At 39.6% G+C, this 70,284-nt stretch overlaps 4 protein-coding genes across 5 annotated transcripts; 2 read left to right on the top strand and 2 right to left on the bottom strand.

Annotated features, from left to right (window-relative positions):
* Positions 1 to 29,620: 29,620 nt before the first annotated feature.
* LOC128475080 (transcription factor ETV6-like) lies at positions 29,621 to 38,191 on the top strand. The gene is made up of 5 exons (XM_053457552.1): positions 29,621 to 29,997; positions 35,059 to 35,185; positions 35,792 to 35,956; positions 37,374 to 37,499; positions 38,058 to 38,191. Exons 1-5 carry the CDS (start codon positions 29,899 to 29,901, stop codon positions 38,189 to 38,191), a joined length of 651 nt encoding a protein of 216 aa, XP_053313527.1. The 5' UTR covers positions 29,621 to 29,898.
* Positions 38,192 to 42,432: 4,241 nt separating this feature from the next.
* Positions 42,433 to 51,010, top strand: LOC128473637 (uncharacterized). Its single transcript, XM_053455888.1, has 6 exons — positions 42,433 to 42,649; positions 44,221 to 44,965; positions 45,255 to 45,371; positions 46,141 to 46,202; positions 48,232 to 48,495; positions 49,565 to 51,010. Exons 2-6 carry the CDS (start codon positions 44,227 to 44,229, stop codon positions 49,607 to 49,609), a joined length of 1,227 nt encoding a protein of 408 aa, XP_053311863.1. The 5' UTR covers positions 42,433 to 42,649; positions 44,221 to 44,226; the 3' UTR covers positions 49,610 to 51,010.
* Positions 51,011 to 51,956: 946 nt separating this feature from the next.
* On the bottom strand, positions 51,957 to 60,962 carry LOC128475079 (omega-hydroxyceramide transacylase-like). Of its 2 annotated transcripts, none has more exons than XM_053457550.1 (5): positions 60,582 to 60,962; positions 56,494 to 56,726; positions 55,296 to 55,361; positions 53,076 to 53,285; positions 51,957 to 52,292 (listed from the first exon to the last, which is right to left on the bottom strand). In XM_053457550.1, the coding sequence occupies exons 1-5, from the start codon at positions 60,778 to 60,780 to the stop codon at positions 52,140 to 52,142; spliced, it is 861 nt and encodes a 286-aa protein (XP_053313525.1). In that variant the 5' UTR covers positions 60,781 to 60,962; the 3' UTR covers positions 51,957 to 52,139. The 2 variants fall into 2 exon arrangements, with proteins under 2 accessions (XP_053313525.1, XP_053313526.1); XM_053457551.1 differs by having other exon boundaries at positions 56,494 to 56,723.
* A 3,463-nt stretch (positions 60,963 to 64,425) lies between these two features.
* On the bottom strand, positions 64,426 to 67,765 carry LOC128475081 (60S acidic ribosomal protein P2-like). Its single transcript, XM_053457553.1, has 5 exons — positions 67,627 to 67,765; positions 66,171 to 66,294; positions 65,305 to 65,353; positions 64,909 to 64,998; positions 64,426 to 64,541 (listed from the first exon to the last, which is right to left on the bottom strand). Exons 2-5 carry the CDS (start codon positions 66,291 to 66,293, stop codon positions 64,465 to 64,467), a joined length of 339 nt encoding a protein of 112 aa, XP_053313528.1. The 5' UTR covers position 66,294; positions 67,627 to 67,765; the 3' UTR covers positions 64,426 to 64,464.
* Positions 67,766 to 70,284: the final 2,519 nt, after the last annotated feature.

Raw genomic sequence — 70,284 nt, 5'->3', positions numbered from 1 at the left:
CTGAACTGCTTTGTTTGCATTGGACTGTCCTACTTGCACCTGCTACCTCATGAGTCCGCTACCATCTCTGCATCGTGGGTTCATCCCCCGGTGCTATCCAGGGCCCCGTATAACAGTTACTGAGTACAGACTATAGATCAACTGCCAACATGCATGGACTCTTAATTATTTGGTTTTTAGTTGCCATATAAATGGGCAGCTACAAAACCATTCTGCTTGCCTCTACTCTATTCCCTTCATGTTCTTCCTCTTCCATTCACTTTCCTTTGCTGTCCTCTGTTGTTCTCCACTCCCCTCTACATTACTTTTCTTCTTTCCTCTATTTCCCTCTGTTTTCACCATCCTACCATATCCCTTCTTGTCTCACTCTGCATGCTTGAGACTGTGTTGTGGTGCAAGAGAGAGAAAGAATACTAGATTAGAGAGGGAAAGAGAAAACCAGAGGAAGAGATGGGACAGAGAAGAAGAAGAGAATCAGAGGAGAGCGAGTCTGACTGGAGGACCACCTGTCACCTAGTAGTGATGGGAAGTTCGGATCACTAAAGTGAATCAGATCATTTCGACTCGTTCACTGAAATGATCCGATTCATGATCCGAATCTTCGGATCACTCAGTGTGACTCACAGGAGTTACTGTTTTCCAGTAACTCCGTGCAGGCACACTAACGATTGGCCCCGCCCCTTTCATTACTCAATGAATCCTCCCCCCTGCCTACTCCAGTGATGTCAATGAAGGCAGAGAGTCGTTCAAAGATTCGGATCTTACAGGGATCCGAATCTTACAGTGATCCGGATCACTGTAAGATCCGGATCACTGTAAGATCCGGAACTTTGAACGACTCTCTGCCTTCATTGGGATTCGAATCAGTCAGATAATATCACCATACTGTTATAAATAAATACATTAATAATCACTGCCCCCAGGATTTACATTCCCCTTTACCTGCAACTGCACCTTAAGCTAACTTTATTAAATTAATTAAATTAACCCTCACCATTAAATTAACCCTAAACACCCCATCAACCATGACTGCCCCTAAAATTAACCCTTAACACCCCATCAACCATGACTGCCCCTAAAATTAACCCTAAACACCCCATTAAGCATAACTGCCCCCAAATTAACCCTAAACACCCCATTAAGCATAACTGCCCCCAAATTAACCCTAAACACCTCATTAAGCATAACTGCCCCTAAATTAACACTAAAGACCCCATTAAGCATAACTGCCCCTAAATTAACCCTAAACACCCCGTTAAGCATAACTGCCCCCAAATTAACCCTAAACACCCCATTAAGCCTAACTGCCCCTAATTTATCCCTAAACACCCCATTAACCATAACTGCCCCTAAATTAACACTAAAGACCACATCAACCATACCAATGTATTAGGTAATTTATCTGGAGTACATGCAATTAATTTAGGGGCAGATATGGTTAATGGAGTATTAAGGGTTAATTTCAGGGGCCGTTATGGTTAATGGGGTCTTGAGGGTTAATTTCAGGGGCCGTTATGGTTAATGGGATCTTTATGGTTAATTTCAGGGGCAGTTATGGTTGATGGGGTATAAGGGTTAATTTTATGCTGATGACTGAGGGTTAATTTAATTAATTTAATAAAGTTAACTGTAGGTGCAGTTATAGGTAAAGGGGGGCAAACTCAGGGGAATCTAAATCCTGGGGGCAGTGTGAACATTATTAATGTATTTATTTATAAAAGTATGGTATCAGTAATATTCTCTGAATGATTCGAATCTCTGTAAGATTCGGATCCTTGTAAGATCCGGATCCCTGTAAGATTCTAATCATTTGAATCTTCGGATCATTCGAATCTTCGGATCATTCGAATCTTCGGATCATTCGAGTCTTTGAACGACTCTCTGACTCTATGAGTCATCGTTCCTCTGTGAATTAATGAGCTGTAACCTGACCCCAGAGTCTGTGTCTGAGTGCTCTGCAGATGACTCACAGCTCTAGGATCAGGTTACAGCTGCATGATTCACAGACTGAACCGCTATAAATGAATCGTTCAGTCTACTGAACCGATTCATCCGGATCACTAAAAAGAATCGGATCAAATGAACGATTCGTTCATGATCCGGACATCACTATCACCTAGTAGTGGTAATAGGTGTAGTTAGGGCCAGTCCTAGAGTTTCTAGTCTCTAACACGAAACATTTATTTTCTACACCCACTCCTGCATGTACTTGCTTACTAGCACATGGAAGGACATGGTTGCTGTGTCATTTATGCAACTACATGACTGTCTGTCTATAGTCACTGATTCTCTTAAGCAGGCAATGAAATAACTAGAAGATATGGCATGTGTAGGCTGTATAATCCTTTAAAAATAATAGAAAAACATTTCCATATTGTATGGTGTTAAAATTGTAGGAATAATTGTTATAGACAATAGAACAAATGCAACATTTCTAAGTATTCTTATTTATGTTAGGTATCTACACAGGAGGAAGATGGTGAAACCAACCTTACATACGCTACAATTATTTTGTCAAACAATGGGACTCCTAGGGTAAGAGCTTCAATCATTATAATAATACCAATCCTACATGACCTTGTCATTCTTAAATCATCATTATACTAAAATGGAATGTTAAGATTTACAGTCATCCATTCTAAATATTAAATTTACATGAAATCTCTCCTCTGATAAGATACAGAATGGAGTATATACATAAAACAAAAGTCTGGTACAATTTTTTGAAAAGTGATCTATTCAGCAACTACTGCAATGGTCCAGTTAGCATATCGAGCTTAGGAATCCTGGCTACCTTGTTGTGTCCTGGATGTAGTGGCCTAGAGAACAATTTCTCCAGCACTCCCACGTGATAATGCCCTACTAGTAGTTATACTGTCCATGTGCTCAATCACACCATTGGTGTGTAGAAAAAAGATGTTTGTTCCACTCTGTTCATTATACAAAAAGTATGTAATATTTATATTTCAAAGCACATTTCCAAATAGTTACAAAACTACAATACAAAATATATGGTTAAAAACAAACACAAATATTATTAATAAACTAATAAAAATATTAAATGATGTATCTGAAGAGTAATAGAAGCAAAGGAAATAAAAGGGAGTCGCTGACTAGCCACTGTAGAAGATGGCCGCTTGAAAGCTAAGCTCCAGCACCATCACAAACTATCAAGTGCAATCCGCTGCTATTAATCACCCAAGATGGGTAGAAATTAGAGACCCACCGGAGATCCCCCAGCCTCAAGGGGTAAGGAGATGCCAATATTGTCTTACTACAGGAGTATTTTTGGACTCCCTGGCAAGCTTGCAATTGGCAGATGGCATTAATCCTGTGATGGCACTATCGCTAACTCATCTCAGATCTCAAGGAAGTGGTTCATTATGAAATCTGGACCCTGTGATCTGACCTGGCAAACCTGGAGCTCCATATGGCAAAACAAGAACAAGATGGCGTACTGCGCACACACAAATTCTAACAAGTTGCTCAAATTACCTGCCAACATGCCTTGCAGGGCCGCCATCAGAAACAAATGGTCTGTCTGCCCTTCAAAGATGACCTCCCCACACCACCAGGATTTTTTCTTATAGTTTTTTTTTTTTGTGGCAAAGATGTCACAGACAAGCTGGTGGCACTGATAAGCTCTTTGGGGACAAAAATGTCACGGACAAGCTGGGGGCACGGACAAGCTGTTTGAGGGCAAATATGGAACAGACAAGGTGGGGGCACTGACAGGCTGTTTGGGGACAAAGGAGGCACAGACAAACTGTGGGCACAGACAAGCTGTTTTATGACAAAGGTGGCGCATGTAAGCTGTTTGGGGCTACTGACAAGCTGTCTGGGGAAAATATGGCACAGGCAAGCTGTTTGGGGCAAATATGTCACAAGCAAGATGTTTAGGGGCAAAGATGGTACAAACATACTGTTAAGGGGCACTGACAAGCTGTTTGCGGACACATGTGGCACATATGACACAGACAAGCTGTTTGGGGACATATCTGCCAATTCACCTGCTGTGAACTAAAGTTACCATGAAGCTCCAATAGACAAAACCTCTCACGCAATGCTGGCTTAGAATCATAGGAAAAGGAGTCAACAGTTGATTAAATAACTTATTTTCTGTGAACTACAGTACCTATGATACTCTGCTAGCCTAATTTATCTTGTGGTGCAATTCCCATTGTGTTCTGATGGGTGCTTCCTCAGTGGCTCTAGTTATTTTGAGCTGTTAGCCAGCATTCTCTCCTCCACACTGTGTGAAGTGTTGGGGGCAGGACATGACTACATAACCCTGTGCCCCCTTTTCAGTTGCAGAACATGATGCATGAGAGCAGGTCTTGATTAATGAGTCACTGACTTGATCAAATGATAAGCACACAAGCTGCCAGGTGTAGCAAGCATCAAAAAATAAAGCAGTCAGCTATATACGGATGACCCTCTGTCGCTGCCGTCATCGAGCCTTATTTTTCTTTTTAGATTAAAATGGAGGGAGGCCTTGTCTTCCCGAGCTGTCTTCCAAGGACAGCGGGCCCCTTACATCTGTAATAATTGTACTCCCCTGATTGTAGCCCTGATGCCCTGTACCTTGCTGACTGTAGACGTTGGCTAGAAGATCTCGATAACCGGAAGGAGGTACAACCGGAGAACATCAGTACGCTCATCCATACCAGATGTCCCATTGGATCTGTCTCAAGCCAAGTTGCTGGGCTTCCACCACTGGGTTCATCCAAGTACTTGAGTGGAGCCCACCATATGGTGGACTGGGGTGGCCTAGATGGTGGTCTGCACTGATCACAAATGTGTCTATTAGCCCTCCCCTCCCCTCCCCATCCACCTGCAGCATGACACTCCACTCTACCTTTTAAGGACATGCCTTGCTGACTATCCTGCCTATTTAACTTCTAAAACACTCAGCCACCTACAGTTGGAAGAGCCTGTTCTATTGCAATCAAGTTCTTCCACACCAAACTCATCCAACCCTATCTTTATGGACCTTGCTTTGTGCACTGGGGCACAGCCATGCTGAAACAGAATAGGACCTTCCCCAAACTGTTCCCACAAAGTTGGAAGCATAACATTGCTCCAAATGTCTTGGCATATGCCCTTCAACAAACACCAGCCAGTATTAAAAGCAGTCTTCCGCTAATCACCTTTCCTAATATGAATTAGGTTGTATGCCCCCCTTAAGTCTAGTTTAGTGAAAACAGTGAAACAGCTCTGCTATGAGGGGTAATGGGTATTTGTTTTAATAACTTTGATACAATTGAGTCCCCTATAATCAATGCATGGACCCCATCTCATCTTTTTTTGGAAATGTCCCGAATAGCACGTGGGGCAAAATTAAGAAGGGGACGAAAAATACGATTTTTATATCCTTTTATTTGCAGAAAATAAAGTTCCATAAAACGTATAATTTCAAGTGGCCAAAGAGGCACAGTTTTATACACATTATTGTCTTATACACATTATTGTGACTTTTAGGACTGAGGAATACTGTTATATAATTATACCCAGCAATAATTCCGAGTAGAAAAGGACAAATAGATTTGGTTCTTTATGGCTGTCATTGACCTCCAAATGTTCACAGAATTTGCATGATTATTCTAAAAAGTTGTGACAGGCACTCTAGAAGGGCTTTGATGGTGGGCAGGTTCCCGCTTTGTCTATATAATTAATGTGTGTATGCCTAATATTGATAATACATATAAATCAGTGTATTCATGTGCATCTGTCAAACTAATAATCAACAATGTTATTGTTTAATAACAGGTCGTGTCTACGCTGTAGTGGAAGTAAGAAATGCTTTAAATGTGATCTGTTATGGAGACTGTTGACTGCTACAGCTTGGTTTTTGAAAGTTAAAAAATATGTTTATTTTGTTTTACAGCAAAAGCATTCTGAAGAAGGAATAACATATGCTGCAGTGATGCCTAATCAACGTAACGAGAAGATAAAGAATCAGCACAGTACTTCTGATGATGTTAATAATGCCACTATTAAATTAAGGCCACAAGCCCGAGATGACTTATCAGAACTGTACGCTGTTGTGAAGAAGCCTGGAAGTATCCATGCATGAATATGCCTTAAGGACAAGGCTAGGAAACATTACATATCTGTACACAGGGCCGGCCCTACCATGGAGCAGAGTGGGGCAATTGCCCCAGGCAGAACTTTTGAAGAGGCGGCACTTTGCCGCCCCAATCGCCTTTTTTTTTTGTTTAAGCGGAGGAGAGAGAGGGGCGCCGAGTGGTTTTCGCTTATCAAGTTGTCAGTACCCGCTCGGCGCCCCTCTCTCTCCTCTGCGAGCCCTCTAGCTCGGTGCCGGCTTGTAATGCTGAGTGCCGGAATATGACGTCATTTCCGGCGCTCAGCAGTAAAGCAGCGCGCACCGCGGCAGAGCAGGGAGACTCGCCGCAGGACTGCTGAGAGGTAAGTGAAGTATAAAGGGGGGGATAGGGTAGATAATAAGGAGGGAGGGAGAGGAAGGGTAGATAATGCCCCCTGGCGCTGGCATTTTAGAATTCGCCCGAGGCGGCATTATGTCTTGGGCCGGCCCTGTCTGTACATCAAACTTGTTTCAATGCAACTGTCTGCATTTGGAACCCAATTCCCTCTGTGTTGGGTTGCTGCTATTCAGTGATTTCACATTCCTCATACATGGAAGCAATAAACTCTGTTCATACACAGTGTTAAGACATGTTTTAATAGATTGCTCTCTGCTTGTGCCAGTGTGCACTCAGATAAAATGTTCTCTATGACCAAACAGCATATAAACTATGGTTACATTAAATGGTTAAATTAAAAATGACAAAGCTTGATAAAACAAGTAACACAAAAGCAGGCGAGTAACATGCAATTTAGATGTGTGCAGCACTCAAGTTCCAAGGCTTTGCATCCTCCGCTTTATATCTGGAGAGAGAGAAAGAAGCTTGATTAGTGCCTCTATTTGCTGATGGTTGTGTGCACACTTAATGACTAAGAGTGTGAGATCATATCAAAAAAAAAACTTCATGAAATCAGACTGCTAAGCCATCCAAAGGATATGGAGATTGAAGACATGGAGATGTTCTGTTTCAGAAGGCCACCATTGACCAGAGCTACATGATGCTTCTTGGTGTAAAGGTAACTTAACGTGTAATCTCTCACTGCCAATATGTACTGTTAGTACCAGTGTCAAGAGGTTTTATAGCACCATTTTAAGCGTGCACCATCTTTAAATAAGAACCTAGTACTGTATTTTACGATCATTCCAAACCCAAACAATTATTGCAGAAAGCATTAAAAGGGCTGTGTCCCCCCATGCTGATAAACAGAACCGAAAATCTATTTTTGATAGGAGAAAAGAATCAATGTTTTACAACTTACCGTTTCTCATCCGATAAAACATGTAGATCAGTAGAAGAGCAAACAACACTATCAGTACAATCCAACGGCAAATTAGCCAGTTGTCTGTGTGGGGATTTCTAAAAGACAGGAATTTTTTACACTGAATTTTGTTTAGTATCAATATAAAACATGCATATAAATAGACAGTAGGAAGGTAATGTTACTGTACCTGTGTGCGGTCTTCGTTAAGTAGTTAAATTGCCTTAACCAAATACTAAACATTTGTATTCACTATAATCATTTTCAATGACACTGGTATCATTATTGGCCAGTAGGAGGCAATAAAATCACCAGCTAAAGTGATGCTGCCATTGTACAGAGGCATATAATTTACTGAAATGATACTAGTTTATTTCTTCCTGTTTGTAGATTTGTCATCATTCGTTCACAATGTAATATGTATACGTTAACATTCTTTGCCTAAACAATACATTATTTACACATAGTACATTATAACCAATATTTACATTTTTTGTTAAATATCAATGTTCTTCAATACAATATGCAATAAAGGTGAAGAGTGACTGTCCTCTTGGGGTGCCCTTACAGTCCCTCACTGGTGTATTCACCAACTCCCTACCTTGAACGCTGATATGTTATCAAGGTGGGGCCTTGGGTGAGCAGAACACAAGAGAATACGGGACGTATATGGGACTAATATAAGGAGTGATTAGATATTTAGTCTGAAAAATTCTGCAAGATGCTCTTTGGAGAAGAATGTTGCCCATACAAGCCTACCTATCATCATGTATGTTGAAGGATGGGAGGGCACCAGAACTATATAATGTTATGACCAATGACAGGTGAAATAATAATCTTGTTATCATAGCACCTGTCAGTGGATGGGATATATTAGGCAACACTAATATATATATATATATATATATATATGCGTGTGTAGCCAACATAGGCTAGCGTAAACAACATATTGCTAAGGGTCAGGTATAGTTATTTAATCACGTTCTATAGAGGATAAGATGAGAAGAATGCTCCATTATAAATCCCCAACCATCCAGCACATGGGGTGAAGGAAAAGCACAGCCCTGTCTGCCCCTCATTAGTTAATGGGGGATCCTACCCCTTTCATTTTAAAATATTTAACTTTATTAACTGTTTCCTTGTTTTAAACTTTAATGCATTCTTTTTGCAGTTATCAGCTGATAGGAAGCAAACTTGCAGATACAAATCAGTATATCTAAATATTACAAACTATATACTTTTCACAGTTTAACTGGCACCACATGAACATTACCTTCTACCTAAAATCGTACCACTCACACAAGCCTTTGTAGGAAACCTTACAACGTAGCCAGTTTAATTTCTACATTTAACAACATACTACACCTGCTCTGTTCCTGAATAGCCAATTCTGATGTCTGCGGCTCAGATTTAGTTGTAACGAGTGTGGTGGGGTTAGACCATTGAGTTGTAGCCACTGTGGTGTATACGGGTTTCCATAGTTCATCACCTGTACCAAAGCAACAGAGAGATGTAATAACTGTCCGTTCTAACTCGTAGCACTAGTAAGACCCCACTATAATCCTAATACAATGTGTTTATTAATCTGGCAGTCTTCCTATTCCAGAGCCAGGAATATTCCAAAATTCATCTTAAAATTAAACTTTTAAAATTGTTTTACATTACATTGGAGTTTAAATACGGTAATAGGAGAAGTTACCAGGCAAATATTGCAATTCGTACAAGACATTCATTTGAAAAGGTTATTTTTATTAACTTTTCAACAATTATGCTTCCACGCTGTAGCTAATCTGGCAACGCAAAACTTGGTAAATCCAACACAATGCGTTGGTTAACATGAATTTCTTGACAGCAGTATTTTCTGTGGAGAACAAGTAAGCAGTTATACAAATTCTGTCCAGTTTGATACTCACGCTTTTTTACGACTATTTTCCAGTCTTCCAGGTGTCTTTGTATCTTTGGAACTAAACAAGATATAAACGTATTAAACAGATGTCACACTTATATACAACAGATATTTTAAAAATATAGTTTTCTCAACAGATGTAGTAACTTGGGTACTTATAGGGATAAATACTAGAGCCTCTTTGTTATAAATATTTGCTACCATTCCTTCACTAATATTTTGTATTTCACAGATGAAATATCACCAACATACTCACATTTGTAAATGAAATATGTCTTAGTTTACTATTTCTAGTTTTATTATGAATAAATGAATAAATGTACTGCAATAAGCGCTGTGTGATTTGTTGGAGCTATATAAACAAAATAATATTTATTAATATTAACTGATCTATATTTTTTTTTTACAGCACAATAATGTCAAGCATTAAAGCTGTTACATTCCAGAAAAAAAATGTTAATTTATCCCCTTAATGACAAAGCCCATACATGTACGGGCTCAAAATGCATTGTTTTCAATGGGTTATACTCTAATATTTGGTTTAACATACAAACTTTCTTTTTTACTGAACTGTCTGATTTATATTCCAAAAACAAACAAACAAACAAACAGATAAAGAACATGTACCATCTATTACTTTTAGTTCCACTAGAATCATTTCATCACTGAAGGGTTTATCAATTCCAAACCAATAAGATCCAGCATCCTCCAGGGCAAGATTTTTCATGGTTATTATTAAACGTCCCCTTCGATCATCCTTCATAGTTAGCCTTCCTTTATAGCTACTGATCAGCATTCCATTTGTGTCACATAGTTCTTTGCAATTATTTCTGGATTTCCCATGGCACCAATATTTCCTGTTGAACAGAAACCTATTCCTGTCATAGAAGCACTGGATAGAAATATCTTCTCCCAATGTGCATGTCCACAATCTCTGTGTTCTTAGGGTTTGTGCCCATGAAGCTGAAGGAAAAAGTTTAAATAATTATAGACATTGAAGTCTTGGTCTGACAGAACCATTTATATGTTTTCCAATTCCAATAAATAAATGCAAAGATTTGATTATAGTAAAATTTACTGGGATCATATAAAATCAACACCAACATTTGTTAAAAATAGAAAAAAAAATAATTAATTAAATTCAGCATGTCTTTTCAGGGAATTTTTCAAATTAAAAAAAAAACAAAAAACATTTTCAGGCATCAATCAGGCAAGCAGTGTTTGTTTTGATCTATCCACTTATTTCACCTAGAGTTAATTGTTGTGACTTGAGCTCAATGGAAATCTATCCGGCAATCTAAAATAACTAAAGTTTGCTTAATCATTTTCTTAAGCGTAAAAAAAAATAACAGAATTTGGCCAAATAAAATCTGATGACGCTATATTAAAAAAAAATATAGTACTCAAAATGATTTATTTCACATGTACACTGGTAATTTTTCTTCTTTGGATGGTAAAGACAATATTGGATTATTACTGTTTTTTTTCTACCATTTTCTAGAGTGTAATTAGTTAAGGGTGGGGTTTATAATCAATTAACTGTGTTGCTCTGTATAAAGGAAGTGGTTAAACTCACAGAGCTTGCTCATTATAAGGGGCTTGCATTCTCTAAGTGACTTGCTTTCTGTAAGTGGCCAGTTTGTGCAGCAGCAGCAGCAGCAGCAGCAGCAGCAGCAGCAGCAGCAGCAGCAGCAGCAGCAGCAGCAGCAGCAGCAGCAGCAGCAGCAGCAGCAGCAGCAGCAGCAGCAGCAGCAGCAGCAGCAGCAGCAGCGGTATTATAACCATACCAACAGTGGGTTTGTATCTCAACCAGCAACAAGCGGGTTGAAGGGTTTGTGGTAAAAAAACAAAAAAAAACCCAAAAAACTGTGTGTTTTGCATTAACTGTTTGTTTTTTTTCTCACATTTTCTAGAGTGTAATTAGTTAAGGGTGGGGTTTATAATCAATTAACTGTGTTGCTCTGTATAAAGGAAGTGGTTAAACTCACAGAGCTTGCTCATTGTAAGGGGCTTGCATTTTCTAAGTGACTTGCTTTTTGTAAGTGACCAGTTTGTGCACCACAAGAGTGTAAGAGAAAGGAGGGTAAGTGACATAAAGCAATTGTTTAAATTCTGTAAGTGCTCACGTCCCTTCATAAAGTATGAGCAAGCTTGGAGATTTCACTCAGTGCACATCATGCCAGATGTATGCATGCTTGGAACAGCAGTTCCTGGGTCCATATCGCTGTGGTAAGTGTGAACAATTGGTCTCTCTGGAAGCTGAGGTTGGAGCGCTGAAGAGGCACATTGAAACACTGAGAGAGATTGACAATCTTGAGAGGAGTCTCTTGCTCACTGAGCAAAGTTTAGATGGGGCCCCTAGCAATGAGGGAGGAGATCAGTCAGAAGGGAGTCAGGCACATAGCTGGGTAACAGTAAGATGTGGTTGCAGTAGGGAAGGGAAGAAGAGGCAAGCCAGCCCAGAGTTTCTCCATCCCAATAAATTTGCCCTTTTAAGTGATCACGTTGGGGAGGCAGACTCAGAGGTAGGCTTTCTGGAAAAAGCTGTTCTCTCTAACAGCCGGGAGAGCAGCTCATCCAATGTGCAGGGGATCCGAAAGGAAGGAAAGCCCAGGCAGGTTGTGGTGGTAGGGGATTCAATAATCAGGAAAACAGACAGGGTAATCTGTAGCTCTGAGCGCAGCAACCGAATGGTTTGCTGTCTCCCGGGTGCCCGGGTTCGGCATGTTGTGGACAGAGTGGATAGATTATTGGGAGGGGCTGGCGAGGATCCAGCTGTCTTGGTGCACATTGGCACCAACGACATAGTAAGAGGAAGATGGAGTGTCCTAAAAGGTAATTTTAGGGACTTAGGTAGTAAGATTAAGAAAAGGACCTCCAAGGTAGTATTCTCGGAGATACTACCTGTGCCATGCGCTACACCAGAAAGGCAGCGGGAGATTAGGCAGCTAAATGCATGGCTGAAGTCTTGGTGTAAGAAGGAGGGCTTTGGGTTTTTAGAGCACTGGGCTGAAATGCAAGAGGGTCCAGTGTGCTTGGGGAGAGAATGGCTAGACGGTTGGAGGAGATTTTAAACTAGGAATGGGGGGGGGGAATAAATGCCGGGCTAGACAGTATAAAAAGGGAAGGCGATTTACTTAGTAACCAGGTGGGTGGATCTGGGGGCTTGGTCTATACAGATAATAGGGAGAAGCATATGTTTTGCACCCCAAAGCAAGGACAGAAAGCAATTGCAGCATCGGTGTTAAATGACAAGCTAAAGGTCATGTCTATAAATGCTCGCAGTTTAGGGAATAAGATCCATGAACTTGTAACAGTTGTGGCAACTGAGAATGTTGATATAGTGGCTGTCACTGAGACATGGTATAATGAGAAAAATGACTGGGACATATCAATACCGGGGTACTCTTTATATAGAAAAGACAGAAAGGGCAAGAAATGGGGAGGGGTGGCCCTATATGTGAAAAATAACATAAAATCTAACTTAATACAAGTTGGTGACGAGAACTTAGAGTCGGTCTGGGTTACAGTACAATTTGGCAAAAGTAAAGTAACTCGCATAGGTGTGATTTATAGACCCCCAGGACAAGTAGAAGAACTAGATAATCTACTAGTGGAGGAAATAGCTGAAATGACAGTGAAGGGGGATGTTATAATCATGGGTGACTTTAATCTCCGTGATGTGAACTGGAAAACAAAAGTAGCAGGTTGTACCCGGAGTGATCATCAGTCTGTGTGGTTTAATATACGAACAGTGACTGAGTCACACCACACAAAAACAAAAGTTTTAGATTTTAGAAAAGCGGACTTTTCTAAAATGAGAATATGTATAGAGGAGTCATTATCAGATTGGGACAATTTAAATGGTGTTCAGGAGAAATGGGATTTTGTAAAAGCTGTATTATTGAAGATAACAGAAAATTGTATTAGGCTGGTCAGTAAGAGTAAAAAATTAAAGAAACCGCTGTGGTACTCTGCAGAAGTGGCCAAAATCGTAAAAGACAAGAAGTTAGCCTTTAGTAGATACAAAAATACCCAAAGTGAGGAAGATAGACAGATCTATAAAATTAGGCAGAAAGAGGCAAAGAAAGTTTTAAGATCTGCCAAATCACATGCAGAAGAGCGAATTGATACATTTTTTTTTTAGATATATAAATGAGAAAAGGAAAGTAAAACAAGGATTAGTTAGATTAAAAACAAAGGGAATGTATGTAAAAGAGGATAAAGGTTTAGCTGACTGCCTCAATGAATATTTCTGTTCAGTTTTTACAAATGAAAATGAGGGAATGGGACCTCAGTTGGGAAAAAAGACTGAATCATTTGAATGTGAGTTTATCGAGGCGGAGGTTCTACTTCAGCTGTCTAAGGTAAAGACAAATAAGTCGATGGGGCCTGATGGGATACACCCCAAGTTATTAAAAGAGCTTGGGGGTGTACTAGCAAAACCGTTAACTAATATATTTAACGAATCATTGGTAACAAGAGTTGTCCCAGGGTATTGGGTATTAGAAAGTAGCGAATGTTGTGCCCATTCACAAAAAGGCAGCAGGGAGGAGTTGGGCAACTACAGGCCAGTTAGTCTTACATCTGTAGTGGGGAAATTAATGGAAACAATGTTAAAGGAAAGGATTGTTGAACATCTGAAGTCACATGGGTTTCAAGACCAAAAACAACATGGGTTTTCCTCAGGAAGATCATGCCAAACAAATCTTATTGATTTTTTTGATTGGGTGACTAAAGTAATTGATCAAGGTGGTGCAGTAGACATTGCGTATCTGGATTTCAGTAAGGCCTTTGACACTAAGTGGCTGAGTGACAGACAACAGAGGGTTGTAGTCAATGGCGTATATTCAGAACAAGGTCTTGTTACCAGTGGGATACCTCAAGCATCTGTACTTGGACCCATTCTCTTTAATATCTTTATTAGTGATATTGCAGATGGTCTTGATGGAAAGGTATGTTTATTTGCTGACGACACAAAAATTTGCAACAGGGTTGATGTTCCCGGAGGAAGAAGCCAAATGGCAAATGATCTAGGTAAACTGGAAAAATGGTCAGAGCTGTGTCAATTGGCATTTAATGTAGATAAATGCAAAGTAATGCACTTGGGGCATAAAAACCCAAGGGCAGAGTACAGAATATTTGATACTGTCCTAACCTCTACGTGTGAGGAAAGGGATTTAGGGGTAATTATTTCTGAGGATTTAAAGGTAGGCAGACAATGCAGGTAATGCTAGCAGAATGCTTGGTTGTATAGCGAGAGGTATTAGCAGTAGGAAGAGGGAAGTGCTCATGCCGTTGTACAGATCACTGGTGAGACCTCACTTGGAGTATTGTGTACAGTACTGGAGACCATATCTCCAGAAGGATATAGAAATGTTGGAGAGAAGGGCAGAGAAGGGCTACTAAATTGGTTTATGGATTACAAGATAAACCTTACCAGGACAGGTTAAAGGATCTTAACCTATATAGCCTAGAAAAAAGACGGGACGGGGGTATATGATAGAAACATTTAAATACTAAGAGGGAAACAACAAGGTAAAGGAAGATAGTTTATTTAAAAGGAGAAATACTACCACAACAAGAGGACACAGCCATAAACTAGAGGGGCAAAGGTTTAATGGTAACATCAGAAAATATTACTTTACGGAAAGGGTAGTGGACGCATGGAATATATATATATATTACAAAAAGCCCCTAGTAGCTATACTATTAATTTCTGTTTCACATGAGTACTCCCCTACTCGTGTTCCCCTGCTATTTGTGAAACCTTATGGAGATCAGAATATGACAATAATTGTGCCACACATGACGCAGTTTGCAACAAATACAAGTTCCCTTTAAAAAGCTTACCTTATATTAAGTTCCTACTTATAGAAGTGGAAGATTTTCCACTACCGTTTCTGAAGAAAATTAACATCAATATACCATACTGATCAAACAAAATGGTGTAGACCCAACACATGAAGCAAGTTAAAAAAACAAAACATATACAGTTATATAAATTAGATCAGATATGAACAATTAAGGTCTGAGGTAAATATAAACCATTATAGCAAAACCCCCCCAAAACATCACATTACATTTTATTTAAACATCTAGGAACATTGTTGATTTAGCTTATTTGTGAGGCAAATGCTCAAATTGCAACATAATGTAGCAATGAACGGCTTTGTATTAGCATTAGTCAAGACTCCCGAGTTTCAGAATAGGTTATTAGTAATAGGGTGACCGTGTCAGCTTCACATCGCTCATTTTGTTGACCTCCTTAAGTAAATTTTAGTGGGATGTTTGAACACACGGGCATGACTTGTTTACTCAGGTATACATCCCAATGGCTCTTATACATCTCCTCTTTATAGTGACAATAGATTTAACTTAATGCTCCTTACCTTTTAGAACAAATATCACAAGCAACAACTGGCGAGCCATTCTCTCTCTTTAGCCAGAGAAAATGTGTGAAATGAGGGTAAACTCATACATATATGTTTGAAATATGCCACAGGAAATTGCTAGCCTTTAAAACTCATGTGGTTTTGTCTGTGTGCAAAATGATAGAACAAATTGTATATATAAAGATTGCATGATAGATTGACTATCCTCTTGTCCCTATAGCAGATTTTTGGACCTCTAAATATCTGACAACCCTTTTAATGCCAAAAAGCCAAAGGGGATCAAAATAAATAAACAACGTTTCGACCTTACAATGAGGTCTTTATCAACTTGATAAAGACCTCATTGTGAAGTCGAAACGGTGTTTTTATCTTCCTTCAATAAATCTGCCTGAGCTGGAACCCTTGAGTGCCTGGAGCCTTTATTTATTTTGATCTACTGGGGAGCTGGCCCTTCCTGGCACACTTAAGCACCTGAGTTCCTTTGGTGTGTGTGCAGATTCCTCATTCTGGTAAATTGCCAAAGGTGTGAATATTTGTGCAAGGCACTGTATGTCTAGCCAAAAGATGAAAGACCACACTCCCCCACTGATCAAGTTATTGATATGTTAAACAACGTGTAAATTGGTTAATGAATAGATGTCTTGTTTCAAAAGACATGGTTATGTTGAACTTACTATTTGATAAACGGGGGGGGGGGGTTATTTTGTTTGGCAGAATAAAGATAGCCTTTTAACAGATTTTTTACAGGAAGGAATAAGTCTAACATCCTGGTCGGTTTAGTGTGGAGAACACTAGAAACATGGTTACCAATTCAGTGGTAGGCAAAGTGACTGTATTGAAACGCCTTTTTTTTTTGGATGTAGAGGAGAGAGAGAGTTTTCAGCAACCGCTCGGCGACCCTCAGTCTCCTCCGCAAGGCCTTTAGCTCAGTCGCGGTGCCGCACCGCGGCAGAGCAGAGAGACGTGTGGATGAATTGTGTGAATTAGTGAGAGGATTAATGAATTTGTGAGAATGCATTAATGAATGTGTAAATGATTTGTGTGAATGAGTGAGAATAAGTGATTGTGTGAATTATGTGAATGAAAGTGTGTGTATCACAGATGTATAATTGATTTGTGGAAAGGCAAATATGGCACAGGCAGGGGGTGTTTATGGTACAAAGATGGCAAGTCCTATGTGTGTTATCTGGGTGATGGTCGGGTTCTCTGTGGGCAGTGTGGACACCAGGGCTGGCTTTGGGCAATCTGATCTATGCCTGTAGTTAAGGGGGGGAGGGGGGTATCTATACCTATATATATATATATATATATATATATATATATATATATATATATATATAAATAATTAGGGATGCACCGATATATCGACGCATATTGGCTGAAAATAGCATTAATCGGCAAAATGCCAAAATAAAAAACAAAGACGCCCGAAAATGATTTTCCGCAGGGGCCCTGCTGCTTACCTGTGCGTTGCTCACACAGTGTGCGAGCAGAGTCTCTTGTACCGGCCAGGGGAGGCAGGAACCCAGAAGAGTCATGTGAATTTATCTCACATTACATGACTCCGTTCCTGCTTCCCCTGGGGCTGGGGGGGGCAGAGAAGTTGTTGTTTTTATTAAAACAATTTTTAAAGGTGTGTGTGGGGGGGTCATTTTCAGCTTCGGCCATGTTAATCCATTCATTCTCACTCATTCTGACTTTGACTTTATTTCAATATTCTTATTACCCTCTTTTCTCACTATCTGCCCCCCATATGACGCTCAGCAGTGAAGCAGCACTCGTGGAGAAGAGCAAGGGGCGCCAAGCGGTTGCTGAAAACTTGAGTGCCCCTCTCCTCCACGTCGTGCGCTTCCTCCGGACTGCAAAAAAAAAAGGCGTTTCAATTAGGGGGTACAACATGATGTAGGGGGGCCATGGCCCCCTCTGGTCCCACCCTGCCAACACCACTGGGTGATGACTGTACAGATATGTCATATCTGAGAGTTACAATTTTATTATTGAAATATGTGGCAAAGTCAGAGGCATTAAGCAAGCAGTAACTTGGGTTACATCCTCAATTGCAGATATGAGTGTGGAGTTATAGAGAAAGGTAGCATTGTTAGTGCATAACATGTTAGAGATGGGAGAGAGGAGAGGGAGTAAATTGGTTAAGAAAAGGGAAAGGGGAATTAGAGAAGTTAGAGAGCGAGCACATGCTAGAAAAAATAAGGTCCAGGGTGTGACCATCATCATGAGTAGGGGAGTTCATATGTTGTTTGAGATCAAAAGAGGAGGTAATAGAAATAAATTTCGAAGCCATGGGACTCAATGGGGTGTCAACTGTTGAAGTCCCCAAGGATAACAGAAGGAACATCAGAGGAGAGGAAGAGAGGAAGCCATGACGAGAAGTGGTCAAGAAAGATGTTAGCCGGGTCAGTGGGACGCTATATAACAGCCATGCGTAAGGAGATGGGATTAAATAGTCGGATAACATGGACTTCAAAAGAGGGAATTTTTTTAAATGCAGTTCATGGTGCAAAGTGGTCTGCCAGTATGTTTATGTAAAAGGTCCTCTTAAGGGAGAAGGACTGTGAAACCAATGGGAGTAATGAAATTCCAACCACCATTCAAGTTTCTGCAATGAATCCTTTGTGATAAGATATGCAGATTGAAATAAGAGTAAACAACAACAATACCTTTACTTTTCCTCTCACTGATTTCTGGGCCTAGAAAGTTTTGTCCTCTGAAGTGATTACAAATTCAGGAGAGCATTTTATCTCTGGATAAGTAAAATTAAATAAATCAATTACTACAGTACCCAAACACACACTATACACCCAAACACACACACCCCAGGACAGGCTCTACCACACTGACACCCAAATACTGCATTTGCTTGATCATATCTCCATGAAATCTTGTAATCCTCAGGAGTTACAGGGAGAGAGGGAGACATGCACTATATGCTAAAATTAACTGCTTCATGGCTTTGTGCAATATAAAATACTGCAATACCTATTGCACTGTTACAAAAAATAAACTCATTGCATTCTACAATTAAGAAAACAAGCCAACTTTCCTTGCTTTTGAGGAAAAAGTGATTACATCCTGAAAAGCTATTTTGGGAAGCAGTGTTCTTTTATCACTCATCAGCATCAATTACATACATGCTAAAACTATAGCAACACGCAGGGGCGTAACTAGAAGCCTCAGGGCCCCGGTGCAAGAATCTGTTAAGGACCGCCCCCCAACCCAATCTACCCTCCTCTCACACCATCTACCCCCTCTCCCCCCCTTCTCAGGCTATCTACCCTATCCCTACCCCCTTCTATCTACATTTTTTTTTGTTTTTATTTCCTTTTATTCGCCAACCTGACCCCCCCCCAGTTATGCACATCTGCCCCAGGCTTGCCACTCTGCCCCCTGATATGCCTTTTAACCCCCTATATGCCTCTCTGCCTCCAGAAATGCCTTATACCACTATACGCCACTCTGGTTAAAAGGCATATAATGGGACAGTGGCATATAGGGGGTTAAAAGACATTTATAGAGACAGAGTGGTATATAGGGGTTAAAAGGCATTTATAGAGGCAGAGTGGTATATAGGGGTTAAAAGGCATTTCTGGAGACAGAGTGGCATAAAGGGGGTTAAAAGACATATCATGGGGCACTCTGCCTCCAGAAAAGCCTTATGTCCCCCTATATGCCACTCTACCTCCCCGATATGCTTTATACCCTCCTATATGCCACTCTGCCCCATGATATGCCTTTTAATCCCCTATATGCCACTCTGCCTCCAGATATGCCTTTTGACCCCCTATATGTCACTCTGCATCCAGAAATGCCTTATACCCCTATTTGCCACTCTGGCATATAGGGGGTTAAAAGGCATATCATGGGACAGAGTGGCATATAGGGGGGTATAAGGCATTTCTGGAGGCAGAGTGGCATTTAGGGGGACACACTTACATACACACACATGCTGATTTTTTTTTGTTTTTAACAAATACAAAAAAATATTATACAGTTTGTACAAAAAATACATTAGTTTACTGACCTTCTACTTCTCTTCACTTCCGTCCTCTGGTAGCTGCACACTGTTCTCTTCTCTATCCTGACAGGATGTCACTGACACGACATCCAGTGCTCCAGCAGTCTGAGTGCGAGGGTGCCATATTACAATAAAAAAAAAGTGTTACAGTAGCTCTGGCCGGCGGCATCAGCACGCATCAGCCGTTTAGATTACATTCCCAGCAATCTGATGGCCGCATAGTGATGGGAGCAGCATGAGGGGTGAAAGGTCCCTGCGAGGGGGCGGAGCTTTCACCCTTCACGCTGCTCCCATCACTAGGCGGCCATCGCACACGTCTGCTGGGTGCTGATGCCGCTGGCGGGCGCTGCTTTAATACATTTTTAAAATTTAATATGGCAAGCCGGACCAGCTTGCCATATTAAATAAAAAAAACAAGTATTATAATAGCGCCGGCCGGCTGCATCAGCACCCAGCGGCCACTTAGATTAGATTTCGGGCAGCCTGGGGGGCAATTGTCCCCCTGCCCAGCCCGCCCCTGGCGCCGGAGGCGGCTTCCAATCCCGCTCCGCCGGCCGAATCTGCGGGCCCACCGGGAAATTTCCCGGTATCACGGTGGGCCAGTCCGGCCCTGCTTGGCCCAAGCAGGGCCGGACTGGCCCACCGTGATACCGGGAAATTTCCCGGTGGGCCCGCAGATTCGATCTACCCACTCCCTCCCTACCCCCCCTTTGTAGGTCACTTACCGTCAACTCCTGTGTTGGGAGCGTGAGGCATTTGTCTCGGGTGCCGGCGCTTCACTTATACAATGCCCATCGGGTGCCGGCGCTTCAGTATGAAGCGCCGGCACCCGAGACAAACCCCCTTACGCTCCCAACACTGCACTCTGGGCAGCGCTGAAGCAGGCGACGGCGGCAGGAGCAGCAGGTTGAGATTTTATATCCACTTTATACATGGATCCCTTGAAAGGAATTGCCCGCTGTACAAGACAGCTGTCCATGAGTGGTGATTTGGCTATTGAACCTCTTCCCGAGTTTTATCTAAAGGCTGTCTTGTACAATTACTTTCAGGGGGTCGTCTTACAATTGAGCAAATACGGTATATATTGATTATGTCTTTGACTTATTATATAGCAACTACATGTTGCCAGTGGCGGAACTACCGGGGTCGCAACTGCGACCGGGCCCTGGAGTTCTGCCACTCCAAGGTGGGTGGGGGGATATGATGTAGAAAACGATGGTGGGTGGTTGGGGGTTATGATGTGGAGAACGAAGGTGGGGGGGTCTGATGTGGAGAACAAAGGTTGTGGAGGGGGGTCTGATGTGGAGAACAAAGGTTATAGAGGGGGGTCTGATGTGGAGAACAAAGGTTGTGGAGGGGGGGTCTGATGTGGAGAACAAAGGTTTGGGGGGGTCTGATGTGGAGAACAAAGGTGGGGGGTCTGATGGTAGATTTGTGTGTGCATATACATATGGTGAGGCATGTGTATGGTACTTGGGCAGGCATATGTGTTTGTGTATAGGGCAGCTGTGTATATGTGCATGTATGTGCATACGTGTGTATGGGCAGTGTATATGTGTACATCTGTATGGGCAGTACATATGTGTACGTCTGTATGGGCAGTGTATATGTGTACGTCTGTATGGCCAGTGCATATGTGTACGTCTGTATGAGCAGTGCATATGTGTACGTCTGTATGGGCAGTGTATATGTGTACGTCTGTACGGGCAGTGTATATGTGTACGTCTGTATGGGCATTGTATACGCGTACGTCTGTATGGGCAGTGTATATGTGTGTATATAAGGAGTGTATTTGTCTTACAGTGTATACGTCTGTGTAAGTATGTGCAAGGGCAGTGTATATTTATTTGGAGGCGTGTTTGTGTGAGCAGTTTATGTATGTTTGGGCAGGCGTGTATAAGGGTAGTGCATTTGTGTGAGTACTGGCAAGTGTGTATCTGCAGGCAATTGCAGCATATATGTGTGTTTTTGTGGGCAGGCATGCGTAAGAGCAGTGCATATGTGTGTATGAGCAGGCATGTCATACTTAAAGGGAAGATAATGATTCTCTGTATGTTAGTGTGTGCATGCGTGTGTATGTTATTCAAGTGTTTAAGCGTGTGGATATGTTCCTGTGTGCATGACGTGTTAGGAGTCTTAGATGGTTTCTTCAGTACATCATAGTAGTCTCTGTGGCCGTGTCCAGTGGGGTCCATCTGTGGTTGTAAGATTTTTCTTTTTTTGTGAGTTTCTGTGGGAATTTTCTCCCATTCATCTAGTAGAACGTTTTATGAGCTGAAGGTGATAAACCAAGACATTTTGGACAACACTATGCTTCTAACTTTGTGGGAACAGTTTTGGGGACGATCATTTTCTATTCCATCATGACTGTGCCCCAGTGTACAAAACAATAAACAAAAAACCATAAAGGCATGGTTGCAATAATTCCCCACAGAAACTCTCCAAAATCTTGTGGAAATCGTTCCCAGAAGAGCGGAAGCCGTTATAGCGCCAAAGGGGGACCAACTACATATTAATCTCTATGTATTTATAATGCAATGTCATAAAAGTCCCTGTTGGTGAAATGGTCAGGTATACCCTACCAGTAAAAATGCTATCCCCCCCAGATTTTTAGGGGTTCCTACGCCCATGCCTGAGGTTTCTAGTTACACCCCTGTGGACACCCCTTCTAATTATTGACTTTAGGTACTTCAGCCACATGCATTGCTAATGCTAACAGCTGTAAAAGCTCAAGCACATAGGCATGCCATCCCCATAGACAAACAATGGCAGTAGAATAGGTCGTACTGAAGAACTGAATGACATTAAACATGGGGCTGTCAAGTTTGCTACAAGTTAGTTCATGAAATTTTGCCATAGTCCATTGTATAATGCTATTATTGTAAAGGGGAAGTGTCTATGAGTAACAACAGCTCAGCCACAAGGCAGTAGACCACGCACACTCACAGATCAGGGCTGCCAAGTGCTGGAACTCATAAAAACCTGTATTCTGTATCACTCGTTACAGGAGTTCCAAACTTCCTCTGGAAGTAACATCAGCACAAGCACTGTGTGTCAGGAGCTTTCATGGCCGAGCATCTGCACACAAAATGGAGATCAACATCGGCTGAGATCCATGCTATACGTTAATATGTCACTTTTAAGCTGCTATTTTACATTTTTGAGCGGTCAAGAACATGTTAATTGTGATTCAGCTCACATTCCCTCAATTGCATCTTGCAAAATGTAAAGTTACGCGCACTCTTAAAAAGTCATATATATGAATATACTTTCATGCTAATGCTTGAGTGCTGGCATGCAAGAGCGTGCAACCCTTAGTTGAGTTTGGTCAAATTAATACGAAGTGCATAGACTCGAGTGGTAAACCCCTAACACTTTCCATTTCAAATGCTTTTTTTCTACTTGTGCCAATATTTTTTTCAGTGACCTACATTTGAAGTCGGTGTGACAAACCCTATACCATGAGGGCCATAAATGTCTGTTAGCACAGTCCTCTAGGGCAATCAGGGTCAGGAATCCCAGCTTGTAGCAAACACAGTGCTTTATTTTTCACTGCTCAAACCCATAACATTTTCCAATTGCTCCACCCCAGGGACCCATATGTATGACTTGCATAGCAACTAAATGCCAAACCAATCATCTCCCTGGGGTTTACAGCGTCACCTTTCCTCCCCACCAGCTCAGAATCATGGGGCTGAGCGACTATGAGACTAAGCAGCTTTGCTGATGATGTCCCACTTAGGTGGGCATCAGGGGACTTTCCTTTCCACACACCATACATATGTCCTGGTATTGGAGATCCTCTCCTTGGCCTGCCCTTCTGGATTTCTGCAACCATCAGCAAATGGGAAACACACTGCACAGCCACGTCTTTTCTCTGTACAAATGAACACTATCGGAGTCTGCTCATCGAAAAGTTCTACCCTGTGTGGTCTACACGATACAGCCAAGTGCACACCATCTTCCAGCTGTTTCCCAGTAGCTTGTTCACCATCACTCCATTTAATGCCAAGCCATTTGCCCTAAATGCAAGTAAAGGCTGGACCTTATTGTCACCTATAGAAGGTTCCTCCTCGGAAGTAGGGATTCTACCGGACCTGGGACTACCTGCTGCCTGGAGCAGGTTACTGCCATGTTGATATTCTAGTTAGCCAGTACTTCTAGTACCATGCATGGTCCCTCCTTCACTTAAGCCATAAAGATTATATTTAATGGCATTCTTAATCACAATCTTTTTCGCCAGACATCTTGTTTTGTACTGTAGCTGCTCACTTGCTGCTTGTACAATTTTTTATGTTTCAGATACGGCGGCCCTTTCCTCTTGGACCTTAATCTGTTGCTGCAGAGCTAGCTTGGCCTCCCTCTCTTCAGCTAGCCATATACCCAGTTCATCTAACTGGAGTTGTAGTAGTCTGTGTTTTGCCACTGCAGTAACCCTTTGTTCCTCCAGGGTTGCTTTCGCCTCTCTCAGCTCTACATTGGAAGTCAGGGTGCTCTCCAGACTCTCTGGCATTTTGTCTCTCTCATAAAAATCAAAATCCACCAGGTGGCGCTCAGTTGTGTGAGTGCAATCTTTATTAACCCCTTAACGACAATCCCCGTACATGTACGGGGTTGCCGTGCAACGTGTTAACGACAATGCCCGTACATGTACGGGCTGCCGTTAAATAGCTGCATCACCGCGATCGCGGCGTTTTCGCCGCGATCGGCGGCTTTGCAGCATCCACGGAAGCCTCACAAGTGAGGCTGACCGTGGATCCGGGGAGGGCAGCCCTCCCCGGAAGAAAAATGGCCGCCCGGCTAAAACTGCTTAGGAAGCGATCGGAATCGCTTCCTAAGCATAAACTGTGTTGCTGACATGCCTCAGTATCGAGGCATGTAGCAACACAACCCCCCCGACCCCCGATCGCCTTGTGATTGCTCCGAGGAGCAACCACAAGTGCCATCCTGTAAATGACGTTGCCGTCATTCACAGGATGGCATTAACAATAAATCTGAGTTCACAGAGGGTCTATCCAGACCCTCTTGAGAACTCTCGAGCTCCTCCTGCAGGTTGAATGCAGGTACTGCATCCAACCATGCAAGGTCAATGGAGCCCAGCTCACTAATGAGTGACTAGTAAAAAAATAAATAAAAATAAATTAAAAAAAAATAAAAAAAAATGGTCAAAAATGTTTAAAAAAAATAAAAAAAATATGGTAACATGTAAAAATCCCCACTGTCACCAAAAAAAAAAAAAGTTTTTAATAAGCAAGTCCTAAAATCTTTACAAAAATTCCATCATGGAAAGAGTTAAAATATTGGCATTACAAATGCCCATAGGGTGTCTAGTATTAAAAAAATATATGAGGTGATGGGGTAAATTGAATTGGCCGGGTTCAAAGATGTCCCAAATATGGGACATGGGGCAGATGTGTAAATGGCAAAAAATACACACCTCACAAAGGCGGCCTTTTACCTCCCAAATAACCCTACAAACCCATGCATGGGGGGTATCGCTGCGCTCAGGAGATGTAACTGAACACATATTGGGGTGTTGTGTGACACGGACATATACCAGGAGCGATAAATTTATACCTGAAGTACAACATGTGTGAAAAAAATACAAAAAGAATTACTACCATAAAGTTTCACAAAGGGTGGTGGTAAAATTAGTGCATTGAAAGGGTTAAAATACCAGCATTTCAAATACCTTGGGGTGTCTAGTTTTTAAAAATATTTGATTTGATGGGGTAAATTTCATTGGCTGGCTTCAAAGATACCTGAAATGGCACATGGGGGGAATAATGCCCAGATTTGGAAAAAAAGGTTTTGAAATGGCAAAACGCTACCTGTACTTATTGCCCCATAACGTGCAGAAAAAAGCAAAAAAACATAAAAACATTGGGTATTTCTAAACTCAGGACAAATAGTTGAATCTATTTAGTAGGTTTTTTCATTAGTTTTTGCAGATGAGTAAAAGTTTTCTGTTTAAAAAGTGAGGAAAAAGTAATTTTTTAACAAAAAATCCCCATATTTTATCATTTTTTTTTATAGTAAATTAGATGATATGATAAAATGAATGGTATCTAAAGAAAGCCCTGTTTGTCCTGAAAAAAAAATATATAATATGTGTGGGAGCACGAAATGATAGAGAAGAAAATCACAGCTAAACAGTAACACTGAAAAACGTTAAAAGAGCCATTGTCCCGCAATATACTACAAGTAAAAACTCCTATTGTCCTTAAGGGGTTAAGCTGGCATACTACACTATTGTGTCTCTTTTGATTGTTTTTCATTTAGAAACTTTGAAAGGAAACCAAAAAGGCCTGAAAACACGCTAATTAGTGTGAGTGTACTGAAAGATGTTTATTGGTTACAAGGGATACATTGTTGTAGTCTGTACTATCAGTTTGTATCTCTTCTCTCTCTTGTGGTTTTACGTGAGCGCCACCTGGTGGATTTATTTTTACGTTTCATTTTCAACATTTGGAGAGTGTTGTAACAGGGAGGCAGCCAGAAAACCACTAAAGAAAAGTATTACATTCTTACTTTATTTTATTTTATCATTCACATACTTTCACACTTATATGATATTCACATTTTTTTAAGGTTACTTAAGAATTTTTTTATGTTTTCCGTTTGGGCATTTTCATTCTGATCCTTTTCACATATATACACAGATTTTGTCTCTCTCAGCCTGGATATCAGCAACCTGCCTCAATAACGTTTGCCTGCCCCGCTCTGTGTTAGTATTGCTTCCAGGTTGAATTGGACCATATCACGTTCCCTTGAAGCCTGATCTCTTTAGTGGATAGCCAATGCTAATTCCTCCTCTTTTAAAAGCATCCATTTGCTTTAGCTGGGCTTCTTTGGTCTGTAGCTAATCCTTGCAAGATTCCAGTTCAGTCTTTTCTTAGGAATACGTGTCTTTTAGTGTTGAATTGGCCTTATGAATGTCAGCATTCTCTTTACTGGCTTTAAACAAGACTTGGATTCCATCTTGTAGTTGTTTTACAGTCTCCTGTAGTTTTAATTTTTCTAGACGCTCAACTGCAAGTGTTAAATTCACACTGCTGTTCTCAGAAAGGAGCCTGAATACAATCTCTGCGTCTTCTTTACCTTTCTGGGACACCTCTGCAAGATGTTTTTCAACCACCAGCTTTTGTTACTGCAATTGTTGCATCTCTTGAAGTTCTACAGACATGTGAAAACTATGTTTTCCTCTAGAAGTGGCCACTTCATTTTGCAAAGTCATATTTTCTCACTCAAGCTGGCCAATAGTTCGGTGCAACTGAAGGTTGGCTGGTGAGTGAAACACGGAAAGGACATTTTATTTCTGCTTTGCTGTCCTTTTCTCATCTTGCATTAGACTAACAGTCAGTGCAATACACAAATCCCAGAGATGGTACTCTGGGTCTTTAATCTCTCCCTCTGCAGTGTGCAATCAAGCAATTACAAGCAGTTCATAGGTACAAAATTGCTTTTCTTTCTCAGGTTCCACAGATATGCATTACCTTTATCCAGCCAAGAGAAACTTCACTTCCAGATCCTCAATAAGATATCAAACACATCAAGGCCCTCCTCCATAAGCATGTATTTCAGACCGCAAATACCATGCAACAGTCTATGCAGATTTGCCACTCAATCCTCTGGGTTAAGCTGCGCTCTCTTCTGACACATCCACTGCAGCTTGGTAGCCTCAGGCCACATAACACCATCTCACATTTTGAGGTTCCTGGATCCGGTGTAGCGCTCGTCACCAGCATCCATTCAGCTGTTCACTTGGTTCCTGCTTTCTGCCCACAGACCATAGCATTGCTTTACCCACATTCTCCACCACATGTGACAAACCCTGTAGCATGAGGGCCATAAGTGTCACAGGTAGGGGTCTTAAGTACAGTCCTCTAGGGCAATAAGGATCAGTAACACCAACTTGTAGCAAAACCAATGCTTTATTTTTAACTGCTCAAACATAAAAAACAAATCATAAAAAGAAATACCTAGCTCCCAATTGGAGTGCTCTGTAACTAAACTATGCTGGCCCAGACTGACCACCCTAATCACTCACTAACTTGACCTCCCAGCCAGACCCAGCTCAGCCAAGCTCTGGAAAACCTCCCCCAACAGCACACAAAAGGTCCAGGTAGGTATTGCCTCACTTGGCTCAGGTATGGTCTTCTTCAGAGGCTCTTGTTGTCCTGGGAGAATAGGGAAACTTCCTCTTCCCACAACAATCTCTCTGATTATCAGGCCCCATAGGAATCCCAGACCAGATCCTGCAGACTTCTAGCTTCTTGGAAAAGCCTGCATTAATTTTCCACAGAATGGGGGAATGGAGCATTGGCCTACCCTGCTCTCCAATTGCTCCACCCCAGGGACCCATATGTATGACTTGCATAGCACCTGCACCTAAATGCCAAAATAATCATCTCCCTGGGTTTACAGCCTCACATCAGATATATATATTTGAAATAATTATTGCCCAATTGTTTTGACACACCCTTAAATTTTGAAATATAATTTGCAATTTCAAAACAGAATCTCTTTGCATTTATTTATTTGTATTTAGTACAATAATCTAGCAGATATCACAGTCCTTATCTCCCCTGTTCATTTTCTAGGGGCTGAAACCAGGGCCGGCCCAAGACATAATGCCGCCTGGGGCAAAGTTTAAAATGCGCCCCCCCCGCCAACGCCAGGGGTCATTATCTACCCTTCCTCTCCCTCCCTACCTATTATCTACCAGGATTATCTGTCAGGATTCAGCCTCAGCCCTGCAAACTGCCAGGCGTGGCTGCCCCTTTAAGAGGTCTGCCCTCTTTACCTGATACATCTGAGGATCTCAGCTCTTCACTCCATCCCCTGTGTCACTTGCCTTGTTCCCTGTCCTTCGTGGCATCCTTTATCTTGTATGTATTGTCTGGCTATGTATATAATCCATGTTCTGTGTATTTATGTTCAGCTGTGTTTGGTTACACCTATATATATATATATGCCATTACCGCACCTGACCTAACCAACAGGCTTTATTACCCTGCCTCCCACACCTGACCTAATGACCAGGCCTATATCTAAACACTCCCCTGTTTGTTAGGTGCCTTTGCATTGAAGTTATAGGACTGTTTTGCTCTGGCCCTGTATCTGATCCTGACTTGTACCTGATCCTGAATTGTTCCTGTCTTCAGCCCTGCCAAGTGGGCTTCCTGCCTTCAGCCCTGTCCAGTGGGCTTCCTGCCTTGTGCCCTGTCCAGTGGGCTTCCTGCCATACGTCCGTTTTCTTGCTAAATGACTGTTTAACCTGTATTTGCTTGTCCTGCCATAATATACAATACATAGCATCTCCTGGAATTCTGCCTGTGGTGTATTCCTTTGTGCCTGTCTGTCTTATGCTTCAGTTACCATGCATTGCTGTGTCCAGACAGAACCCAGGTATCCCCTGCAATGAGGCTCCTACCCAACCTGATTACCCGCATCCTGACACTCACAAATGTGTTATTCAGCAGAGTAGGTTGAACAGAAGCTTTAAAGGGTTACTCCAGCCATCACATGCACTTTAATGCATATGATAGCTGCATGATCCCTTGAAATTTTCCCAAATACATGGAGGGATTCTGCAGAATTCCCTATACTGTAGGTATTTAACTCTTTCCTCACCCCCAGCTATATACCATGCAGTAGATGTGTTGGTCTTCTGTACCTTACCCAACCAATCACCACATCCAGTCATATTGCAACACCATGATTTAAATACACTGAAAGGTGGCCATGTGGGAGTTGCAATTAAAGTCTGCACTTTTGTAGCTTTTCCAGCTCAATAATCTCCTCCGATCTCCCTAATTGGGCATGATTCCCAGTGCCCTTAAAAGGGGGCAGTGGGGTAGCTTGGCAGGAAATGCCCCCCCCTCCCCCCAAAAAAACCCTGTCTGTCCCTTTTATCTAGTTCCTTCCCTGCTTTTATCTCTGCAGTTTTAATGTTACTTTCACTTTCCATAAACTGTAATTCTCTGGTTTCGGTCTTTAGACACATTTGCTTTCGGTTCATGTAGCAAAGCCAGATGGTGTTTACTTAGGCTGTCATCTGAAATGCTTTTCCACTTTGGGCTGGAAGATTGGGAAAACAATAATCCAGAGACATTCAGGAAGTGATCATCAAAGTTTGGCAAGAGTAGTAGGAGTCATCCCCCTGCTGCTATTGGACAATATTTAACCGAGCACTGGATATGATAAAAACAAACTACTTGGATTTCAGCAACAAACAACAAGCAACTTCTGTAATAATGTCAGCGACTGATAACCCTGAGGAAACTCCTAAGAAAGAGGTAGGTTTGTTGCAGAAAAAAATCTTGAAATGCTGATTTTTAAACCAAATTAAATTTTGTGGCTCTGGCACAATTTGGGGAACAAGTGTGATTGCACTACATTCACATATAATGTGTTGATCGCTTTTGGAAGGTGTTACATGATTGCACTTCAAGTTCTCTTTTGAATCACATAGAACAGGCAGTTATGACAAAAAAGAAACATAACATTATATATATATATATATATATATATATATATATATATATATACATATATTTTAAGTACTAGTACATTACATTTTTAAAAAATCTTATTTAAAGCACCAGCAGCCCTGTTACAAAAGGGGAGAGTATAAAATTATTTACTGCCCTTCCAAGCTTACACTCCATTAAGAAGTCAACGATAGTCACAGCTACTTCACACGAGAGCTTGTCACTAGCCCAGTGACATAGCAGACGTACACTTGTAGCTACACTAGGTGTAAGAACATACCGTGTACTAGACGTGTAAACGGGCCAAAACCGATTCGGACAAATCTTTCGGTTCATTTTTAGCCCATTCCTTTTCGGGCAATTCATTTTGTTCCCTGTCCATTCGGTCAGGCCAAAAATTTGGGGGCATTTTTTATTCCTGAAAAACATTTGTTGCCCGGTACCCACATTCAATCTCATTAACTCTCACTCACCCTCTAAAAGTGTCACTCGCACTCTTATTCTTGTTCTCTCTCTCTCTCTCACTCGAACAAAAGCTAATGGCATCTGAAGTTTGCAAATATGGTGTCAAATCAATTGAGGGTGTGTTTTAGGGCTCTTTTTTTATATAAAAAATAATCCAACATTTTCACTTTGTTATTCACAAGAAGCATCTGCTGATGTGAACCATGCCTCCCAAAAAATAAATCTCAGAAAACCTACCATCAAAAATTGTTGATTTGCATTAAACTGGAAAGTGTTTCAAAGTAATCTCAAAGTGTTCAGATATTAATCAGTCAACAGTTTATAAATGGAGATAACTTAGTACTGTGGCTACTCTCCTTAGAAGTAGGCAACTAGCCAAGACAACTCCAAGGGCACAATGCAGAATGCTCAATGAGGTAAAAAATAACAGCTAAAGGTTTGAAGGAGTCCTGAGTATTCCATATGCAAATCATTGAACAGGCATGGAGTCCATGGCAGGACACCACAGACGAAGCTGCAGCTCTCCACAAAAAAAAAAAACAAAAAAAAACTGGTGTGTGCCTGAAGTTTGCCAAAGAGCACCTTGACACTCCATAACACTACTGGGGAACTTAAACTAATATTGAATTGTTTGGGAAGAACATTAAAACATCATCCCGATGCTGAAGTATTGTGGAAGCAGCATCAAGATTTGGGGCTGCATTGCTGTCTCGGGGGTTGGACAGTATGTCATCATCAAGGAGACAATGAACTCCCAAGTTAATTAAGGTATCATAATAGCTGTCCATCAGCTGAAGCTCACTAGAAGTTTGGTAATGCGGCAGGATAATCTGCCTTTTGGCGTGGCCCAGTTTAAGTATCTCTGTAAGGAAGAATGATCTAAAATCCTAAACATTGTGCGCATCTTATCAGCACCTACCTGAAGCACTTTTTTGAAGTTATTGCTGCCAAAGGAGGTTCAACCAGGTATTAAATCCCAAGGTTTCACTTGGGACTATTTGATGGGTGTGTTTAATAAAGACATGAAAGATTGTCATGGTTTGTGTGTTATTAGCTTAAGAGCATTGTGTTTCTATAGTTGTGACTTGGGTATAGATTGGGACACATTTTATGAACAATTAATGCAGAAAACCAGGTCATGGTTGAATATGCCACTATCATGTTCCTTTAATACAGCAGTATAAAGAGTTCTGTTATGAATTAGACTTTCTTGCTTACATGCAACACGAAGGGTGTAAAATAGATCAGATCCCTATTCTCCTTCGGTACCGTTAAATCTTAACACTAATTTTAATAGTTTTGCATTCTTCCCCATTGTATTATTACAGCTGGATTGCTGGACTCAGCAAAAGACACTATGTTTTTTTTGTTTTTATTTAAAATAATACAAAACAGCAGATTTCGTAGTGCTGTTACAATCAGAGGAATAAATTAAAATCACATTCAATAACAAACCGGTACAAAAGGAGAAGAGGACCATGCGCTTGCGAGCTTAGAATCTAGCCGGTAGTTGAGGGGTAAGTGAAACAGTAGGAGAGGACTGCTTGGATGGGGATGAGTCGATTGGGTTTTACTCAAACATACACTGCTCTTCTGCACGGACGATCACACATTCCTTTACACACAGGCATCCTGGCTTACACTTGCCTTTGCAACCACGTGCTTAATTCCCGTTAGACATACTTGCCCTAACATATGAACACTTACACATATACACTCTCTCTCCTTTCTCATTATCTGTCCTCTATGTTGTTATCTCTCCCTTTCCTTGTTATCTCTCTTCTGTGTCTTTACCTCCACCTTTTCCTTGCTGTTCTCATGTCTTTATTTTGGGCTGGTAAGATAGACCATGATCTCCCCAACCAGCCCTGCCCCTCCAATGGCAAGCAGTCCAGCCTGTGGAGGTAGCATGCAGACTATGTCAGACACTATAGGAGCATTGTAACATAATTATATTAAAAATATAAATTCCAGTCATTATGGGTGTAAAAGGAGTTAAAGTGACCTGACATTACTAAACAACATTTGGCCAGTTGAATTTACAACCTCACAGGAAGGACAGAGGAGTGCAAATGTAGCCACCCCCCAAGCACATCAAAGGGCAATTGTAAATCATGTATTACATTGTCTGTACGGTCTGTTTGTAAATGTGTGATAGTGTTGGTATTGTCTTTTGATGTTGTATCCCTAGGATTGTATCTATAGGATTGTAAATTGTATGTTTTGTGATAGTGTTAGTATTGTCTTTTGCTATTGTTAACCAATAGGAATGTTAATGAAATTAACCCTTCACCCCACCCTATAAGAACTCCCTGTATGTCCTTAGTTAGTTGTAATCTTTCCATCCTTGCTGCAGTTAGTTACAATCTTTCCATCATTGTTGCAGTCACAACTTCATTCCCAATGTAACCCTGAGTGTGTTAGCCTTCATAGGCTTCATCACAGCATTAAACCCTCCATTTTCCTATCAAAGAAGCATTTTCCTGTGATTGTTCTAGCTATGTGGATTTAAGCTATTTACCCCTAGACGAAGGTGTGTCGGCACCTGGAATCCCCTTTTTCCCCAAATATATCCCATTTCCGACACAGCCCACCTCTGGAAAGAGTCAGCAGGGTTGTGGACAAAACAAATTGTGGTGGCACACACCAGTATCTGTGTATTAACACCTTACCGACCCCGGTTCCTAAGGACAACTTAGAACAAAGACAGTTGCGGAACTACCGGGGTCGCGACTGCGACTGGGCCCTGGAGTTCTGCCAGTCAGGGGGGCCCAAGGGGTGCCGAGCGGTTGCTGAAAACGACCGCTCGGCAACTCTTGGGCCCCCCTGACTGACAGAAATCCAGAATGCCTCCGCTCCCCGCCGCTGCCGCAGCCGCCGCCGCCTGCCTCAGCGCTGCCCAGAGTGCAGTGTTGGGAGCGTGAGTCGTTTGTCTCGGGTGCCGGCGCTCAGCAGTGAAGCGCCGGCACCCGAGACAAACGCCTCACGCTCCCAACACAGGAGTTGACGGTAGGTGACCTACAAAGGGGGGGTAGGGAGGGAGTGGGTAGATCGTGAGAAGGGGGGTAGGGAGGGAGTGGGTAGATCGTGAGAAGGGGGGGTAGGGAGGGAGTGAGTAGATCTTGAGAAGGGGGATAGGGAGGGAGTGGGTAGATCGTGAGAAGGGGGGTAGGGAGGGAGTGGGTAGATCGTGAGAAGGGGGGTAGGGAGGGAGTGGGTAGATTGTGAGAAGGGGGGTAGGGAGGGAGTGGGTAGATCATGAGAAAGGGGGTAGGGAGGGAGAGGGTAGATCGTGAGAAAGGGATAGATGGGTTGGGGATGGGGGGGCCCTTAACAGATTCTCGCACCGGGGCCCTGAGGTTTCTAGTTACGCCCCTGAACAAAGACTATAGTTGACTTCTCTCTTAGGAATCATAAACCCTGAGAAAATTGCAAGCGTTGCAATTGCTTAACAAGTTTGTTCATGTGTCTTGAAGTCTTTCAATATGCTGTTTCACTGCCATTAAATTGCGTTTATATGTTTTTTCATTGTCCTATAATAGAATAATAGCCCAAAGAGCCTTTACATCAGGAAAAAACAGATAGGCCAGATGGGGTAAATGATTCTTATCTGCCATCAAGTTCTGTTTCTACATTGTCCTATAGTACAAAACCAGGCACTGATTACTGGTACTCTCTACAAACTAAACAAAATGCTCTTAAAATTTGTTTGGATTACAGAGAAAAGACTTTTGCTAACATGCTATTGAAAACTATGAACTTATTTAGTTCATAATTTATGATGTCATTAATTGCTCAATAGATTATATTGAATCTTGCCATTCTCATAATTTCTAGGTACTTTTTTTCTATGTGACATTCGCACAGTGACATTTCTTGTTCCCTATAGAGTAGCTTCTTATGATTGTTGGTATTGTTACATCAGTTTTATTTGTAACTATCTTCCCTTTTGCACTTGTATTTGAGTGACTGAGTACTTTTTTGTGTGGGGACTGAAAAGTCCCTATATTACAGGCTACATAAAGCCCTTTATATGAATTGGCCACTATTTATAGCCATATTGTACCCACTCCACCACAACTGTGTTCACACATTAAAATAGGAATATTTAATTAAAAACCTACCTTGTGTGTATACCATGGTGGAAGGAATCTTAACTTTATTTTATCACAATCTGGATGACTGTTCTTCATCATAATGTTATCTTTCACCTGTTAAATTGCCAATTGCTGTTGATTGGATCAGACAGCCTTTATAACAACAGTTTGGGAGCAGAATGGAAAGAACCTCCATACAAAGTGATTACATAATATAGGGCTTTGCCACCCAATGCAGTGTCCAACTTTGTACATATTATGGATCTTTGTGGGTTTTTTTCTGACATTTTTATCATGTTTCCAGGACAGGTTAACTGTGGGATACTTGACAAAACCTGCAACATTTTCATTGCTACAAGATCCCTCTTTCGCCAGTAGGACACCTGGTTTCTTTATTGAAGAAGTGATTTTTAGAGTACCTGGAAGCCTTAGTGAGTAATACAATGTGTATGCAATGTTTATATTTAATATATTAAATTATACATTTTAAATATTATAAAAAAAATATCTTAAATCTCAAGCATAATACTCATGTATACATAATACACAGGTGTAGCTGTGGCTTATTACCATACTTGGGAAATCTCCGCGTTTTACTTGGCGTCTCCAGATGAATCACTCAACTTGTTTTCCAGGGCAGGAGAGCAGGAGTTTAGCTATGCCCACTCCCCACCCAATGCTCCTCCAACTCCGAACCAATGTAATGCTCTTTGGGGCTAGTCCATAGACTGCCTCACCACTCCCATGGTTAGCCATGACCCTTAAGCAGCTATGCATGTCCTCATGCATGGCTATCTGTACCATCTCTTGAAGCTACTCTCTCTGTAGTCTACCTTCTGAATGCTTATTGCAGTATTTTATGCATCCTTAATTCATCTGATGAATCCAAAGTATGCATTACAGTAAATCTGAATCTAATTCAACTTTTTCCTCCCCTTTTGTTAAATTTAATACAAATCTTAAAATGAATGTTAAGTGTATTGATGTTTTTAATCTACAAGTTAACAGCTGATTCTGCAAAGTCTTCTGGATTTCAGGAATTCATCCATCCCTGTGGAGCAAAGAAGATGTTATTCAGTGGCTACGATGGGCAGAAGAGGAATATTCACTGAGAAGGACAGATGACAGCAAGTTCATCATGAATGGCAGAGGGTTATGCGTTCTTACAAAGGAAGACTTTAAGAAGCGTTCTCCAAGTTCAGGTTGCATATATCATTACAATTTGAATCTGCCGAGTTGGTTTTTGGGTATATATTTAATTGTAATAAGTTGCCCTTGACACTAGATAAAATACTCTTATATTCATGGTATATGTCACGGTCAGGACTACTTGCCAAGCCGTGACGGTGTGGAGGGCGTGGGCATGAAGGGGTTAATAGCACCAGGCCTCTGGATTTACTAACTTGACCCCTTAACAAGGCATAAGTTATACCAAATTAACCCCCAAATCCTGCCTGTATCCCCCCAGGTAGTCTGCCACCACTCACGATTTTGATACCGGATTCGTGAGAAATCCGAATTAGAACCTTTATCTCTATATATATATCAACCCACCCCGGGTATCCAACATATATATATATATATATCCTGTAGAACGTAATAACAATATGGTAACGTGTTATCCTATCTTAGGGTTCGTGGATATCAATACTAGAGCCCAAAGACAGACTTGGATTATGAATATTTTAATAACAAAAAGACAAAGATTACACAGTGCCAGAATTACAAATAACAAGACATACAAAAGAAAAATAAAACAGCAAACAGTTCTTAAAAACAATAGGACTTAAACACAGGACCCCCACTCACGAGTTTCTCCAATAAGTAGGCCTGTGGGAACTCCTTAAGTCCAGATGGTTGCTTGTGATGTTGTTCCGATCACAGAATATGGTGGAGTTCTGCTTTGAGGTCGCTGCATTGTCCCTAAATCAGACTTTTGCAAGCAAACGCCCCTCTGACCACATGACTGATTATATGACACCAACCCCAAGAATTGGGTCCCATCTTTGATGTGCCAATAAGTTATGGTGGGGTAAAGGTGATGGAAACCCCTCCACTTAAGATAGCAATGGAATTCCTATAACTAAGGATCCTTATCTGTTAGGCCATGAATCACCACAGGGGTCCTTTGGGAAGATGACACCTCTAGCCAGAACAGATACAGAGGGCATTCACAAAAACACATTTAAATCAACCTCAGATTAACTCATTGAATGCTTAAACAAAGAAAAAACCACCTCTGCTGGGTTACCCTTCCATGCATCCACTACATTATATGAGTCAATCATGACAGTATATTTTACAAAAACAATATTTATAATACGGTAATTTTGCTTGCTTTGGGTAATGTCTTTTTTACATAGTGCTACACTTCTAGGCTGAAAGTAAGAATCCGCATCCTGAGCGGATCCTGTATGCCCCCCCCCCCAAAAAAAAGAATGTTGTCAAGCATATTTATTTCACAAACTTGTAAACTGTGTGTCAACTGGAAAACTAGAAATCTGCAAAAATTAACAAAGTTATGATTAACAAAGGTAACCTAAATCCTTCTCCATAAATATAGTTTGATATGCAATGTTATGTAATACTCATAAAACATATATTTTTTAATTATTTCAGGTGATGTTTTGTATGAGTTGCTAACATGTATTAAGTCTCACAGAAGAGCATTCAGAAGCCATCCATTTATCAAACAGTCAATAAGAAAAATCAACCATCACCAACTGGATACCTCCCCCAACAAAAGTAGGTCATTATTGTTCTTGGTTCAGTTACTAATTAGCAGTTATCAAGATATGCTATTGAGTTACATACAGTGGGCACAAGGGCTGTGTGACAGAAACCCACACCCCAAGTGAGTAGCTCCTCTATGGCCAAAAAGGGTAATAACAAATATAACAATAAAAAATCTAATAATTTATAATAATAAAATATATATAATAAAAAAGCAAATTTTCATATCTGTTCCTTTTACTTGGTAATTATATAAAAGCCAAGTATACACTGACCAAATGGAACAAACAGAAACTGGAAATATATATATACATACACTAATCAGCCACAACATTATGAGTACTAATATTGTGGCCTCCTTTGCCGCCAAGGCAGCCCTGTCTCATCGAGGCATGGACTCCATTAGACCTCTGAAGGTGTATCGTGGTATCTGGCACCAAGGCATTAGCAGCAGATCCTTTAAGTTCTGTAAGTTGGGAGGTGGGGCCCCTAAGGCAATAGTGCCATCCACTTAGAAAATGCATTTAAGCTGGCATGACATAATTGCTTTTTTTTCCCATTTGTGTGCAGCAACAGTGATTCCAAGAAGCTATGTAGCATGCTGTTCCTATGAACAAACATCTATTATGGACAGGAAGCTTTATCAAGATGGACCTCTTAACTTATCTTACAGGACACAAAGAGAATATGATAAAAAAGACTGATACAAGGAATACATGGAAAAGAATTGTGAGAATTGTGAGGATGGCATAGTACCAGTTTATCCCACACTATATGGAGAAGACGCGGTGATCAGGAAGAATATCTCTATAGGCATGGATTCCTGATTGCAATGTGTGGGATCAGCCAGTAGTGGGGAGGTCAGAGATCCTAGCAGTGTGTGGATAAACCCCTCTGAGTTTCAGTATTTCAGGTGGTGTCAGCATTAAGACCTGACAGAAGGGAATGTAAGAATGATGCAAAAAAGCGATTGCACAACGTGCTGAAGGGAGAGACAGGATCTCTTTAGATGATATCCGCCCTTCTGTGAAAAAATGCAGAATGTACTATGCCATCCTAATGCAGTCTGGACATTTCTTTGAAAATAGTACAATACTTCCATTTGTACAAACATGTTAGTGCATCCCTAATGTCTACCTTTGGACCCTTGAATGGGTAATATATTTTTTATAAGTATTATAAAGAACAAAGCAATAAGTTACCATTTTTATACCATATTCTGATTTTAGAATCCTGAAAACTTTCAGGAATATATAAAAAACAAAGTATATAACCTCCTGCAGCTTTAGTCTAAAGAAATATTTGGCTCCAACAAAGATATAGCTGAAGATTTGCCGTGAGATATTTCACTGGCAGAACAGTGCTAGTAGTAAGCACTATTTAGCACTTTAGCTACTATTAATACCTTGTACACCAGATGTATCTTAACTAACTATTGCCATCAACCCCAGCCTCTCTTGACTCTGCTTTGTGTCAGTCTAGCGCCTCTGTGCCTCAAGCTACCTAAGTGGCTCCAATTTGTTCCTAACGGCCATTATAACTCTCAGGTTTGTGGGATATATATATATATATATATATATATATATACCTGTTATGTTGTATGTATATACAAGTTGTATGTTTAATATTTCCATAAATTTTGTGTTGATTTGAAGCCTGTGAGGATTTGTGTGTTTTTCATTTATTTTGCTCTCCTTCATAAATATGATCTCTATTTTGTTTTTATCTTTATTTTAGCGTATACAGTATATATGCAAGTTATTCCAGACGTACCATCTTTTTGTGAAATTGTGTTAATCTCAAATTAAAATATCGTTACACTGTTTTTACTGGAAAACACTTACAGGCTGCACATTACATAAAAAACATTTTAAGTTGCTACACAATACACAGTAATACTAATTATTAACTAGTCCAAGCTTATCTTTGCCAGAAAACATGGCTTTGCTTCACATTAGGCTTATTATCTAAACCTACTGTAAAGCAATCAAAGCTCACTTTATAATTTAACTTCTTGAGCTTTGTTATAGCACATACAAAATTCTCTAGGAAATCCTTCTTTATACAGCTCACAGCGTTAGACCTGTATGTGGTTATGATGTTATTGTCTGGAACACTTAACAAAAGTGAATTAATGTAAACTATAAACTTAATTTGCAGCAGAGAAAATGAGCAAGATGGGCTGCATGGTTCTTATCTGCTTTTAAATTCTATGCTTCTGTAAAGCCTATTATGCGTTTAGAGACATATAGTCGTTGAAAAAGAAAGTACACCCTTTTTGAATTCTATGGATTTACATATCAGGACACAATAACAATCATCTGTTTCCAGGTTACCGCTTTGGTCACCCAAGCACTGTGTGAGGAATCTTTTTTCCCGCCCAGGTTCCTGCTCCCCTGCACCGGAAAAGAGTTTCCTCACACAGTGTGCGGGCACCACAGCAGTAAGCTGCAGGGCCACGTAACGGGCCGTCGGGCTGCATAGACATCTGCGCGGCCCCAGTAAAGCTTGGATGGACCAGTGAAATCTGCAAGAAAGGTAAGAGGGTGCGGGAGAGTGAGTGAATGAGTGTTTAGAAGCAGAAATGGGACAGGCAGGCTGACTGGGGATGCAGAGGTGGCACAAGCAGGCCGACTAGGGAGGTAGAGTTTGAACAGGTAGGCTTTTTTAGGGGGAGAGCTGGCATAGACAGGCTGTTTCAGGGGGAGAGTTGGCACAGGTGGGCTTTTTTAGGGGCAGAGTTGGAACGGGTAGACCTTTTCAGGAGCAGAGCTGGCACAGGTAGGCTGTTTTGTGGCAGAGTTGGCACAAGCAGGCTGTTTTGTGGCAGAGTTGGAACCGGCAGGCTGTTTCAGGGGCAGAGTTGGCACAGGTAGACTTTTTTCAGGGGCAGAGATGGTACAGGCAGGCTGTTTCAGGGGCAGAGTTGGCACGGGTAGACTTTTTCAGGAGCAGAGTTGACACAAGCAGGCTCTTTTAGGGGCAAAGTTGGCACAGGTAGGCTGCTTCAGGTGCAGAGTTGTGTTACACTATAAGCAGTTGTGTGGATATATATGTATATGGACACATGTATGCGGGTGTATGGATGTACATGTGTGTAGATATGCATATGTAGGTATGTATGTGTATGTGTATATATATATATATATATATATATCATGGTTTCTGTTAATCCTAGTTAAATCAAGATGCATGGGAGGTGGCCGGGAATGAGACATTTTTGGGAAACCTTTTGTTTTAGTTTAGATAACACTGATATGCGTGATTAAGGGTGTGTGGAAGAAAGGCAGGTTTTTCGCATTTTAATGCCCCATGATTGTAAAGACCCCAGGGTGTGGTGTTGGCCAAAGGGAATCACTTCAAAAGGTAACTACGGCAACCACATGGTCCAATCAGGGATCTCCCCAGTAGACCTAACTGGGACCCTCTATTATATCAAGGGACAGGTAGTGGAAGTAAGGTGGAGAGAAAAAGAAAGTAAAGAGACAAAGGAACATCACTAACCTGGAGCTCTCAGGGAAGGTAATTATGAACATGCATGTTTCAATATTGTAAATAGGAACTTATATATATATATATTTGTTGTAAGTGTGTCAATTAATGTGGGGATTATTGTTATTGTACTGTTATTTGTATTGTTTTATATTTGGAACGCTCTAGTAAAAGTTTGTATTGTTATAGCATAGCCGCATTGTGGATTCTTTGATATCCTGTTGTTGTTTCCAAAATATTCTGTTGCATTCTGGAAGAAGTGAAAGTTTTCAGTTCAAACCTTAATAGTTAGACGAGATAGAACAGGGATTGTTTAACTTAATAAGCCAGTGGGTGGGTTTATCGGTACATATTTCATAAGTGTATCCATATACCTATTCAGTTGGATAAGTGTAGTTATTGTAGCTAGAAAACACATTAGCCTTCAGGAGATATATCCGAATACATATTGTGATTCCATTGATATGTGTTTGGATGTATCTGTTGTTGGATCAGTTGTAATCTTAAACACATAACACATTTATAAGCCTTTTAGATGGTATGCTGTAGATAAAGCATTAATCCATGTGATTGATATTTTAATGACGCAATTCCCTAGTTCCCTCAAAAGAAAACTTAACAGTTGGCACAGACAGGCTGTTCCAGGGGCAGAGGCTTACCACGTCAATGTCTGGCTCAGTGGATAGTGATAGGGGTTATGCTGCACAGGCTTAGCAAAACACCCTGACCCAATATAACAGCATGTTCCAACTTGTGCCCTGTAATGTCCAGTAAACATAGAAAAACAAATATATATGTTTTTGTTTTTTGTCTCTTTTCATCTGGATGAGTGATCTAATAACTTCATAGTGAGTTTGAGGTAGCTTTACTGTATATCTGCAGACATGTGATGTGGTACCCACATTCTCCATTAAATATAGACTGAATGTCATTTAAAGCACAAGGAGTTTGTCAGAGATTGTGTTCCGCTAATCGTGTACCTATGGTATAAAAAATAAGCTCTATATATGATTGGGAAAAAATATATATATAGTTTACATGGGTACACTACTCACAGGAAAGGGCAATAATGATTGAATAGACATATGACAAAAATGGCAATGGTTTAAAGGGACCAAAAAACCTTGGTACTGAAGGGGTCAAGGAACTGGTACTGGTATTATCACAGTATAGAGGAGAATGAAAGCATATAGGGAATTCTCATGAACTTCTACAATAAGTTGCATGCAGAAAAGAAAAAAAAATGTTTATTTAATGGTGTCATACGCATTAATTTGGACATGACAAATGACCTGACACTAAACAGGCCATTCATACAAGCCTGAATGCTGTACAAGAAATACTGGAATTACCAGGAGTGATGTAATGTTTTTTTTCACCTCTTTTTCTTAACTTGGAATCTGAGATGTTCCAGGAAGTAATAAGATAATTGTCTGACTCCACTGTAGCTGAGGAAATACGCATTGCTAGCCATTTATGGTTGCAGTTTGCTTTCATATTTTGGGGAATCCAAAGAGAGGCGGTGATTGGTTTCTGACTACCTCCCATTAAGACAATACACGCAAAGTGACTTCTGTGTCAGGAGTCAAAACACATTAGTGAATCAGCACAGTTACATTGTATGGAGTTGAACAAAGAAAAATCGTATCTCCACTGGAAGAAACCGTAAGGTAAAACCTTTGTTCAATCGTACCTTAAACTAACCAGATTGTCAGAATTACAGGAACATTACAGCCGAGAATATGTAAATTGGGTTTTGTAAAGTAAATTCATTATTTTGGAATTTGAATCCTAATCAATTTATAATCAGTAACACGGAAAATAAAGGTAATTCTACAGAGTAGAACGTGGGTGTATATTAGAAACATTATTAAAAACAACTTGGATTAGAAAACAAATAGTTAGAACAGGTAATATGGATTATGAGTAAAAACAGGTTCTGGGGCAAAGTTTGAAAAATAGTTTTATCACTATAGCAACCAATGGAATAGCCCTGCTGATTGGAATTTGGATTGGATCACAACTAGCATTGTGAAGTTGTGTTTTGTGAGATGCTGTTGTGTGTTTTATCAAGGTACCCAGAAATTGGTTCCAAGGGAAAATTAGAAAGTAGAAAGGGCGTGAGATATTTGGGAAGATTTTTTATGACGTCAATTTTATTTTGCTTTACAATATTAGCACAATGAATATAGTCTCTAGAATTCCAATGTCCTTATGATATTACTAAAAAAATATTTTTTCTCACAATAATTATCTTATAAACGTTTGAGAATATTTTTACCAATAGCATACAGAAAATTAAATGTATGAGAACTGTATTTATATAAAATGATTTGTCCCTTATAGGTTATGTATAGGAAATATTTACAGGTAATACAGGTAATACTGTAATTACATTGACATGGAATGGATCTATCATACTCTATAGAATTTTTTTTAAAAAAAAAATATGATATAAAAGTTCTTCTATTTCTATGAAAAGGCAATAAAAATTATGTGAAGAACTTATCAACTCCTGTATGCATTAGTGTATGTTATGTATGTGTTAACTGTCCCATTTATGTTGTAAAGCGCTGTGTAATTTGTTGGTGCTTCATAAATTAAATATAATAATATTATATTTAGCTAAATGCATTTAGCCTTAAAGTGCCAGGTCTGCTTTTCATTTCCAGTCCAGCCCTATCTTTTTCTTAGCATTGTCTTTGTGTAGCCAATTCCATAATTTTCTGTTAAACCAGCTATCCTCCATAGCCCGCTATTGTCAATTATATATTCACAGGAGGTGCAGCTGTAGGCCTGGCCAAGTGCAGTCCACTTTGCCAACCGGCCCTTAGTAGCAGCTAAGAATTATTCCCCTATGTCTATGACATGGTATCCCAATGCCTGCTGAGTACAGCAGCATGATGGAGATAACACCAGTGATATTACTGAGACCAGTTAGAGGACCAGTTAGAGGACCAGACAATATTGGTGTGTCTTTTGCTCCACCATTCCCTCACTTGTCTTTCGCCATGTCTTACAGTAGTGTGGCATGGTGTAGTTAGTATATTACAAGCTCTCTAGTGTTATTTCAATGTATGAGAGGAAGGGAACATTTGCAAAAACAAAAATGACATGGCCAATATATACAGGAAATACATATATTATCAGTTTGATATTGATATTGAACAATGATACTTTGTCTATGGTTAGGAACTTGTTTTCAGTAATATTTCATTACAACTTTCCTTTATTACACCAGAATAAAATGGAACAAGAAAACAACCCCAACAAGGCAATCAGACAGAGAAGAACATTCAGGTCTTTGGATAAACAAGAAGCAAAAAGGGTTCTGGAAATCTATGTTAGGAGAAGTTTAAGGAACTCAGAGAAAACAAAAGAAAATGAATTTGAAAAAGAGAATGGATCCAATAAAGATCAGGGGCTACTCAGTGAATCCTCAAAATGTAATGAGTTTGCTAATATGAAAAAGAGCAATATGGCATGTGGACCTAAAGCTGAAGAGAATGAAGAGAATCAAGATTGGAATATTGAGAGTTTACCACCAGATGTTAAAGACGACATGTTTAAAAGCAGGGTAGATGATGCAAACTGTTTTAATGCCAAAAAACAGTCATGGTTTAAGACACTTATGAGCCGCTTATTCAAGAGAAAAGAAAATAAGGAAGACATGCCAATAAGAAATGTGGACAAAACTGTGCTAGAAGTTAGTTGTCCAACTGAGGATCAAGTAACTTCCTCCAAAGAGAATGGCCCTCACACATCAAAAAAATTTACCCGGAAGACTAGCCTCAAACGTGTACTTAATTTTACAAAGGGTACTTCTGAACAAGGGAAGGTAATTACTCCTACAAAAGAAGAGTGCAACTTCAAGTTAAAAAGGCCTACACGTCTTTCGCTGAAAGGCATCAACAGACCCTTAACAGGCAAAACTGGTAGGGATTTTCCTAAGAACTGCATAACAATGTTTATCACATACAGTATAAACTGAGTATGTATCTATGTACTGTATGTAATATAGATCAGTTGTATTTTTTACTAGAATTTACTGGTAGTAACAAAAGCAGAAAGTTATGGTTAGGGTTTAAAAAACTGACTACTTCAAATGCAGCCTGCTTGTTACCAGTGCAGATACTTCCTACAATGTTAATTTGGGGATTTCATTTTTTCATATCAGAAGACTAAGCAAAGGCTGATGGCTTTTTGTATGTTCTAAAAATATGATGGCTTTTTGTATGTTCTAAAAAAAAAATCACAGTTCTTTGTTTTCTACAGAAAAAAACGATGAATGTTATCAGAAATTATCTGCAGAAATTGAGCACATAGTTAAAGAATGCGATGACCCGCATGAAAGAAGTGGAGCACACGTCTCACAGAATACTGATGAATGTGGTAAGAGTACAGTAATTAGTGAATTGATAGACGTGTTGGGCAGGACCATATTGTTGTAAAGAACCCAGCTACTCCTTATAACTCCCTACTGACAGGCGTGTATTTATATAAACTACAAGCCTATAGTTTCTGAAGAAATGTTCTACCCACCATGGAACACGTACTCAAAAAGAACCCCAAACTGGTCATATACCAGTGTAGCAGAGCAACAAAGCATTGAGAGTTGAGTAAGGCATTGACCTAGGCTTAACTATACCAACGTCTATTGCTACTTTCCAATGACCCTCATTTAATAGATGCACAGCACACTTGGACAGAACATTTAATTTGTTATTCATCCCACAATCTTCACTAAGCTACTTGTGATATGTTACACCGTGGAGCATTCAATTGCCAAGGGCTCCATTACAATGGTAATGGAATATTCTGCTATGTGTCAATACCAGGAGTACCTTCGTGGATAGTAATAGAAGGCAAAATGGCAAAATGGGTAGATTGTTGTACCTTCCATTTGAAGAACAGACATCTGGGGTCTCAAAAGCTTATGTGATTCTACATCTTTTTTGTATGTTGACTCAACAAAAAGGTATCTTTTTTTTATCCCTTCAAATGAAAGGACAGTGTATTGTACCTGACACCCCAACTACAGAAGAATACATAGTAATGTACTCTGTGAGTAGTCTCAATGCAGTCTCTTAAGCACACTATCTTCTGTGACAAGTATGGCAATATGTTTTTTTTAATGTATTTTTATTACATATTTTTACAGATGCCTTGATTAAAGCAATAGTTTCTATTCTCTGTAAAAAAGGGGATGAGTTGAATAGTAAGGTAAGAATCATTTTCTGGAAATATTTACAGATTCAGGTTTTCTACAGCACATAATCAAAGCACCAAGTGTGTATATACATTTAAGTATGTTTATATATGTTTCCATATTTTTAATAACTGTTCATACTGTATATCAGCCGAATAAACAATGAATATACTAATTACTTAAGAAATAGGAATTATCACACATCAAATAGAAGACAAAATAAAAGGAGGAGTAATAATCAATATCTGAATTAAAACTTAACTTTCAATTGATCAATTTTAAAAATAGATAATTAGAATTCAATTCCGGATTGTTCCATTAAGATAATAAGCACCAAAAATTTCAAATGAAAGAGTTTCACATTACCGGTGATACTAATTTGATTTCTTACTAAATTTTAAACAAGTGCTCTACAAAACCAAACTCAATTATTGTTACACATATATAAATGTATAAAAGAGTCAACTTTTCAGGGACCAGCATAGATGCAGGACTGTGAGATCAGATGGGTTTTAAAGAGGCACAGGGAGCCCCCTAGCCACCTTAAAATGTAAATACAAACCATATCTCTACCAGGATCAATCATGTACAATGCTGACATAAGCACAAAGTATATTATAATATGCAATATATATTTTATAAAGAAATCATATTTATGGTGTTAGTATTATTGCTGATGTTATTATGAATTATTATCCCTGTTTATTATGAACTGTTGGTCAGTAGTATATTTTGACATACCTTGATTGTTAATCAAGGTGCAACACTGTAGTAGACTGGGGATGCTAAGCATAATTAATAATGTATTAATAATTAATATTTGTTTTTATATAACTAAATGAATTAATTGACTGCATGAACTGAATAGTGGACATAATTTGTTCATTTATTATATATTGGTCATGTATTACAGTTTAAGAATGCAGGAGTATTTAAAAGCCTCAGTGACGCTGTTAAGGAATAAGGCTTGTATCTGATAGATCTGATAGATCCAACTAGATTCCCTTTGATCTTCAATCTAAAAGACTGTCAGTTTAGGTGGGTTTTCTGTGTCCTATCTGATTCCTTCTTAATAATTATGTCCAAGAAAACCAGGTTAACAGGATCAATAATCAAGGTTAAACAAAAATAATATGAATTTGAAGTTAACAGTTGGATGAATTAATCAAATTCTGCAGTAGATAAATCTCATAAAAAATATATTGTTATGATAACATATCCAACCTTATATATACAGCAAATAAAGTTGATACACTCCGCTGGTCTTCTTTTTATAAAATGTATTGACTTGGTGAAGGTCCAAAGTTTCGGCTCTCAATGAGCCTTTCTCGAGAACTATATATCAGCCAAATATAAAGATGTATATAAGTTAGAATTGTTTTAAAGAAATACAATATCCTGTTTCTTCTCCTAATTAATCTTTATTTTCCTCTCCTGTTCCTGCGATGGTTGCTCATATGAAATTGTAGCCTTGCCACATAGATCTTAACTTCCATATTTTGACATAAATGAGCTATTTAGTTATGCTAAAGGTTGCAAAGTTTCCTTTCAACCAAGGTACCTTAAAGGCTTTTTAGCATTTGGTATCATGTAGATGATATAACAGACAAACATATTAAAACTTTAAAGGGACAAGCTATTTTTCAATACATGTTGGAGTGTATGGACTCCATTGTTGTTTTACTGCATACAAATTGGAGCATGGATTGTTTGGTTATTGGATCTTTGCTCATCTGTTGGCTGCCCCTATTGAGACCAAAAAGCATTAGAATGTAAACTTCTTAGACATGACTAGTGCCACTTCTATGGTCTTTTTTAAGTAGCAGCCAATCACATGAATGCTAGCAAAACATCAGTGTTCAGGTAGCATTCATGTAGTTGGCTGCTGCTATTGCATTGATTTCAAGGGAAGTCAGTTATCATTGGCTAGAATACATATTGTGGCATGTTCGCTGAATTCAGTAGACACTCCTTGATTGTTTCTTAAACAAAACTCAAGATTTTGTTACCAAATTAACTAAACAAATCTTTCTTTTTTTAAAGATGAAAAATGACCCAACACTTAACAGTTTCTTGAAAAACATTTCCTACAATTCATTCAAGCAATTAGCAGATGTCTACATTGACCAAGAAATGAAAAATAAAGACATTTCTGCAATGCCAGATGACATGAAATTTGCATATTCTATACATTTTACAGCCCAAGTTGCTGGCATAGCATTCCATCCTGTGAACAGAATCATGGGCTTTGGAAACCAATATCTTCAAGACACGTTCTTTGACTTTTCACGCTGCAAGGCAGACAAGGTAAGCCTCAGGTACTGCTCTGTGCAGTTGCCATGGAAACTCGGGTATATAGACTTGTCACTTACACAGTGAGTGCACATTATAATATGCAGTTTTGGTTATGGAGAAATCCATGGAAGTTTACTGTTTATTGTCACATGTTACAACTGCAATGCATATAGAGTAATGTTATTGTACATGTTTCGATGAGATTAAGCCTAACTACCTAATTTTTATACTATACTTCTATTAGAGAAGTAAAATATTAAAATTAATGGGTCGCATTAGCTAGCTTACAGTTTTCAATAGTTACTGCCAAGCTACCTTGGTTCGGCAGTTGAACTTTATTAGATTTATTTTAAAAGACCTTTTATAATCAGTTACAGCACATACAGGTCATTCATAAACCTTGATTGACCTTGACAATGTTACCAGTCTTTCCTAATACTATGATTAATGCAATTGTCTACAAAGTGCTCCCACTACTTTATTGAATCATCTGCAAATATGCCAGCAACTTAAATATGTGTGTTGAATGATTTACTTGTGTCTTAATTGCTTTTATGTAGCTTAGTTCACAAAGTTGCATGGCATCACCAGGAAGTCCTGTAATTAATTATCTTCAAATTATAAAATGTAATCAGTGGTTAGTTAGACTACTCTAAATTTAGCTCTATGGCATAATATTACAAGGCTTCATTGCTTAAGGTTTCAACATGATTGGAAGCATTAGGTAATAATGTCACCTGAAGAAAGCATGTGACCTGGATTAATGTCATAACGTGCCAAGGCAACACATGAATAATCCTCATTATCAATACCAATAGGTTTTATGTTAGCCTAATAAAAAATGTGTCATTACATACTACATACTCATGTTTGCATTTATATCATGTGTATGTATATATATATATATATATATATATATATATATAATACATAACATATATAATAATATACATTACTATTTAATATATTAATGTAGAAATTCAGTTTTCAATAATTAATAAGTTTTATCTGGTCTTTGTGGTTTTGACTACTTGATGAAAATAATGAATAGGCTATTTAAAATGTTTGTGTGTATTTACAGGTTAACAGCACTGACTCGGAGAAATGTACCCTCAGCCCTGATTAAAAAAGAAGACACAGGTTTACATTTTGGAATATATTTGGAATAGTACACAGAAGATCATACTCTGGAATCATTGGCACGTCTACTGATGAAACTTTGGCTTATCCGGTATTCATATTAGAGTTTTTCTTTTCTGTGGGTCAGAAGAATCTTTGCTTTCGTATATAGTAAATGTTTGATTCCTTTCATATTTGGATCTTATTTGTTCTTGGCCCTATGATTAAACACCTGGATAAGGTACAATGGCCTGGAAAGAATATAGGTTATAACCATTCAAAAAACAACGTATATTACCTCTACACAAATCTGATTTATTTAAAAGAAAAAAAAGTTAAAATTAGTTACAGTTGCATGGTTTATGAATTTGTATCTTGTGATTTAGATTTAGGTTTGCTAGATGTGTAGAAGTTTAGCCAAATAATGGACTTGTAAACAGGACACACTATTCCTAATCATATTCTAATAATGTACAAATGTTTGGAAATATTCTCTATCGTTTGTAACATATGAAGGTATATAAGCAAACTTGAAATGACTAGGACATTCTGGAACAAGTACAGGGGGTCAGAGCTGTACCCCAATCCCCGCAACATCGACGTGCAACTTTATAGATCCTCTAAGCATCTATATTCTACACCCTGACTTCACCTCACCCACTCCTGGAAATGACAAAACTGACATGAAGCCAAGAAGCAATGTATAACGTGTCAGATGAGAGATGGTTAGAAATACCTGGTCCTTGACACTTGGCAAACGCTTTTAAAAGAATCATCTTAAACCCAGCATATCAGTCTTTACTTTGTTTCCTGAAGTCAAATGTGTAGAATAGTTTTGATTGGACAATAATGATATGGTTATTTCAAAATGGGTGATTTGTTTACATGTTTATTTTGTTTACATTTGTATGTTTACATTCGCACATGTCTTTATGTGTTTTTTCATGACTATTTCAACATGGCTAATACTTGAATTGTTTCGACATTTTCTGATGCTGTTGCGTGTATAAATACTACGTGGCGACGTTTAATAGAGCCACATACATTTTATAATATTGTTTCTTTAAAAAGCAGATTTTCTTTAATCGGCCCAATACAAGGTTTTAACGTTGATTAAACATTGCTTACTTCTACCAAAACAATGTTACATTTCTGTACACAGAATACAAAGTTCACCATTGATAGTCTCTAATTTTACATACTAATATCTATAATAGAATAAATCTATAGGGAACTTCTACCATGTTTTCAGATAAGCAAGAATCTCATAAATATGTATACGTCAAATGATGTCCAACATCCTTACGTAAGAAAAATGTGGCTTCACATATAGGGTGACTGATGTCAGTTAAGTCTGCCTGGGAAAGGTGGCAAATTGCAACAAACAATGGATTTACTACAGGTTATTCTCTCTCTTGGATGACAGGAACTAAGTTTTCCTGCCATTCTGGTTCATCAAATAACAATTTACGTAGCACAGGGTAATAGGGAGCAGGACTCTACATAAATATAAAAACAGTGGGAGTTTACCCCACTTTAATAAATAATGTATTTGTGAATGTACAATGTATAGTTTTGTAAATAAAATTATATTTTATTATACAACGTCAGTTTGTAAATGCTCATTCAAGGTAACGCACAAGAGACCGGTCATGGAAATTCACTATTTGATATTGCAATATCATTGGGAAATACCATAATGCAACACAGTCATCGGACCAGTCAAGTGCCAGGCCACTGGGAAATATGCTGATTCACGACTGGCACTAAATACATAGCCTGACGCTGGATTCTACTTTAATGAGTACTTTTGTAATAAGAAAACACAAAAGCGGAATTATAAACATACCTTTAACCTTTTGAGCGCTAGGGGTTTGGACACATTTTCAACATTGGAAGCTGAGCCAATTTTTATTTTTCTTACAAACCTCTTGCATTTTACCTAAGGAAACCTATTTTAGTTCACAATAAGTTAAGCTATTGATAAATACCTGATTTAAGGTTACATATGTGCATCACATGAATAGCGGTAAAAACACAAACCCCAACACAAAATATTGATTTACCCCATTATCTCATACAGAAAACATTGTTTTGCTTCCTTTTTTAGTTTGTTTATTTAAAATACTCTTTTCTGTTAGGGCATATTGAAAGCTAAGTTGTAACTACTTTTTGTTTGTACAATTATGTTGCTGGGGGTTTCTTTTTCTTTGTATAGCCTCTACATTGGATGTTGTATATTGGTATTGTGGTAAATTGGGCAAAAGTGGGAGGTGTGTGTTTTTATATAGAGAAGAAATTGTAAAAAGGTTTTGTACCGTGTTTGCCGTTGAGAAGAAGAATCACGTCCAACCTTGTCATTAAAGTTTATGGCATGATATACATAAATTTTACATAAAGTTTACATATTACAATACCATATAAAAGTTCTGACATATATATTATAAATTAATTTACATTTAAACATCTTTTCATGATAAAAACAAAACAAAAGCAATTGACTTTAATTTTACATATTCAGTTCCAGAAAAGATATATTAATGTAAGATGTCCACGCAGTGTCTTTTCAGAATCCTGCATCTAACCGTAGTTTTCAGGGTTTTCTTGAATGGAGATTTAAACATCTTGTCAGTCTGGTTAAGATAACAAGTGGCATCTTTATAACCTTGGCAGTAATACTGGGTAAGTATCTGTGGATAGAATAAGAACTGTTAAAGCAGACGTTAAATGATAACACATTTCTACTCCTGTGTCATTATCCTGTTCCTTCATCTGTTAATGAAATTCCCTAGAATTTAATGACCAATCCTATTCAAATAGTGAGAACACATGTTAAAATGGTTTACTGGTAAAGACACACTAAGGAACTTTTGTCTCATGCTCAACTCATACCTTCCTACTGTTCCATTTTCAACAGGACAGTCCCAGTTTTGGAGTACTTTCGCAGCTTCTGCTCATGGTTTCTTAAATAAATGTTGCATCGCATTGGCTTCACATTACGTTAAGAAAGCTCAACCCAGTGAGCATCTGCTCCTTATTTAAATTCCGCGAGAATTAATTTCGGCTTTTCATACTGGTGTCATTTACGTTGACAAGACTTGTGTGGGCACAATCCCTTTTGCAGATGCTATGTAGCATAAAATGCAGGTCTACTGGTAGGCCATTGAGCGAATACACTCAGCACAACTGTCTACAAGGATGATCACTTACTATTAAGAGACTGGGCAGCTGTCTTGACAATTAATGTATCTAATCATATATGGCAATTCCATTTCAAATGATAGGAAGTTAAGTATATTTTTCACCAATTAAAAACCTTCAATTTTAAACTACAAACTCCACTACTATTCTCTATGAAATAATTATTCTATCACATAAACACTGATATTTTATTGCAGCCAATGGCATATTTTATTGCAGGCAATGGCATATCAATGGCATTATTTTTCTGCCATTTTAGATACAGAACATACCGTTGTTTGTGGTGGAAATAAGGCATGAATCAGTCTGCCAAAGTTCTCCAATGAGAGCTGAAAACTGGCATGCGAAATCTGAATGCAAAAGTGAGAGACTGGACAGTCCCGGGGACATATATCAATCTCCCCCGTGAAAGGAGACACTGTAAGGATGGATTTAAGGCTGAAAAAAGGATGGAAGTTGCTACATCCACCATCAATATATCTCTGTGGAAAGAAATGGCACACTTTAAAATCAAGAAACAGACAAGTTATTTAAATGCATACAATTATTCACAATATATATTACTATTGAAGGGTTGATTGTCTCTATGACACAATCACAATATTTTAGGGGTTAATATTTCCTCCATAACCACTCCTGTGAGGCTCTCACAGTATGTATATATAACAAAGTTTGGTTCATCTAGCCTGCCTGTTTTTCCTGATATAAAGATTCAAGCCCTTAGCGCTTTCATAGAAATGCTCGTAGTACTACATCTGAGAAATTCCAACTGTTGGTGCTGGAGGGACTCTGTTTGCCAATTCTTGTCACTGACGGACTGCTTGAAGCAGCCATTCAGTGTCAGGAAAGCACTCCACCTGCCAGCCACCAATAAGGGCAGTGACGTAAATTACAGGGATTGCAACTGGGAGTGAGGCCTGTCTCCCTTGGGGGCCCAGGCAACAACTGTAACCACTTGTTCCGGTTCATAATTGTCCGGTCAGAAGGGCCCTTTCGTACAAATCCAAATTCACAAGTCTAATGTTTAAGTGTATGTTAATATGTATGTGAAAGCGTATGTATGAGCATGAATGTGTAAGTATTTGTGTGCTAGCATAAATGTTTGTGAGGTGCTACACCAGTCATAATACCGCTAGTTTTGCGCCCCATAACAGCTTAATTTTTTTGTTCTTTTTACTGTATGTCATGATTAATGTTTCTTTGTATGTTGCACATTTGAGTGTTTCTGGGGTACTGTTTCAATTATTGATTGTACACAAATGCTATCTCTGTAGCTGCTGATGTTTTGTGCCACATTGTAATTTGCCTTGTCTGTTCTTAATTAAACTCAATCAAGTAAATGTCTATGGGTGTATAAAAAGCTAAGAAGCCAAATCTTTCTAGTGTGTATGCGTGTGTGTAATCGCCGCCAAAACAGCCCTGAACCATCGAGGCATGGACTTCACTAGACCTCTGAAGGTGTGCTGTGGTATCTGGCACCAAGACGTTAGCAGCAGATCCTTTAAGTCCTGTAATTTGTGAGGCGGGGCCTCCATGGATGCATCTTGGTGCAAAAAACAAAAATAAACACAAAAAGGGATTCATCACACCAGGCCACCTTTTTTCCATTACTCTGTGGTCCAGTTCTTATGCTCATTTGCCCATTGTAGGTGCTTTCGGCAGTTGACAGGAGTGGACAACCTGACTGGTCTGCAGCTACGTAGCCCCATACACAAGAAACTGCGATGCACTGTGTGCATTAACTTTTTTTAGCAATTTGAGCTACAGTAGCTTCTCTTTTGGATTTGACTACACGGGCCAGCCTTCACCGCCCAACCCTCATCAATGAGCCTTGGCGCCCATGACCCTGTCAACTGGTTCAGCTCTTTTCCTTCCTTGGACCACTGCAGACCGGGAACAGCTTGCAAGAGTTATGGTCAGTGGTCATAGTGTTATCGCTGATCTGTGTATATGTATTGTTGCCCCAAGACAAACTTACATAACATCTAAGATTGCGACTCTTTAGTTTTAGGTCATGACCTAATATAAAATTACCTTCCTTGATCTTGCAGCTCCATGGGCCAGTCAGGCTGACATATGATGCCCACTGCCCGCAAAAGTAGCAGGTACATGGGACAGCAGGACAGTGCCTGAAAATCGTGACTGTGCCACAAAAAAAATCATGATTGTTCAGAGTTATGCCGTTGGGTCATATGCTCACTGAATTTATAAGCAGTCTGTCATTTTTAGAAATGTCAACCTTCTCTCTGCATCTGAGAAAAGGGAGCAAGGTCATTTATCCAAGCAACAGAGTTAAATGCTATTATATTATTTTCTGTGCCACAGTCTTATTCTCTTGTCCACTTATCCATCACCCTCTCAGTAAAGTATAAATCACTTATGGGGTCATGAGTTGCGTATAAAAGTAACCTTTATTTGCCAAAGTGTGGTACATATAAGTAGATGAAAAATGTGGTTACAAAATATACACTTAGATAAAATGCATTACTCACCACACCTCGAAATGATGGAGGAACCAAACCACAGTAGTAAGGAACAAAGCAGCTGCATAGTAAAACCTATGGCACAAACAAACAAAAAAAAAAAAAGAAGGAAATAGAGATTATATTATTAAATTAGAACTTCTTATTCAACACAGACCATCACACCACATGCCACCCCAAGAACTTATTTAACACAGCTACTCGGTTGTCTTGTGTAGGGGAGCTTTGCCTTGTTGTAAGTCTAGATCAATCTAGTATGTAAATATTTCTGCTGTGAGGTTACTAAACGGAAGATGTTTGATATTTTTTCGGAGCGGGAATCTGTAAGCTAGTGTGATGTAAACTATTAAATATTTGCAAATTCTCTGCTCAGTTTGAACATATACTGCATGTTGAAAACATTTAGGGTCTCTCCTTAACAAGTAGAACATCGGTTATATGTGGACACTTGCTCAATGCGTCCATAGATGCTCCAGTTGCTAGCCATGGGCTGTGGGTATACATAAAACATTTTGTATTCTTCATATAATACCATTGTTCTAAGCATTTGTGGACCTAAGGCTTGATTGTATTATTCCCCATGTATAAGTTATTTTTGTAATGACTTGGTTTTTGATGTGAGAGGTGGATTTTTTCTTTGACCTCTCCTTCAAACATAAAATTGGCTGCAGATATGAATCATTTGACCCATCTAGTTTGCCCATTTTGTCAATTGTAAAGATTAAAACCTTATTGTAGGGCCCTGCAAATTTTGGTGGAATAGAATCTAAAATCAAACCTGCCTTCAGAAAATTCCCTTACAATATTAGAAAAATAATAATAGGTATGCAAGCAAGCGGGTCTCGGCCTGGGTATGCAAGCAAGTGTGTCTCTGCCTAGGTATGCATGTTATTGTGTGTTTGGCTATGTATGTATGTCTGCCTGAAACAAAGAATTTGACCGTGAATAAAACCAATTTGGCCTACCTAGTTTACCCCTGTTTTACTGCTGTAAAGGACTTTAGGCAGAATAAAAGTTATTTCATCTATTGAATAATATGGGTCTCACCCTAAAAGTAAAAGGCAGATCTTTGCTCACTTGTCTACCAACTGGGCTTCATTTGAATATAGCTCATCGTCATATTATTTTCATACTAAAATGCAAAATAAAGCACATTTTGTAATAACTTTTACTTTAAAAGATAACAGTTTGTCTGAGAAATTTTTACCTGCACAACCTCCTCTTTGGAGTTGAAGTCGGAGATAATAATGTTTTTCAAATCTGATAACCGGGTAACAGCAATATGAAGTCTACCAGTAGCCAGCTGGTGTGCATTGTCAGGCACAAGTTGCTGCAAACTTCTGAGTAAATTTTTGAGTGGATTAAATTTTGGGTAGAATGGACCAAGTATAGTCTTTCTGGCTTCTGCTGCAGTTTCCAACATTACTTTGGCTACATCTTCTGAAAAAAAAAAAAAAAAAAAAAAAATTATAACAGAGGATAAAACATAACTTATAAGACTTAACTTCCTCACTCATGGCTTTACTAACACCTCTCCCCTCAGTCTCTTCATTGGCTGCCTATGTGCTTCAGGATTCCTTTGAAAAACCTGACTCTTACTTTCAAAGCCCTTCACAGCGGTTCCCCTACCACTGACCCTCCTTGCCGAGGTAATGGCTACCAAAAATGCCGTCTTGAGAGATAAAAACTTGAGAGACACATCTTCCAAAGGTTCGAATGGTTCGGAGCAGAGTGCTTGAAGGACCAATATCAAATCCCAGGAAGGAAAATGTGAACGTCTGGGTGGCCCGTTGAATGGTGACTGCCAAAGAAACGCCTGACGAGAACTTGTGAAGCCAATTCAGACAGGAGAAAATGACTCAGGGCTGAAACCTGAAAAAGTCCAGAATGGAACTTGTTGAGGGAGAAGAAAAATCCAAACCTTTTGTACCAAACTCGAAGATAAATATTAGACGTAGATCTTCGTACTGTGCTCAGGAGGATCTCTGTCATAGAATTGGAAATGCCTCTGCCCCGGAGGATCATCCTTGCAGCAGCCAGGCCGTCAATCTGAATCGTAGAAGAACATCCCTGGAAAGGTTCTTGTTTCCCAGAAGACGGGAGGATATTGGCAGTTCCCACACTGAAATCGCCATACTGAGCAGCTCCGAAAACCAACTTCGATTCGGCCTTTGTCTACCCGAATCTTGAGGAGGATCCGAGGAATCATGGCCACTGGAGGAAACACATAATCTATCCTGAAAGACCAAACCACTGACATTCGTCTAGCAGGGGAGGATTGTCCTGCCTGTAAAGGGAGGCGAAAACTGGCAATTTGCTGTTTTGTCTGGTCGCCATAAGGTCTATATCCGGCAGGCCAAATCTTTGAACTAGGAGAGAAAAGATGCTCTTGTCCAGGGACCAGTTTGCTTGGGAGCAACGAGATCTGCTGAGATCGTCTGCCAGACCGTTGTCCACCCCTCTGATGTCGCTGCTAAATCTTCTAGATTCCTTTGGGCCCAGCGCATGAGATCGTCTGACAGGTCCTGGGGCCTTGGAATTCGGGTGCCACCCTGCCTGTTTATATATGAGACTGTGGTGGCATTGTCGGACTGAATTCTCACAGCTTTCCCCCGTAATCTTGGACCGAATGTCTTGAGCGCCAGAAACACAGCTTTCAGTTCCCGAAAGTTTGATGATTGGGCCTGATCGATTAAGGACCAGCTGCCCTGGCTGCAGAGGCCGTGTAAATGATCTCCCCAGCCTACCTTGGAGGCATCCGTGGTGAGAGTGACCCAATGACGTGGTAGAAAAGATCACCCTTGGGCGAGGTGCCCCTTCACTTTCCACCAATTCAGCCAGAGTAAAACGTGCTTGGACACCGTGAAGGTGACGTCCAGATCCTCCGGTCTCCTGGACCACTGTTGCAGGATGTCCCATTGAAGAGGTCTCAACTGTGCCTTGGACCAGCTTACTGCCGGAATACAAGCTGTAAGACTGCCCAGGATACTCATAGCCATCCTGAAGGGAAGGGTTGGATTTTGTTGTAAAAAAGAAACCTGTTTCCTTACTTTTTTGATCTTTGACCGTGGGAGATATAGTCTCGATGAGACGGAATCCACTACGAGCCCCAGAAACTGGATCTTCGTGGTTGGAATAAGGTTGGATTTTTTGTGATTTGTGATCCAGCCGTGATCCCCCAAGCATCGGGTCATAAAGCTGAGATGTGCCAGGAGCTCCTGAGAAGAACTTGCTTTCAGAAGCCAATCGTCCAGATAAGGGACGACTGTGACTCCCTCTTTCCGCAAAGCTGCTGCAATAGGGGTTAGAAGTTTTGTGAAGATCCGAGGAGCTGACGACAGGCCAAAAGGGAGAGAAGTGAACTGAAAATGACGAACTCTTGTCCCGACTCTTATGGCAAACCTGAGATACTTCCTGGAGGCTGTGGTGATTGGCACATGGAGATAAGCATCTTTTAGGTCTAATGTAACCATAAAGTCCCCTTGTCTTAACAGGTGGGTAACCGTGAGAATGGATTCCATTCTGAAGTGACGGTAAGGAATGCAGGCATTGACTCTCTTTAGATCCAAAATTGGACAGAAGGACCCATCCGGTTTCGAGACCAGGAAGAGACGGGAATAGACTCCCTGAAACTCCTGATTCTTTGGAACAGGCTCTATGACACCTTTTTTGAGAAGGGTAAGGCTTTCGGCAAACAGTGCTGAGTTCTTCACCTGAGAGGGGTAAAACGAAATTTATCCTGGCATAAGAGCGTGGCGTCTAAACAGCTCCGTAACGTCCGCCGATGCGGACGGTAAGCCTCGCTCTGCTCACCACCCGGGGAGAAATCGGAGGGATCCCCCGGACACAACCCGTGTGTCCCACCAATGAAAAAAAGAAAGGTCCGTCCCTGACAAGGGACAAGGAAGAACTGGAGGTATTGGGGCTGCCGGGGCTCTTATGGGGAGGAGTAGGAGGGGTTAGGAGGTATCTTAACCGCTTCAATTCTAGGTCCTTGTCCCTAGGAAGAGCAACACCCTGTGTCTGTGGAGGTGCAGGTGATTGCCGAATCTGGATGTACATACCAACATTATCTGAATTTTGTAACAGCTTATGCAAGTATGAGGAAAATGGGTAAAATTTACAAGACTTAATCAGTTGGTTGGAACAACACCAGAGACATGGAATGATTTTGAAATGTTGTGGGAACAGGACATAATTCCTTAACCTGCTTAAAAGATCTAGAGTCTACTCTGAATTCAAAGAAAGGATTTAAAACAACAAAAATATGCTTGTGCTTTGTTTTAATGTTGATAAGTTTGCTTGATATTTTTTAAAATACACAATATCGAATACAATGCCTGTGTCATAGAATAGGATTTAAGAATGTTGCATGTTTGTACTTTGGAACTTCAAAATGAATGCTTTCTTTTGTTTTTCTTGAATGTTGAAAAAAAAAATAAAGAAATAGAAAGAAAAAAAAAGAATAGGAATTACCAGTAATTATAAATACTTCTGTTGCAAGTGCAGCTACCTTGGATTTGGTTAATTATGTATTTTTTGTCCAAGCCCAACACATTTATATGTATGATATGTCAGACTTTTTAGCATTGCTGTCAAATTTGGGTCATTTTTGACCAAAACTAATCTATGCATGCAACTTTTTACCACGGTTTACCACCATTTTCACATCTTCCACACCTTTATAAATAATACCCAGTTTTAAATTGTAGCCCTTCCATTCATATTCTCGGAGAAAAAAAAAAATATTAATGATTAACTAAAGCAAATGTTCTGCAGGCATAAGCATCCAAAATGACAAGTAAAACGAATAATAATGTATATATTTTTCCACAGTATTTCTTTTTTTTTTTTTTTGCGCACAGTAAAGTGTGAAAGTTTCATGTAATCCCAAATACGCAAGACTTTAGCTCATTCAAAAAAATCTAAAATACTTTGAGTGTACAGCACTGGCGCAATGTATAAAACCAAAACTCCTACCTGTATCCAGGTAAATCCCATGGGAACAATTGCCCCTCTAGCACCCTTTCCTATTTTATGAAATTCCGTGCTAATAACGTTAAGACAAGTGCTCTAAAATAACACATAACACTATACATGGCGTTATAAGTATTGCGCACAGAAAAATCCCAATTTAAAGTGTAAAAATGTTGCAATTGTGATTTTTTTTTGTGTTCATATTTCTTTCAAGATTCTTCATATATAACAATGAGGAAAAAGCAAGTATTGGGGATTCATGCGTTATGTTACAGACATACATGATACACATTGAATTGTTAGCTCTGTTTTGCTTACCCAAGTTAGTCTGGAAGACTACGGCCGCAGCCACCAGAGACCCGGCGGAGGCTCCATAAACCCTCGGTGCTGACTGTAGGATTTCAGGTGCCAGTTCCCGCAGGGCTTTCACTGCTCCTAATTGATACAAGGAAAGGAAACCGCTGCCTGAAAAGGATAAGGACAGAGGGCTATTTTCGGAGCCCTTCTCCTGTGCCATTGCCTTAAAAATTTATTCTGGATTATCCGTGTTGCAGAAATAAAACTCTCCAGAATCTAGATCATGTTTCAACAGCAATCCCTTGAAAGGATCATGCAGAGAATGTAAAAGAAATAATAAAAAAAATAAAAAAGTTCTCCTGCATGCGTCCGTGCTAGTTTTCTGTTTCTGTAACTGGCTTTGTTTGAGAGTTCATCCTAGACTTACTCCGTAGTAGTAAATAACTATTTAAATACCAGACATAGTTTTGCAGGTTACACAACATGAAAGATTGAAAGCCACGCAGTGCTTGTCGTGAATAACTTAACACACTGTGTTACTATGGTTAACGAGCTGACTTGCACATTAAAGGGGTAAAAGCCCAGTATAATCCTAAAATCATCTTGTTCCCGGAACAACTGAAAGGGTTACTCTCCCAGTTAAAGGAGGCGGTTTGCATTAAGGGAAAAAAAAAGTCAGGAAAAAGTGTTCTGGATTTTCATTTTGGGAAGTAGATGCCCTGAGGGTTTGAACCATGAATGGGACTTGAGTTCTTTTTTTTTTCTTCAATAACTTGATTTGTGTTGGTACATTTATATGCTTACTAGATTTCAACAAATGTGTATAGTTGGTGATTTTTTTTTGCCCTTCACTAAGGTTCAATAGACTTTATATGGCTGCTATGTATCAATGTGTATTATTGTGGGATCTAAATAAAAGTATAACTTTTATATTTATTTGTATTAACAGTTTTGATCCATTTATGTCCATTTGATATTTATCAATGTATGCCTCCATGTATTGTATTTTAAATGCATTCATGTTGCTTTTACCATGCCACAGTACACTAGGACTTCAGCATTTTTTGTGTATTTTTAATTTTTATATATGTTTGGTAACTGTGTTGCTTGTATTTGTTTGTGCACGTGTTACTTTGTTGGGGAGCATCAACTCACCGCACTACTATTGATTAGTTTGTGTTTTACTTAAGTGTATGTAAATGGTGTAATTCGAATACCTATGCCTGAAACATGTCAGACTACCGCACGCTGATAAATATGATGTACTGCGGCTGAATTCGTATAACAAGACAGAAAAAAACGATTCTAATTTTTATACTAAGTACACTGTGTAAGCTTTCATTTAATGTGAATTATCACTTATAATCAAGTGGAGGTGGGCACTGTTTTATTTTTTAGCAAAACGAAAAACTGTCATATCTGAGTAGAAACCAAAATGAAATTCAGCAGTGAAAACCATCTGCCAATTTTGTAGACTTTACTTTTATGACTTTGCTGGCTTTTGGCTAAGTTTAAAGGAGTGCCTGAAAGAGGGAAGAAAGCTGATTCTCCACGAAATCAGGTGTCATATGTCTGTGGAACATAAAGTTGGCCATGGTCCAAGTGCCAAAAAGTAAGGCCAGAATGGAAACTGGGTCCCCAATCCCAGGGGTACATTAACAATGGGGCAATTGCCCCAGGGCCTCTGGTGTCAAGGGCATGCAGTTTGGTCATACCTATCCTATGCCCACTTATCTACAACTCCGACACACATTAAAAGCTGGCTAGCGTTAGCCCTGTACAAGGCCCCAGTGCTGATGGGTGCCAGGGTGGCCTGGATTTTACAAGCTACTTAAGACGCTGAGCAACTGCAGCTCAAAACTATTTATTTGGTTACCATGACATACGTCTTTCCTAAAGGTGCTTATTTGCTAGCGCAAGAAAGGGAAAGTGCCCCCAGAAACTGTCTGTTATATAACTTATCACTTCGCCCTGCACTTACCCCTCCCATGATAAATCCAATGCACTCACTCAAAAAAAATGTTCAGAAAAAGTAAAAAAATGGTGGTCACATTGCATTGTAGGGTAAAAATGTAGTCTTGCTCTTGTCTTTACAAATGTTTGTATAATGCTGTTTGCTTTTGCCTTGTAGGATGGGAATAACCAATGCTTTTAAGATGAGGTGGCAACCAGCCTATGGGCAGCCCCGATTGCTGTTTGCTGCCCTACGACAGCTCTGTCACATGGGGCTGCACCTACCCAGATGCACACTGACTGATCGCAGATTTATAGATACTGTTGCAGGACACCCAATAAGGGACTCCATGGAAGCAACAAATTCAATCCCCGGCAACATCCGCCCCAAATACCCAAGCTATTGCCAGGACAATTCCTTAATGTTTTTTATGAATAGATACTGGCTTCTTATGCCTTTTATAAACTGTCACACGGTTTTGGTCAAATGACTACCATGGGACATCCATAGATGTCACGGATTTTAATAAGATGCTGGAAACCATGTACGCTTTAATTGAGACTTGGAATCCATTAAATCAACACACACTAAGCCTGTTAATGTTGAGCATGTTGATATATATTAGACTCTAAAGTGGCAGCAACTACAAAGGGGAAAAAAAATGTTTTAATAGGCTAGTCACGATCCATAAAAATACATTTTAAATGATCTCAGTTATGTATCATGCGCGACTCCGGGGATAGTTCAAATCACCTGAAGGACATACAATTCCTTCCACAAAACAAATGAAAACATGCTAACATCAATTCAGAATGGTAGTCAATGAATACTCAGTGATTCCAAAAATATATGTACATTTGCATGGTCCTAAAATTCTAGAGCCCTTGTGTTGAAACAATTTTTGTATCTCTAAATTATCTTTTCAGTTTAGTAATCAAGGCTGTATTGATTCATCTACTATACCTATGAAAGCACCCAACCACAAAGATCTTCTGCAATAAAATTCAGAATGCAGAATGCAATGAATCAACTCACTATGTCTCTATGAACTGAGTAAATCCTACAGCTAGTCAACCTGAACATATGACATGGTGGAATAATTCCTAAGCATAAGACCTCCGAGTTAGCCACAGTGCATGTATGGTTAAAAAAAACCTGGTTTCCGACGTAAGGAGTTTAAATCCGTATCAGTCTTTAGTCAGGTCCTCTACTGAGGAAAGCTTTAGGTCTATACAATGCTGTTTAAATTCCCTTGCTGTATTAGCCTCCACATCTGCTTGGGGACTGTCCCATTTATCTACCACCTTCTGAGTAAAGTAGAACTTACACATATTACATCAGCTTCTGATCCTCTAGTTTTAGACCATGACCCCTTTATTACTTTATTATACATTACTCCTCCTTTCAAATAAGCTTTCCCCTGTACTTTAAATCATTTGTATCCCCCATCTATTTTCTGTCTTCCAAGCTATAGACTATTTAACCTTTCCTGATAAATGGCCCGCAAGACAAAAATCTAGGTGAGGTATTTCCCTATGCAACCCAGGATTCTGCTTGCTTTTAGAGATGCTTTAGTGCATTATCTGTTTACCTTTAAGTCATCAGAAATTACTCCCTCAATGCTATATTCTGCCGTGGGATTTTTACATTTATCAATATTAAAGCTGCCGCACTTCTAACTTAAACACTTGAGTTGTTCCACCCAGAATGTCTACCCTGTTGCAGACCTATTATCCAAACCCAAAGACCGCAATTTATTTATTCATTCAAGTCTTCTATGATAGCTCCTCCACATACCAGAACCATTTCTCCTGTTTTGTCACACCTCATTCTCTGTACCTCATAGTTCTCTTAATTTACATGAGTCCTGTACCAGTCAAATCAAACAATTTTTAAGAAACCAAACATGTCTTCATGAACTTTGATTTTTTATTTTAGGAAAATAGGCATTTAATCAAAGAGTCCAAATCCCATGTCGTCATCAGACTCTTCAGATTCATCCTTCTTTTCTTCTTCTTTCTTGTCAGCTGAAAACAAATCCCAAAACATTAAGAGCACAATTCCATAATCACAAATTAAAAGAAAAATTGTAATAGAAGCAACTCAATTATTCATAAAAAGCATTAAGTGCATCTCATTACACGCAAAAGGTAATAACTGTTGGTACTTATCACCGTCTGGATACACTAAACATTTTAATTTCGCTTCACCTAAAGTCCCACACTTTGTAGTGTACAGAATTCCATCTATGCATGTGTTAGATAATATGGTTACAAGCATGGCATAGAATGCAGTATGAACGTTAAACGGAGAGAATAAAATTTGCACAGTGGTAAACCATGCGGAAAATCTTTAGATATATGTTAAAATGTGAAACTTTATATAAAGACGTACCAGCTGGAGCAGCTCCTCCGGCAGCTGGAGCAGATGCAGGAGCTGCAGCCACAGCACCCCCAGATGGCACTGATGAAAGTTTGGAGAGGCCTGGAAAATAGAATATCAAATCCAGTTAAAAAAATGCAAACATTCAATACTTGTATACAACAAAAATACAAATGTTATTTCAGCATGCGAAAATTATAGACTACTGTGTACCTAAGACTAAGGTTACATTCTGTAACAGTTTTAGCCTCGACACATATAGTTGCTATGGCTATTATAGTTAAAAAGGTATTGCAGTATGTAGCATGCAGCCCACAATAAAATACATCAAAATAACTGATTAAATGGGCCACTTTCATCTTAATCTTTATTATACACTTTACGAATGGGTAAACAAACAAGTATTACCAGAATTTACAACATCATCAAGGTCTTTTCCACCAAGTTCACTGATCACCTGCACGAGGGAGGGGAAGAAAATGACAAAAATCTGAATTATAATCTGGTTTTTATAAAATAATACATTTTCTTCTATTGGTTACTATGGTTGCAATATTTTTATTATGTATTAAAGGAAAACACAATAATAAAAAAAAATCTCACTGCAGATCTGTGTGCTTTAATAATTCTTTGCATTAAAACATTGTTGCTGCTGCTTTGCATAAACAAACCAGTGGACCTGGATATTATTATTATCTTTTATTTATATAGCACCAACAATCTACGCAGTGCTTAACACGGTACATATATTCAAGGGGTACGACAAGACGAGAATTCCTGTTTCACAGGGTTTAGAACAAGCTACCAGCTCGGATCGCTCAATCTTAATGAAACAGCCGCACCAAATTTTGCTTTGACACCTTGTCAGCTTTCTCTGCAGTGTTCTTGCAGGTAGGTGCCATAAGTTTTATTGACAGACAATTATACAGGGTTCAACAGTGAATGCTGCCTGCCAGGCAATAGCCATCTACATAGTAAATTAATGGTGCTTCACAGTGAAATATTACTTGTTTCACTGGAAGAATATCGATAAGGTAAACAATGTCCGCTTCACAGGTGTGTGGGATAAAAGAAATGGACATTACTGTTCAACAGTGAAATGCACACAGTGATATTGCACAAAGCAATAGTAAGGTTCAATGCACCCAAATTATCAACTGCATTATGACCTCCACAGTAGTTAGCTTTAGTCAAATATTCTCAGAAGTTTTGTCACCAACTTTGTCATTTATGATCAAACAGACTTTACGCAGTTTATTTAGCCGAAGGCTCACCTTGTTAACACGTTCTTCTTCTGCCTCAATTCCAACACTGGAAAGAATTTTTTTCAAATCCTTGGCTGAGGGGCTGCTGTTACCACCAAGGGTGGCAAGCAGGTAAGCGGCCACGTAACGCATTCTAAAGGATCAGCATAAAAGAAAAATTTGTATTAATAGTACAATGATGGCAACAAAATTGATTAATAATAGTGTGTAAGTTACAGCCACCAGCACTGCTGAATAAAGTGTCCCCACCAACTTGTCATTTACAGATACCGATAAACTGGGCTAACTGGCAGCAGAAACTTGTTTTTAATGTAAAACAAAACTCTAATGCGCAGATATCAAGGGGTTATAGGAATCTGTAGTCCATATGTTCTGCATGTCTGCAATGTGACTTTGGAAACACAGAACACATGCATTCTATCAGTTATTTGCTGTGATCTTAGTTTCAGAAAGTTGTACCTAATTTTCTATAAAGTAATATTGGTATAATATATATATATATATATTTTTTTTTTTTTTTGTTTGCAATAAGAACACATTGCTTATCAATAACAGCCAGGTCAATTTAGACCGTTTTAGGTACATTCACAGCAGCTCGCGGGTTGGAAATAAGGTAACCTAATTTGCAAACATAAGTTTAGGTGAACGTAATGGAAACTTATTACAAAGACAAAACCTTTTGACAGCTATGTGACCTGACATCTTACACTGTGAAAGGTGTCAAACCTCCAAGGACTCTGTACGACTAACATGTTCTGTACAAGAAAGCTGGGTGAAAAAAAATGTATTGTTTGCCCTTGTCTGTAAATCTTAGCTTTGTTATACCATTGTAATGTATGTACTGTAAGGAGCGCTGCTTAAACTGCTGGTACATAGACATTATCCATCATCACTGGTATAAAGGTTATGGCAGTCACAACCTAATGCTTTCTTGCACCAGATCCAGTTGAAACAACCCAGGAGGGTGATTATTATACAGGATTCTATCTTAGTTAAATCATTAATTCAATCCCTATATGTACTGTCATAGTTTCAGTAGTTTATAGAAGCCTGTACATTGAAACTAAAATTCAGATTCATATAGATTGTCAGTATATATGAATCGCATTATAATAGTCAATGCAGTCGTGGACCCTAGGTTTTTTTTTTTTATATATATAATTAACCATAACGATAGATGAATGAGACTGATTAACTAACCTGGGATTTTAGCTACAATAGCCTCAAACTCGCCCATATGCTATTGTGCTACAAATAATTACGCGTTACCCTACCAAGCAGATGCAGAACGGTTCACGTGAGCGCCATATGCGCCTCCACAAACCTCTCTGTGGAAAGTATAAACTAACACAAAATATGTAATTTTGGGGAATATTTCTTCCTCTGTCGCATCTTATGATCACTCGCCCCTATATTACTGACAATTATTCTCGTCAAAATACGGCTATATCGGCATTACACTCACTTTTAAGTCTCTAACAGACGCGAAACGATGTGCACGCTCCTGTAGTCCGGAACCGAGAGAGAAAGAAGGGAGGGACGGGGCTTCCAAGAGAAAGGCGCAGGGGCTTCCCGGGTTAAAGGTCATAGAATCTAGACTGGCAATTACTGTACAAAACATTTAGTATACAAATCATTGAGTTTAATTTCTATATTTTACGTAGGTAAGGGTAAAAACTGTTGTGTTTTGCTGAGACAAATTACACATTTTTGAGCATGTTACGGCACTTGCACATGCGCAGAACAAAGGCTCTCGTTCAGCGTACTCCTCCGGCTTCCAAGCGCATGCGCAGACATCTCACGTCTTATGCGTTCGAAGCGGTGTCGAATATGAACCTTGCGAATAAGAGCTTGGATAGCGCGCCCCGATGGAGTGCTATACACTAGAGATTTCAGAAGTAAATTATGCATTTTATAAAATGCTTACTGTGTTACTGAGGAGTAGGATTCTATGTGGCTGTGCATTGTAACCTATTTATGTGTTGTTACCATAGAGGTTTTAGGAAGTTTCTTAAACGTTTACTTTTTATGTAGTTAAACCATCAAAGGGGAAAAGAGTGACAGATTTGCCAAGTTCATTTGTTTAATGTACCAGTGAGTGCAGTTATGATTTAGTTAGATTACGAACAGGGCCCTCTCTACTTAATGCATAGGTCTGTCAGTTTTAGTCCTGTCATATACCCTGAATATACTCACTGGCCACTTTATTAGGTACACCTGTTCAATTGCTTGTTTACATAAATAGCTAATCAGCCAATCACATGGCAGCAATTCAATGCATTTAGGCATGTAGATGTAGTCAAGACAACTTGCTGAAGTTCAAGTCGACCATCAGATTGGGAAAGAAAGGGGATTTAAGTGGCATTGTTGTTGGCACCAGACGGGCTGGTCTGAGTATTTAAAAAAACTGATCTACTGGGATTTTCACGCACAACCATTTCTATGGTTTACAGAAAATAGAAAAAAAGAGAATATGCAGTTGTGTGGACAAAAATGCCTTGTTGATGTCAGAGGAGAATGGGCAGACTGGCTCGAGATGACAGAAAGGCAACAGTAACTCAAATAACCACTCGTTACAACCAAGGTATGCAGAATACCATCTATGAACGCACAACACGTCAAACCTTAACCGCAGAAGACCACACCGGGTGTCACTCCTGTCAGCTAAGACGGGTACAATTCACAGAGGCTCAGCAAAATTGGACAATAAAAGACCGTAAGATGGTCTGATGAGTCTCGATTCCAGCTGCGACATTCAGATGGCAGGGTCAGCCTTTGGCATAAGCAAAATGAAAGCATGGATCCATCGATCCACGGTTGAGGCTGCTGTTGATGGTGTAATGATCTGGGGACATTTTCTTGGCATACTTTGAGCATCGTTTAAATGTGACAGCCTACCTGAGTATTGTTGCTGAACATGTCCATCCCTTCATGACCACAGTGTACGTATCTTCTGATGGCTACTTCCAGCAGGATAATGCACCATGTAACAAAGCTCACATCATCTCAAACTGGTTTCTTGAACATTACAATGAGTTCAGAGTACTCCAATGGCCTCCACACCTTTGGGATGTGGTGGAACGGGAGATTCGCATCATGGATGTGCAGCTGACAAATCTGCAGCAACTGCGTGATGCCGTCATGTCTGTATGGACCAAAATCTCTGAGGAATGTTTCCAGCACCTTGCAGAAAGTATGCCACGAAGAATGTCCCAGCCTCTCAGCTTTGCTGAAGACCAGATTGCCACTCTAGCCTCAGGTGCTCAACCACCTGGTTACTTTTGGCAGAAGACCTTACTGATCTGGCTGCTGGATTCCAAAACCTGGGCACATCAGTATCCTTACATGGTACTAGCAATGTGTACCTAATAGTGGTGAGTGAGTGTATGCAGTGTAAGTTGTTAGCACTGCTAGAAATGTCCTTCTTTTCTATGGAAACGGCTAAATGACCCCAAACCTCTGAAAAGTAGTGTACATAGCCCATCATTTAGAATTAATAACAATAAGTGACAGTAATTACACTCGATAAGTACTAGCACATAAAGAAAACATATAGGTAGTTAATTTATACTAAAAACAGTGAAAGCAACTCTGTTTATAAAGAAAAAACAACTAAAGATTAAAAAGTGGTTATTGTGTTTGTCATCTGAGAAAATAGCTTAATGAAATCGACCATCTATGAAATTAATTTAGATCCCTACCCGTGGTGTTTGCCAAGCTCGAGCTGTAGCTGACTGGTGGTAAGTGTATCACCTGCAGGGAGATGTGTTTGGCCATATGCGTCTCCTGCATGATAAATAGCAGGAGAAGGGCAAATGCTATTTATCATGCAGGGGATGTAAATGGCCAAACAAATCTCCCTGCAGGTGATACACTTGCCACCAGTAAGATGAAAACAATGTATATATAAAAGGATCTCTCCTATATCTCAGAATGGCCCGATGATCCCTTTAAGTGTAGATGGTTATTGTCTACTTTCTGCACTTGAGGATTTGATTTTAGGCAGGTCATCAAATTGCCAATTATGAATTATTCACATCCTTTAAAGCCAATTAAGATTTAGAGGGGTCATAGAATTGGGTTCATAAATGGGGTCTGTCAATATCATGTATAGAATGAATAG

The sequence above is a fragment of the Spea bombifrons genome, chromosome 2, assembly GCF_027358695.1.
Source record: "Spea bombifrons isolate aSpeBom1 chromosome 2, aSpeBom1.2.pri, whole genome shotgun sequence".
Lineage (NCBI taxonomy): Eukaryota > Metazoa > Chordata > Amphibia > Anura > Pelobatidae > Spea > Spea bombifrons.
This window is presented reverse-complemented; position numbering and strand designations above follow the sequence as displayed.

What these genes read in the sequence shown, in the direction of transcription:
- LOC128475080 (XM_053457552.1), top strand. Translation starts at nt 29,899, where the DNA reads ATGATAAAAACAAACTACTTGGATTTCAGCAACAAACAACAAGCAACT. An exon ending in AGGAAACTCCTAAGAAAGAG is followed by an intron (nt 29,998 to 35,058) that starts GTAGGTTTGTTG and finishes TCATGTTTCCAG; the next exon opens with GACAGGTTAACTGTGGGATA. An exon ending in GAAGCGTTCTCCAAGTTCAG is followed by an intron (nt 35,957 to 37,373) that starts GTTGCATATATC and finishes TAATTATTTCAG; the next exon opens with GTGATGTTTTGTATGAGTTG.
- LOC128473637 (XM_053455888.1), top strand. Translation starts at nt 44,227, where the DNA reads ATGGAACAAGAAAACAACCCCAACAAGGCAATCAGACAGAGAAGAACA. An exon ending in GGGATGAGTTGAATAGTAAG is followed by an intron (nt 46,203 to 48,231) that starts GTAAGAATCATT and finishes CTTTTTTTAAAG; the next exon opens with ATGAAAAATGACCCAACACT. An exon ending in CACGCTGCAAGGCAGACAAG is followed by an intron (nt 48,496 to 49,564) that starts GTAAGCCTCAGG and finishes GTGTATTTACAG; the next exon opens with GTTAACAGCACTGACTCGGA.
- LOC128475079 (XM_053457550.1), bottom strand. Translation starts at nt 60,780, where the DNA reads ATGGCACAGGAGAAGGGCTCCGAAAATAGCCCTCTGTCCTTATCCTTT. An exon ending in AGTCTTCCAGACTAACTTGG is followed by an intron (nt 56,727 to 60,581) that starts GTAAGCAAAACA and finishes TTTTTTTTTCAG; the next exon opens with AAGATGTAGCCAAAGTAATG. An exon ending in TATTTCCACCACAAACAACG is followed by an intron (nt 52,293 to 53,075) that starts GTATGTTCTGTA and finishes TTCTATCCACAG; the next exon opens with ATACTTACCCAGTATTACTG.
- LOC128475081 (XM_053457553.1), bottom strand. Translation starts at nt 66,293, where the DNA reads ATGCGTTACGTGGCCGCTTACCTGCTTGCCACCCTTGGTGGTAACAGC. An exon ending in AAGAAGAACGTGTTAACAAG is followed by an intron (nt 65,354 to 66,170) that starts GTGAGCCTTCGG and finishes TCCCTCGTGCAG; the next exon opens with GTGATCAGTGAACTTGGTGG. An exon ending in TGATGATGTTGTAAATTCTG is followed by an intron (nt 64,999 to 65,304) that starts GTAATACTTGTT and finishes TCTATTTTCCAG; the next exon opens with GCCTCTCCAAACTTTCATCA.